Source organism: Protopterus annectens, chromosome 3.part1, assembly GCF_019279795.1.
Source record: "Protopterus annectens isolate FY-2018-M chromosome 3.part1, PAN1.0, whole genome shotgun sequence".
NCBI classification, from domain to species: domain Eukaryota; kingdom Metazoa; phylum Chordata; order Ceratodontiformes; family Protopteridae; genus Protopterus; species Protopterus annectens.
This window is the reverse complement of record NC_056732.1, coordinates 42250701-42322789: the sequence shown is the minus strand read 5'-3', so window position 1 is coordinate 42322789 and position 72089 is coordinate 42250701.

Here is a 72089-nt window from a genome sequence, read left to right as displayed (position 1 = left end):
CCCAAAGGGACTAAAGCTTCTATGGCTAAACATCCTGTACCCTCTGAAAGGGATTCCAGAGCCCTAGATAGATGGGGAAAGAAGATGTACACCTCAGCTACTCAAGCTATGAGAGCATTAAATGGTCAGTTTCACATGCTGAAATATCAGCAATTCCTAATGTCTCAATTAAAACAAACTGAGCACACATTGTGAACAGTATGAATTCAAGGAAATGCAGGATCTGTTGTATGCAGCTGAACAGGTGGGCAAACATACTTTACAATGTGGATTTGATTCATTGGAAGCTTCTGTAGAGCAGCTGTTACTGGGTCTGTCATATATAGACATGCTTGGTTAAAAGAACAAACCCTACCTGATCATGTTAAAGCAAAACTATTGTATGCACCTTTTATAGCAGGATGTCTTATTTGGTGTCAAAGCAGAAGAGGTTTTAAAGAAAATGGAGGATAAGGCTAAGTCTATGCAGACTCAATGATTTTTTACAGGTACAACCACTTTTGTTTCAGCAGAAATTGGCCAACAAAAAACTGGTCCTTTCCAGCTTCTGACAGACCACAGTGGGGCAAATACAGACGCCCAAGGGGCAGAGGTCAATCACAAGGCCCTTACAAACCTCGCCAATGGGGTGCGGCTACCTAGGAAGGAGGTGAAGACAGGCCCCAAGCTAGCAGAAGACAAACACAATGACTCAACCGTCCAACTACCAAGCAAATCTCTATTGGCAGCTCCCTTGGGAGGAAAATTTGCACTTTTTGCAGACAACTGGCACATCACGAAAGACAAATGGGTCCTAAACATTGTCTCAAGGATACAGATTCCACTTTCATACCTTGCCAAGGATAAAAGGAATGCCAAACCTGCCACCAAATCAATGGGCAGAGGCACAAAAACAAATTACAGCTCTCATGGACATGAGCCATTCAACAGGTACCTACACAGGAGCAAGGACAAGGATTTTACTCTACTATTTCTAGTCCTCAGAAAGGACAAAGCATGGAGACCCATTCTGGATCTTTCAATTCTGAACACTTGTCTGCAAGTACCAAACTTCAAGATGCTAACACTACAGCAGCTTCTTCCCATGCTGGGCAAGAAGGCTTTGCTAGTAATGTTGGATCTCAAGGAGGCATACTTGCATGTCCCGATCAGACAAAATTGCAAAAGATACCTCTGCTTCATTACAGGTTCAACCCATTATTCTCTGCACTGCCCTTTGGCTTATCTGCTGCACCCAGGGTCTTCACAAAATGCCTGGCACCAGTAATTGCATACTGCAGACAGAGGAATTCAAATATACCCATACCTGGACAACTGCCTTATTCAAGCAGAAAGCAAGGACATTCTTTTAAAACATCTGGCATTTGTCAAACACCTAAGTTGCCTAGGGTACACAGTAAACAAAATAAAAACTAGTGCCCTCTCCAAACATAATATTCCTGGGTGCCAGCTTGAATACAACTGCCCAGATGGCTTATCTCACGCCAGACAAGCAACAACAGTTAACTCCATACTTCAAAATAATGGCAACAAAGACCCAACTCCCTGCACGAAAAATTCTGCAGGCCTTGGGATTCATGGCATCTTGCATACTACTACTATTTGCAAAACTGCATATGAGGAAATTACAGTGGTACCTGAAAAGCGTATGGACTCAGCACAGCCCCAGCTTGGAAACAGTGCCACTCATTCCCTGCCTTCAGCAGGAGTTTTTGGGCACAGGCATGTCGCCTCAAGGGTCAGCCTTTCACCTTACCCACAACCAGGCAAACTAGAACAGATGCATCAGACTATGCCTGGGGAGCACACATGGCAGGACAGTGCATTCAGGGCAAATGGACTACAGATCAAAGGCATCTGCATATCAATCAAAAGGAAATGGTAGCAGTACAGAATGCCCTAACAGCTTTCAAGGACCTCTTACACCAGGACAACTAATGATAAGACAGACAATACCACAGTAATGTGGTACATCAACAAGCAAGGGGGCACACATTCCTACCCTCTTTGCAGGCAAGCAATGACCTTGCACACTGCACTGTCTTGCCAAGTTCAACTACAAGCACAATTCCTGCCGGTAAAGAAAAACACATTGGTAGACTACCTAAGCAGAAACATCGTGGATCCCCACAAGTGGAAACTGGGCGTCCCCATTTTTGAGTTATCACTGCAAATACTTGTGGATCCAGACATAGATCTGTTTGCCAACCCCCAAAACTACCAACTTCAAAAATTTTGCACAAGGACATTCCACCCACAAGCTTGGATAGTGGACGCACTCTCATTCAGTTGGAAAACATTAACAGTGTATGCCTTTCCACCACTGCCTCTTCTAGCAAAGGTGCTGCTCAGTCAGATTAGAGAAGCCACAAATGATACTCATTGCGCCAGACTGGCCGCGCCAGCACTGGTATCCAGATGTTCTTCATTCCACATTGCTGCAGTCCTAACTATTGGGGGTAGTCCGCTGTCCAGTCGGCCCGAATACCAGAGTATATGGCTGACGTCGGTCAAGGCGCATTAGACTGACGTCAGTACGTCAGGGTACTAATGCGCATGACCGACGTCATATCCCCAGTCTTTTTTGCCGCATGGTCCGATGCAGAAGCAGTTTTGCGAGTGCAGGTTGGCGTTCTGAAATTTTCTGAAGTCGGAGTTTCAGACCGAATCAGAGTTGGCTAAGTACCCCGTTGGGGAACATTTTGTTTTTTTCTTGCCTCAGTATTTAACCGGATGTCAGAAAAAGTGAATAACTGTATTTCTTGTGGGAAACGGATACCTCATAGGGATTACCATACTTTGTGTATACCTTGTTTAGGGCCTGAGCACGACGTTGTTGGATGCCGCTCTTGTGCTAGGTTTAACAAACGCACTATTAAGAGAAGGTTAGACTGTGCCAGGTTAGTGTTTGGGAAGCGTTGCAATTATAAAATGCCGTCGGATGCTCCGACGCCCGCTTCGTCCAAGAAGCGCAAGGACAAAACAGCGAAGCCTAGGGTTGATGAACCGGCAGTCCCGGACGCCGGTTCTTTAGAAGGCTCAGTGGAGCCAGAGGTTTTGCCAGGAGTTTCTTTGGAGTCTCAGGCAGAGACTTTACTGTTACAGGATGTGCCTTCTCAGGAGGTAGGCCAGGCTGAGGGGGCTTCTCAGGTAACTGTTCTTCCCTCTCTTCCCAAGGGAGTTAGAGCCTCTCCTTCTGTTTCCAAAACTTCTTTGAGAGGTAGGCCAAGTTTAGCTTCAGTAGGGGCTTCTCCTAGCACTTCAGGTTCTGTGCCTAAGAAACATATGCTTAAAATGGCAGAAGATTTGATTACTATGATTAGAGGTTCTATGCCCCCTCCTGATAAGAGGCCTAGGGTGGAACCTGAGTTTGATAGTTTTGAACAGTGTTCAGAGGCTTCTGACACTTCTGCGGAAGATTTGCAGGAGTATCCTCCTTATTCTGATTCTGATGTGGATGATTCCACTCCTACAGCTTCTCCTCCTGAGGATTTCTCATTTTCAGAGACTCTGCATTCCATGAGGGAGCACTTTAAATGGGAAGGCCAGGATTACTCTGATTCCAGGAAAAGGCTTAGGGAATTCTTGTTTTTACCCCAGCATAGGCCCTTAGCTATACCTCCTGTGTTGAATGTGGTGGAAGATGTTTTTGCAGAGGCTTCCCTGAACCCTGATTCTTTGCCTCCTGCTCCTGTTAAACCTGATAGGTACTACAGGGTGCCTGAAGCTCATAAGTATCTTTTTAAGAGTCCTAGGGCAGACCCGGAAACTGTTTCTCAGGGACCTAAAGGTGTTAAGGCCTCTGTGGTTAAAAACCCTGTTCCCACTGATAGAGGCAAGGGCTTTGGATAGATGGGGAAAGAAAGTGTATACTTCTTCCACTTTAGCCATGAGGGCGTTGAATTGTCAGTTTCACATGCTAAAATATCAAAATTATCTCCTTTCACAACTGAAATCTAAGGTGGATGCTTTGGCGGAAGGTATTGAGTGTAAAGAGTTGCTAGATTTAGTTCATGTGTCTGAACAAGTGGGTAAGCATTCTTTGCAATGTGGTTTTGATGCTGTACAGGCCTCCTCGAGGGTGGCTGCCACTAGTTCTGTTCTTCGCAGGCATGCCTGGTTGAGGGATCAGAATTTAGCTGAGCATGTTAAGACAAGGATTTTGGATGCTCCTTTACAGTCTGATGTGTTTGGTTTGCCTGTGGAAGCAGTTTTAAAGAAAATGGAGGACAAAGCTAAGTCTATGCAAACTGTTAAAGATTTTTTGCAGGTGCAGCCACCGAAGTTTAGTAGAAATTGGCCTACTAAGGGATGGACATATCCTGCTTATGATTCCCAGTCTAGGGGTAGGTCTAGACGTGGTAGGGGCAGAGCTCAAGGTTCTTTTAGGCCTAGAACAGGGAGTTCACCTGCTCAGACTTCTGGTGAGGGCAGGGGTCAGTCCTTTCGTAAACAGACCCAATGACCTGCCTTTTCAGCTGCCAGTAGATTCTCGTCTGGCAGCTCCTTTGGGAGGAAGACTGTCTCTTTTCAAAGAAAATTGGGATTTAATCACTCAAGACAGATGGGTGTTGGATATCATTCACCACGGTTACAGGTTTTATTTCCATACATTGCCCCCTTTCAAAGGCATGCCAGACGTTCCTCCTCCACAAAGGAAAGAGGCTCACAAGCAAATTTCTCTGTTACTCCAAATAGGGGCCATTCAGCCAGTCCCTGTATCAGAAAGGGGCCTAGGATTTTATTCTCGCCTGTTCCTAGTACCAAAGAGGAGGAACACGTGGAGACCAATTTTGGATTTATCTATCCTCAACACTTATCTGGACATTCCAAAGTTCAAGATGTTGACGTTACAACAGCTTTTACCTCTGCTGGGCAAAGATCACTGGATGGTAACTTTAGATCTCAAGGAAGCTTACCTTCATGTGCCTATAAGACTAAGTTGCAGGAAGTATCTGCATTTTCGAGCTGGAAATTCTCTATCAGTTCTCTGCATTGCCCTTTGGCTTATCTACTGCGCCCAGAGTATTCACAAAGGTTCTGGCTCCAGTGATAGCTTACTTCAGGCTAAAAGGAATTCAAATCTATCCTTACTTGGACGACTGCCTGATTCTGGCTCAAGAAAAGGAATACCTTCTACAGCATCTGGAATATGTTATAGCAGTGCTAAGATGCCTAGGGTATTCTGTGAACGAAATAAAGTCCAGTCTAGTACCCTCTCAAGACATGTGCTTTCTGGGTGTGAGACTGAATACAGCAGCCCAGATGGCCTTTTTAACCCCGGACAAACTTAAGAGTCTATCCCTTTACTTCCATCAGCTATCTCATCAGTCCGTGCTGACTGCAAGGACAGTCCTTCAAGCATTAGGGTTCATGGCATCTTGTATTCTGGTGCTTCCCAATGCCAAACTGCATATGAGGAAGCTGCAATGGTATCTCAAATGTATGGACACAGCACTGCCAGGATTTGGACACTGTCATTCAAATAATACCTTGCCTTCAAAAAGAATTTTTGTGGTGGGCTCAGGAATGTCACCTAAACAAGGGACTCTCTGTGACCCGGCCAGAGGCGAGTCAGATTTTAACGACAGATGCCTCGGACATTGCTTGGGGAGCTCATCTAAATGGAAAGTGGATACAAGACAAGTGGCCTGCCAGACTACAGCATCTACATATCAACATGAAGGAGATGTTAGCAGTCCAGTTTGCATTAATGGCTTTCAAGGAGTTACTTCTTCCAGGGCAGGTGTTGATTCTAACAGACAACACAACTGTCATGTGGTACATCAACAAACAAGGGGAACACATTCTTATCCTCTATGCAGGCAAGCAATGATTTTATGGGAGACTGCGCTCAGCTTGCAACTAACTCTTCAGGCAAGGTTTCTGCCGAGCACAGAACTCCTTAGCAGATGTGTTAAGCAGACAAATCATGGATCCCCACGAGTGGAAACTGGATCTTCATGTATTTCAGAAATTGACAGTGTCATGGGGAACTCCAGACATAGATCTGTTCGCTTCTCCACTAAACCACCAGCTGCCAAAGTTTTGCACAAAGGGTTTCATCACACAGCTTGGAAAGTGGATGCTCTTTCTTTCAGTTGGAAAAATCTTCATGTGTATGCCTTTCCACCTCTGCCTCTTCTTCCAAAGGTGCTCTTAAAGGTCAGACAAGACAAGCCAAGGATGATTTTAATAGCTCCAGATTGGCCTCTGCAACACTGGTACCCACTACTAAGGAGTCTGGTAAGGAAGCCTCCATGGCCTTTACCTTTGATTCCACATCTGTTATCTCAGAAGGACGGTCATCTGCTCAATGTCAAGCTTCACTCACTTCATCTAACAGCCTGGCATATTCTGTGTTGAAACACAGCAGGTCTCAACTTCCTCAACAAGTTTTAAATGTGATTATGGAAGCTAGAAGACCTAGTACAAGGAAAGTGTACGCAGAAAAATGGAAGAGGTTTTTAATTTGGAGTACAGCAAAGAATTTGGAGATTTCTGAGCCTAATTTGAATGTGGCTCTTCAATATCTTACTGAGTTATTGGACAAAGGTTTGTCCTCTTCCATTAAGATTCATGCTGCAGCAATTTCAGCTCACTATGATTGTGACCCACCATTGTTTTCGCATCCTTTGTTCAAGCAGTTTCTTAGAGGGGCAAAGAATATAAGACCCCCACGTAGAGCTCCTACTCCTGCTTGGGATCTCAATTTTGTGTTGGAAAAACTTACTCTACAACCTTTTGAGCCTGCGGCTACTGCTGAATTGAAATACTTGTCATGGAAGACTGCTTTTTTGTTGGCTATTGCTTCTGCAAGAAGGGTGTCTGAGTTGCAGGCCCTTATGGCAGTAGAGCCCTTTTTGATTTTCCATAAGGATAGGGTATCATTACGTACTAATCCTTCCTTTATGCCTAAGGTGGTTTCTAGTGTGGCTTTAAACCAAACTATTCATTTGCCTACTTTTTATGCAGACCCCCAAAATAAAGGGGAAAAGATTTTGCACACTTTAGATGTACATAGGCAATTGCGTTATTATTTAAGCAGGACTAAGGATTTTAGGCAGTCTCAGCAGTTGTTTGTTTCTTTTGCTTTGAGTTCGCAGGGCAAGCCTGTGTCAAAACAAACTATTTCTAGGTGGATTGGGTTTTGCATTGCATTTTGTTATTCCCATCATGGCAAGGAGATTCCAGCTGGGATTAGGCCTCATTCCACTAGGGCTACTGCCACTTCAACAGCATTTCTAAGGGGTGGCAACTAAGGATATTTTGGAGGCAGCTACTTGGAGTTCAGTGCATACTTTCTCTAAGCATTATCACCTTCCTCTCTACTCTAAGTCTAGGGCTGGTTTTGCCACAGCTATTTTGCAAGGCATGTTGTCAGCTCCTGCTTCTTTATGATTTGCCAGCCTCCCTTACCTCTGCTTTGGGATTCTACCCAATAGTTAGGACTGCAGCAATGTGGAATGAAGAACATAGTACAGTTTTGTACCTACCATAAATGTAGATGTTCGAGGATCCACATTGCTGCAGTCCAACTTACCCTCCCTCCTTCCCCTCTGTGTTTAGGGGTGGTTGTGTAGGTGAGGTTATATGCTGATATTTTTGTATATATTTTTGTATATATTGTACATATTTCTGGTGCAGGTATATTGGGCCTTGTCTTTTTAGGGTCTTCTGACATCTGGGGCAAGAAAAGACTGAGGATATGACGTCGGTCATGCGCATTAGTACCCTGACGTACTGACGTCAGTCTAATGCGCCCTGACCGACGTCAGCCATATACTCTGGTATTCGGGCCGACTGGACAGCGGACTACCCCCAATAGTTAGGACTGCAGCAATGTGGATCCTCTAACATCTACATTTATGGTAGGTACAAAACTGTACTTTCTAAAGAACATGGCCCACGGCCCACCATGGATTTTACCATAAATTCCTCACGTGCTCACCCAGCGAGACAATCCATCAAATTCTACACAACCAGCTCAAGACTTTAAACCTGGCTGCATAGCAAATTACCTAAACAATCAACCAACACCTCTATCCAAAGCTGTTATGGATGTCATTCAGGAGGCCCAGCACCAGGAAAACCTATTCAGACAAATGGAAAAGATTTTGCACCTGGAACCAGGCTGAAGGCCAAAATTCCCTTGATCCAAACATTCCTCAAAGGACTTTCCTTTTCATCTATTTAAGATCCACACCTCAGCAATTTCAGCTCATAACACGGATCCTCTATTTTCACATCCACTCCTAAGACAGTTCCTCAGAGGGGCTAAGAACATAAGACCGCCCAGGAGTGCACCAACACCTACTTGGGATCTCAACTTTGTTCTAGAAAAGCTTACACTGCCGCCCTTCGAACCAGCTTTCTCAGCCGATTTAGTTTCTTTCATGGAAAACTGCCCTGCTACTAGCAATAACTTCAGCTAGAAGAGTCTCAGAGCTGCAGGCACTAATGGCAGTGGAGCCTTTCCTCATTTTTCATCAAGACAGTGTCTCTATGAATTAACCCTTCCTTTATGCCAAAGGTGGTATCCAGTGTGGCCCAAAACCAAACCATTCATTTGCCCACCTTTTTCCCAAATCCCCAGAACAAAGACTTCTGCACACTTTGGACATTCAGACAATTACGTTACTACTTGGATAAAACTAAGTCTTTCAGAAACTCTGACCAGCTCTTGCTCTTTGTAGCCTATGCTGCAGGATCACAAGGAAAAGCCATCTCAAACAATTTCAAAATGGATAGGACATTGCATACGTTTTTGCTACACGCATAACCGGTTCCTGCTAACATTAGGCCCCACTCCACCAGGGCTGCAGCTAAATCAGCAGCCTTTCTCAGGGGGGTGCCAACCAAGGATATTCTGGAAGCTGCAACTTGGAGTTCAGTGCACACCTTCACCAAACACTATCACTTGCCTCTATATTCTAAGACTAGAGCTGGCTTTGCCACTGCAGTATGGCAGGGCCTACTAGCTTCTTCTAACCCTGTTTAACTCCACCACCCATCCTTAGCTTTGGGATTCGACCAAAGTGTGATGACTGCAGCAGGGTAACACGAACCTAGTACAGTTTTGTACCTACCATAAATGTATATGTTGAGTGTTTACCCTGCTGCAGTCCAGGTTACCCTCCCTCCATCCCTTCTGAACTAGCTGGACTTATCCATACCTTTCTATCCTATACAACCTCTGGTGTATTTGCTTGTGACTGAAGGTATCGTTTTATTTTTACATGTATATTTTTATATAGCAATATGTATTGCCTACCTATTGGGGGCATCTGGGGCAAGAAACTGAAGAAAATGGCGTCTGATGCCTCTTGTATACCCCTGGCGCACTGACGTCAGGAAGCGACAGCAACTGATGCCGGACCAAGACTTTGGAACTCTGGCCGACAGCGGGACCGCCTAACTGCAGGATAACCTAAGTGTGATGACTGCAGCAGGGTGAACACTCCATCTACATTTATGGTAGGTACAAAACTGTACTTTATCCAGTATAGTGTTAGATCAGTTGTCAGGCTTTATACACTAACTCAACAGTGTAAACCACTTGCATGTGTATTATACAAGGTCACATTATGCTGTAGCCCAGGCTGAGCCTGTAATCGGCCACTTACATTTTAATATGTACTACTTTCATCTACTGTATAAAAGTTGGAAGAGTTTAATTATGCTTGAGTGAGGAACACTTAAATGCCCTGGCCAGGTCAAGGTAGGCTGTATGCACAGATTTCCCCTCGTCCACGGCCCTTGACTGCCTTGAAGCCCACCATGTTTTACTAGTATGATCTCTCCTTGATACAAACTGGGAAGGATCTACTGTTTGGAAATGTAACTATTGTTTAAGGTCTGGGTTGCTTCTCTCCATGGCCTTGCAGATAAGGCCAGACAGGCTTTGTAGTTGCCAGGGTCAATAGAAGCACCACCTTTGGGCAGGGGGATAAAAGGTGGTGGTTTAAAAACTAATGTCCAAGAACAAGAGGGTATCTGCTAGGAATAAATCCCTGTAGCTTAAGCAGACAAATTTGAGATCTTGTAAAGTCTTCCAAAATAATTATGAAGTAAAAATAGCTTCCCTAGCTAAGGATAATCACAAGATGTTCATCGTGTTTCACTGTTGCAGTCATGACTGTAGGGTTCTCCCCTGCCGGCAGGCAGTCCTCGGTCGGCCAGAATCCCAAAGTCTGGGTCCGGCGTCAGCTGTTCATCCATGCTCCCTGACATCAGAGCGCCAGGAGTACAAAGCTGACAGCCGACGCCATGTTCTCCAGTCTTTCTTGCCGTGCGGTGATAGCAGTTCGCAAGTGCCAGTCGGCTGACTCCTGACTATTTTTTTACTTCAGTCAGACTTTCTTCTACTCCAAGCTAAGTACCCCATTGGGGAAACTTTTTTTTTCTTGCTCCAGTCAGATGTCAGAAAAAGTTAATAATTGTATTTCATGTGGGAAGCAAATGCCTCATAAGGATTTTCATTCTTACTGTATTCCTTGCTTAGGCCCTGACCACGACGTAGCTAGTTGTCTTTTGTGCTAGATTCAATCAACGTACGATTAAACGAAGGTGTGATTTTGCATTTCATTACTTCGGTAGGCTTTTTAATTATAAAATGTCGTCTGATACGGTTCCAGCTACCGGAGTTCACAAACGATGCAAGGATAAAGACAGGCCTCTGAGGTCCAAATCAGACTATGTACAAGCAGAGCCAGCTTCAGGTTCGGCCATCGTCAGTGAGGCGCTTTTGCAGCCCTTGTCGGCCATTTTGGAACCGATGGCCGAAACTGACTTCCACGAGGAGCCAACTAGGCCTTTGAATATTTCTGTTGCAGGACCTTCGGACAATGCTCCTTTGGATGGGTTTGGAGCCGCTGTGCAGGTACCGGCTTCCGAAGGGGTTTTCAGGCCTACGCAGCCTCTAATAAAGGCAAAGACTCCTTCCAAATCAAAGACTGCAGCCCAGGCCTCTTCTGATCTGGCACCCAAGTCTCAAAAAGTTACTTAAGATGGCGGAGGACTTACTATGATTAGGGGTTCACATCCCCCTCCAGATAAAAGGCCAAGGCAGGAAGTTTATTATGACTCCTCTGATCAGGTTTCTGTCTGTTCTTCTGACCAGGAATATTCTTTCCCTCCTTATGAGGATTCTGATGCTGAGGAATCCATTCCTTCAGCTTCTCCCCCTGAGGATTTCTCTTGGGGAAACTTTGCATGAAATGAGGGAACATTTTCACTGGGAAGGACAGGAGTACTCTGAATCTAAGTAAAGACTTAAGAGATTTTCTTCTTCTTCCCCAACAGACTCCTGGCTATTCCTCCTATTTTGGATATTGTGGATGATGCTTTTTCGGAGGCTAACTTAACTCCTGACTCTCTTCCTCCAGCTCCTGTTAAGCCAGACAGATATTATAGGGTTCCGGATTCCCACCAGTTTTTATACAAGAATCCTACTGCTGACCCTGAAACTATTTCTCCGGGTCCTAAGGGGGTTAAGGCTGCTTCTGCTAAAAACCCCATTCCCACTTAGGATTCCAGATCTTTAGAAAGATGGGGCAAAAAAGTGTACACTTCTGCTACTTTATTGGGGCTTTAAACTGTCAGTTTCATATGCTGAAATACCAGCAGTTTCTCCTGTCTGTTTTAAAACAAAAGCTAACTTCCATTTCCGCCTGTGCAGATAAAGAATTACATGACTTAATGCATGCCACTGAACAAGTTGGGAAGCATGGTTTACACTGTGGATTTGATGCCTTGGAGGCTTCTTGTAGGGCTGCTGCCTCTGGCACAGTCATTAGATGGCATGCATGGTTAAAGGAACAAAATTTGCCAGATCAAGTAAAAGCTAAATTATTGCATGCTCCTGTTCAGCATAATGTTTTGTTTGCATGGATTTTGCCTTGTCCTCCATCTTTATCACTTCAGCTTTGGATCCAAACAGAGATTTCTTACAAGTACAGCCACCCAGATTTAGTAGGAATTGGCCTACAAAAAATTGGTCCTTTCCCAATTCAGACAGGCCTCAGAGGTGTAGATACAGAAGCTCCCGAGGAAGGCCTCAAACGCAAGCCTCTTATAGACCAAGACAGTGGACTGCTTCCACCCCTAGGGGAGGAGAGGACAGGTCGCAAGCTCATAGGAAACAGACTCAATGACTCCCTCTGTTGGGCTGCAGGAACTTCTTGCCTGGAAGCCCCTCTCGGAGGAAAACCTCTCTCTTTCACCTAAATTGGACTCATACCCCAAGACAAGTGGGTTCTGGATGTGGTTTCAAGAGGTTACAAATTCCATTTTCATACCCTACCAAGACCAAGCAGATGGCCAGATCTTCCAAAACATCAATGGTTAGAGGCCTTAAACCAGGTGGAAGCTCTCTGCTATGAAAGCCATAGAACTAGTTCCACTTTCAGAGAGGACAAGGTTTTTACTCAAGGCTTTCTAGTCCCCAGGAAGCAAAATTCATGGAGACCCATTCTGGATCTGTCAGTCTTGAACACTTTCCTCGAGATACCAAAATTCAAGATGCTTACTCTACAGCAGCTACTTCCAATGCTGACCAAAAATGCATGGATGGTAACTTTGGATTTAAAGGAGGCATATTTACACATTCCCATCAGGCAGGAATGCAGAAAATACCTCGGGTTCAAGGCCGGATCGAGGCACTATCTATTCTCTGCGCTGCCCTTTGGATTGTTTACTGCGCCCAGAGTCTTCACCAAACGCCTGGCTCCAGTAGTAGCTTATTGCAGACTCAAGGAAATTCAAATTTACCCTTATCTGGACGACTGTCTTAGGCAGACAGCAAGGATGTCTTACTCCAGCATCTAGAGTTTGTTCAGAATCTTCTCAAGATGTTCTTCGTTCCACATTGCTGCAGTCCTTACTATTGGGGTAGTCCGCTGTCCAGTCGGCCCGAATACCAGAGTATATGGCTGACGTCGGTCAGGGCGCATTAGACTGACGTCAGTACGTCAGGGTACTAATGCGCATGACCGTCATATCCTCAGTCTTTTTTGCCGCATGGTCCGATGCAGAAGCAGTTTTGCGAGTGCAGGTTGGCGTTCTGAAATATTTCCGAAACCGGAGTTTCAGACCGAATCAGAGTTGGCTAAGTACCCCGTTGGGGAACATTTTGGTTTTTTTCTTGCCTCAGTATTTAACCGGATGTCAGAAAAAGTGAATAACTGTATTTCTTGTGGGAAACAGATACCTCATAGGGATTACCATACCTTGTGTATACCTTGTTTAGGGCCTGAGCACGACGTTGTTGGATGCCGCTCTTGTGCTAGGTTTAACAAACGCACTATTAAGAGGAGGTTAGACTGTGCCAGGTTAGTGTTTGGGAAGCGTTGCAATTATAAAATGCCGTCGGATGCTCCGCGCCGCTTCGCCCAAGAAGCGCAAGGACAAAACAGCGAAGCCTAGGGTTGATGAACCGCAGCCCCGGACGCCGGTTCTTTAGAAGGCTCAGTGGAGCCAGAGGTATTGCCAGGAGTTTCTTTGGAGTCTCAGGCAGAGACTTTACTGTTACAGGATGTGCCTTCTCAGGAGGTAGGCCAGGCTGAGGGGCTTCTCAGGTAACTGTTCTTCCCTCTCTTCCCAAGGTAGTTAGAGCCTCTCCTTCTGTTGCCAAAACTTCTTTGAGAGGTAGGCCAAGTTTAGCTTCAGTGGGGGCTTCTCCTAGCACTTCAGGTTCTGTGCCTAAGAAACATATGCTTAAAATGGCAGAAGATTTGATTACTATGATTAGAGGTTCTATGCCCCCTCCTGATAAGAGGCCTAGGGTGGAACCTGAGTTTGAGTGTTTGGAACAGTATTCAGAGGCTTCAGAGTCTTCTGCGGAAGATTTGCAGGAGTTTCCACCTTATTCTGATTCTGATGTGGATGATTCCACTCTTACAGCTTCTCCTCCTGAGGATTTCTCATTTTCAGAGACTCTGCATTCCATGAGAGAACACTTTAAATGGGAAGGCCAAGATTACTCTGATTCCAGGAAAAGGCTTAGGGAATTCTTATTTTTACCCCAACATAGGCCCTTAGCTATACCTCCTGTGTTGAATGTGGTGGAAGATGTTTTTGCAGAGGCTTCCCTGAACCCTGACTCTTTGCCTCCTGCCCCTGTTAAACCTGATAGGTACTATAGGGTGCCTGAAGCTCATAAGTATTTGTTTAAGAGTCCTAGTGCAGATCCAGAAACTGTTTCTCAGGGGCCTAAAGGTGTTAAGGCCTCTGTGGTTAAAAATCCTGTTCCCACTGATAGAGGCAAGGGCTTTGGATAGGTGGGGAAAGAAAGTGTATACTTCTTCCACTCTAGCCATGAGAGCGTTGAATTGTCAGTTTCACATGCTAAAATATCAAAATTATCTCCTTTCACAATTGAAATCTAAGGTGGATGCTTTAGCGGAAGGTATTGAGTGTAAAGAGTTGCTGGATTTAGTTCATGTGTCTGAACAAGTAGGTAAGCATTCTTTGCAATGTGGTTTTGATGCTGTACAGGCCTCTTCGAGGGTGGCTGCTACTAGTTCTGTTCTTCGCAGGCATGCCTGGTTGAGGGATCAGAATTTAGCTGAGCATGTTAAGACAAGGATTTTGGATGCTCCTTTACAGTCTGATGTGTTTGGTTCGCCTGTGGAAGCAGTTTTAAAGAAAATGGAGGACAAAGCTAAGTCTATGCAAACTGTTAAAGATTTTTTGCAGGTGCAGCCACCGAAGTTTAGTAGAAATTGGCCTGCTAAGGGGTGGACATATCCTGCTTATGACTCCCAGTCTAGGGGTAGGTCTAGACGTGGTAGGGGCAGAGCTCAAGGTTCTTTTAGGCCTAGAACAGGGAGCTCACCTGCTCAGACTTCTGGTGAGGGCAGGGGTCAGTCCTTTCGTAAACAGACCCAATGACCTGCCTTTTCAGCTGCCAGAAGATTCTCGTCTGGCAGCTCCTTTGGGAGGAAGACTGTCTCTTTTCAAAGAAAATTGGGATTTAATATCTCAAGACAGATGGGTGTTGGATATCATTCACCACGGTTACAGGTTTTATTTCCATACATTGCCCCCTTTCAAAGGCATGCCAGACGTTCCTCCTCCACAAAGAAAAGAGGCTCACAAGCAAATTTCTCAGTTACTCCAGATGGGGGCCATTCAGCCAGTCCCTGTATCAGAAAGGGGCCTAGGATTTTATTCTCGCCTGTTCCTAGTACCAAAGAAGGGGAACACGTGGAGACCAATTTTGGATTTATCTCTCCTCAACACTTATCTGGACATTCCAAAGTTCAAGATGTTGACGTTACAACAGCTTTTACCTCTGCTGGGCAAAGATCACTGGATGGTAACTTTAGATCTCAAGGAGGCTTATCTTCATGTGCCTATAAGGCTAAGTTGCAGGAAGTATCTGCGGTTTCGAGCTGGAAATTCTCATTATCAGTTCTCTGCATTGCCCTTTGGCTTATCTACTGCGCCCAGAGTATTCACAAAGGTTCTGGCTCCAGTGATAGCTTACTTCAGGCTACAAGGAATTCAAATCTATCCTTACTTGGACGACTGCCTGATTCTGGCTCAAGAAAAGGAAGACCTTCTACAGCATCTGGAATATGTTATAGCAGTGCTAAGATGCCTAGGGTATTCTGTGAACGAAATAAAGTCCAGTCTAGTACCCTCTCAAGACATGTGCTTTCTGGGTGTGAGACTGAATACAGCAGCCCAGATGGCCTTTTAACCCCGGACAAACAAGAGTCTATCACATTACTTCCATCAACTATCTCATCAGTCCGTGCTGACTGCAAGGACAGTCCTTCAAGCATTAGGGTTCATGGCATCTTGTATTCTGGTGCTTCCCAATGCCAAACTGCATATGAGGAAGCTACAATGGTATCTCAAAAATGTATGGACACAGCACTGCCAGGATTTGGACACTGTCATTCAAATAATACCTTGCCTTCAAAAAGAATTTTTGTGGTGGGCTCAGGAATGTCACCTAAACAAGGGACTCTCTGTGACCCGCCAGAGGCGAGTCAGATTTTAACGACAGATGCCTCGGACATTGCTTGGGGAGCTCATCTAAATGGAAAGTGGATACAAGACAAGTGGCCTGCCAGACTACAGCATCTACATATCAACATGAAGGAGATGTTAGCAGTCCAGTTTGCATTAATGGCTTTCAAGGAGTTACTTCTTCCAGGGCAGGTGTTGATTCTAACAGACAACACAACTGTCATGTGGTACATCAACAAACAAGGGGAACACATTCTTACCCATTGTGCAGGCAAGCAATGATTTTATGGGAGACTGCGCCAGCTTGCAACTAACTCTTCAGGCAAGGTTTCTGCCGGAGCACAGAACTCCTTAGCAGATGTGTTAAGCAGACAAATCATGGATCCCCACGAGTGGAAACTGGATCTTCATGTATTTCAAAGGTTGACAGTGTCCTGGGGAACTCCAGACATAGATCTGTTCGCTTCTCCACTAAACCACCAGCTGCCAAAGTTTTGCACAAAGAGGTTACATCACACAGCTTGGAAAGTGGATGCTCTCTTTCAGTTGGGAAAATCTTCATGTGTATGCGTTTCCACCTCTTCCTCTTCTTCCAAAGGTGCTTCTAAAGGTCAGACAAGACAAGCCAAGGATGATTTTAATAGCTCCAGATTGGCCTCGGCAGCACTGGTACCCATTACTGAGGAGTCTAGTAAAGAAGCCTCCATGGCCTTTACCCTTGATTCCGCACCTGTTGTCTCAGAGAGAAGGCCACCTGCTCAAGGTCAAGCTTCGCTCTCTTCATCTAACAGCATGGCATATTCTGTTTTGAGAGACAGCCGGTCTCAACTTCCTCAACTAGTTTTAAATGTGATTATGGAAGCTAGAAGACCTAGTACAAGGAAAGTGTACGCAGAAAAATGGAAGAGATTTTTATTTTGGAGTGCAGCAAGGAATTTGGATATTTCTGAGCCTAATTTGTGTGGCTCTTCAATATCTTACTGAGTTATTGGACAAAGGTTTGTCCTTCTCTTCCATTAAGATTCATGCTGCAGCAATTTCAGCTCACTATGATTGTGACCCACCATTGTTTTCGCATGCTTTGTTCAAGCAGTTTCTCAGAGGGGCAAAGAATATAAGACCCCACGAGAGCTCCTACTCCTGCTTGGGATCTCAATTTTGTGTTGGAAAACTTACTCTACAACCTTTTGAGCCTGCCGGTACTGCTGATTTGAAATATTTGTCATGGAAGACTGCTTTTTTGTTGGCTATTACTTCTGCAAGAAGGGTTTCTGAGTTGCAGGCCCTTATGGCAGTAGAGCCCTTTCTGATTTTCCATAAGGATAGGGTATCATTACGCACTAATCCTTCCTTTATGCCTAAGGTGGTTTCTAGTGTGGCTTTAAACCAAACTATTCATTTGCCCACTTTCTATGCAGATCCCCAAAATAAAGGGGAAAAGATTTTGCACACTTTAGATGTACATAGGCAGTTGCGTTATTATTTAAGCAGGACTAAGGACTTCAGGCAGTCTCAGCAGTTGTTTGTTTCTTTTGCTTTGAGTTCTCAGGGCAAGCCTGTGTCTAAGCAAACTATTTCTAAGTGGATTGGGTTTTGCATTTCATTTTGTTATTCCCATCATGGCAAGGAGATTCAGCTGGGATTAGGCCTCATTCCACTAGGGCTACTGCCACTTCAACAGCATTTCTAAGGGGGGTGGCAACTAAGGATATTTTGGAGACAGCTACATGGAGTTCAGTGCATACTTTCTCTAAGCATTATCACCTTCCTCTCTACTCTAAGTCTAGGGCTGGTTTTGCCACAGCTATTTTGCAAGGCATGTTGTCAGCTCCTGCTTCTTTATGATTTGCCAGCCTCCCTTACCTCTGCTTTGGGATTCTACCCAATAGTAAGGACTGCAGCAATGTGGAACGAAGAACATAGTACAGTTTTGTACCTACCATAAATGTAGATGTTCGAGGATCCACATTGCTGCAGTCCAGTTTACCCTCCCTCCTTCCCCTCTGTGTTTAGGGGTGGTTGTGTAGGTGAGGTTATATGTTGATATTTTTGTGTATATTTCTGTATATATTGTACATATTTTTGGTGCAGGTATTTTGGGCCTTGTTTTTTTAGGGTCTTCTGACATCTGGGGCAAGAAAAGACTGAGGATATGACGTCGGTCATGCGCATTAGTACCCTGACGTACTGACGTCAGTCTAATGCGCCCTGACCGACGTCAGCCATATACTCTGGTATTCGGGCCGACTGGACAGCGGACTACCCCAATAGTAAGGACTGCAGCAATGTGGATCCTCGAACATCTACATTTATGGTAGGTACAAAACTGTACTTTCCTGGGATTCACTGTAAACAGTCAAATTTGACACCCTCACAACAGATAATTTTTCTGGGCGCTTCTCTAAACAAAAACACAGATGGCATTTCTGACATACGAAAAACAATTACAGCTGGCTTCAACTTTCAAAACCTTGGTAACTAACTCCACTATCTGCAAGGAGATTCCTGCAGGCTTTGGGTTACATGGCCTCCTGCATCCTTCTTGTACCATATGCAAGACTACATGGTACCTAAAAAGTGTATGGTCTCAGCATTGCCACAGTTTAGACATACAGATCTCCGTCCTGCCTTTTCTTCAAAAGGAATTCCTTTGGTCCAAGGCATGTACTCTAAACAAAGGAAAACCCTTCTGTCTGCCTCCTGCCACTCAAATACTAACCACGGACGCCTCGGATTATGCATGGGGAGCCCATTTTCAGGGCAACTGTCTGCAGGGCCTTTGGACGAAGGATCAGAAGCACCTGCATATCAATTTAAAGGAAATGTTAGCCGTTCTAAAAGCTCTATTGGCCTTCAGGAATCTTCTACCAGGACAACTACTGATACGGACAGACAACACCACAGTTGTGGTACATAAACAAGCAAGAGGGATATCATTCCTATCCCCTTTGCAGACTAGCCATGAATCTTTGGAATACAGCTCTAGCTTGCAAACTGGACCTTCAAGCTCTGCTTCTACCAGGGAAGCAAAACTTTCTGGCAGACTGAGCAGAAACCTATCGGACCCACACGAATGGATGCTGGACACCAAAATATTAAAGATGATTACAGCAGTCTGGGGTTGTCCTCTCATAGACCTCTTTGCATCCCACCTCAATCAACTACAGATTTTTGCACCAGGACATTCCACGAACTAGCTTGGAAAGTGGATGCACTATCATTCAGTTGGAGAAACCTCTCTGGGTATGCCTTTCCGCCTCTTCCTCTTCTTCCACGGGTATTAAAGATCAAACAGGACAAGCCCAAGATCTTGCTGGCCCCAAATTGGCCTCGACAGTTTTGGTACCCAACACTGAACCTTTGTCTGGAGCCCCCTTGGGTTTTACCACAGACTCCGAACCTTTTGTCCCAACACCAGTGTCAGTTTCTGCACTCCCATGTCAAAACTCTCAGCCTGGCGGCCTAGTTAATCCAGGGTCTTTGATTCATTCTCTCATACCCAAGCAGGTTATGGATGTCATTTTAGAAGCCAGACGTCCTAGCACTAGAAAATCTTATGCAGGAAAATGGAAAAGATTTTGTTCCTGGATGCAGGCTCAGGATTCTGATCCTCTTATTCCTAACATTCCTCTGATTTTACTTTATTGAAGAGAAAGAGACTCTTATGTAAGAGGTCTCAGGTAAAGATACATGCCTCTGCTATTTCTGCTCATTATAATACAGACCCTCCAATGTTTTCCCACCAGCTCATGCAACAGTTTCTGAGGAGCTAAGAACTTAAGGCCCCCTAGATCTCCTCCCATTCCTGCTTGGGATCTCGACTGTGTTTTGGAAAAACTCACCTTACCTCCTTTTGAGCCTGCTGCCACAGCCGACATCAAGTTTTTATCTTGGAAGACCGCTATCCTGTTAGCTCTGACCTCTGCCAGGAGAGTCTCGGAGTTGCAAGCTCTCATGGCTGTGGAACCTTATATTATTTTTCATCAAGACAGGGTGTCTAAGGACTAATCCTACTTTTATGCCTAAGGTGATTTCCAAAGTGGCTTTAAATCAAACTATTCACTTGACTTTTTTCCCCACTCCTCAAAATAAGGGGGAAAGGATCTGATCTTGCATTCCTTGGATGTACAGACAATTACATTTTTACCTGGACAGAACCAAGGACATCAGGAAATCAGCAATTGTTCATTTCTTATGCTTCAAGTTCCCAAGGTAAAACTATTTCAAAACAATTTCCAAATGGATTGCTCATGGAATCAGATTTTGCTATTCACACCATGGAAAGCAAATCCCAGGGACTATAAGGACTCACTCTACCAGAGCTGCTGCCACTTCAGCTGCCTTCCTCAGAGGAGTTCCTACCAAGGACATTTTGGAAGCTGCAACTTGAGTTCAGTGCATACTTTTTCTAAGCACTACAATCTACCTCTTTACTCTAAGTCTAGGGCAGGCTTTGCTTCTGCAGTCTTGCAGGGCCTTTTAGCCACCCCCTCTTCTTTGACCACCTCCCTTTTATTCTGCTTTGGGATTCAACCCTACAGTCATGACTGCAACAGTGAAACACGAACATAGTACAGTTGTGTACACTTACCATAAATGTAGATGTTAGTGTCTTCACTGTTGCAGTCTGGGTTTCCCCTCCCTCCTGTCCCCTCTTATTTTTTCTTTTGTGTGGTTCCTTTTTTTCACCCTTCTGAGGTGTATTTGCAAAGGGTATGGGATCTTACTCATTTTGGAACTCCTGACATCTGGGGCAAGAAACTGGAGAACATGGCGTCGGCTGTCAGCTTTGTACTCCTGGCGCTCTTGACGTCAGGGAGCATGGCTGAACAGCCGATGCCGGGCCCAGACTTTGGGATTCTAGCCGACCGAGGACTGCCTGCTGGCAGGGGAGAACCCTACAGTCATGACTGCAACAGTGAAGACACTCTACATTTATGGTAAGTGTACACAACTGTACTGTGTTAGTGTCCAGAGTCTAAAGGAAATATCTAGCTGTGTGCTGAACTGGTTGTGGATGGGACCACCCTTGCTCAGCTGGAGGTAATAGCCAACTTGCTAGCTGACAGATTGGGAGCAAGCTCCCCCCCCCCCCCGTCTCCTCCAGTTATCTCAAAGTATGCCTGCCAGTATTCCTCAACCTACTATCTCGAGAGCAGGTCATTTTGGTGCTCTCAGGCCAAAAACACAGGGTTAATAGGACCAGACACCATCCCATGTTAACTTTTTAAACAGTTTAAAACATGACCTAGCAAACCCTCATGGATCCTTATTTAACCACAGCCTGTGAACTGGTTATGATCGTGTTTCACTGTTGCAGTCATCACCTGTTGCTTATCCCTGGTGTGGTAGCCCTCAGATGGCATGAATGCCAGTCAATGTTTTTCTGCGTTGGCTGCTGTCTTGCAGACTGTCAGGTCGTCAGTGCTATAAAGCAAGGTAGTGAACGTCATTACCCCAGCCTTTTTTGCCATGGATCCCATAGCAGAAGCAGTTGGCAAGTGTGCCAGTCAAATCGCCTAAGTGATTTGAATTGCAGCTGAAAATGTCTAAAGCCAAGTACCCTGTTGGGATCCTTTTTTCTTGCACTAACTGATGCCTGTAAAAGTCAACAATTCTCACCTGTGGAAAGCAAATCCCACACAGACTTCCATTCATACTGCATCACTTGTGTCTCCCGATGTTCTTCATTCCACATTGCTGCAGTCCTAACTATTGGGTAGTCTGCTGTCCAGTCGGCCCGAATACCAAAGTATATGGCTGACGTCGGTCAGGGCGCATTAGACTGACGTCAGTACGTCAGGGTACTAATGCCCGACGTCATATCCTCAGTCTTTTTTGCCGCATGGTCCGATGCAGAAGCAATTTTGCGAGTGCAGGTTGGCGTTCTGAAAGTTTCTGAAGTCAGAGTTTCAGACCGAATCAAAGTTGGCTAAGTACCCCGTTGGGGAATATTTTGGTTTTTTCTTGCCTCAGTATTTAACCGGATGTCAGAAAAAGTGAATAACTGTTATTTCTTGTGGGAAACAGATACCTCATAGGGATTACCATACTTTGTGTATACCTTGTTTAGGGCCTGAGCACGACGTTGTTGGATGCCGCTCTTGTGCTAGATTTAACAAACGCACTATTAAGAGAAGGTTAGACTGTGCCAGGTTAGTTTTTGGGAAGCGTAATTATAAAATGCCGTCGGATGCTCCGACGCCCGCTTCGGGCAAAAAGCGCAAGGACAAAGCAGCAAAGCCTAGAGTGGAAGAACCGACAGTCCCTGACGTCGGTTCTTTAGAAGGCTCAGTGGAGCCGGAGGTTCTGCCAGGTGTTTCTTTGGAGTCTCAGGGAGAGACTTTATTGTTACAGGATGTATCCTCTCAGGAAGTAGGCCAGGCTGAGGGGGCTTCTCAGGTGGCTGTTCCCTCTCTTCCTAAGGTGGTTAGAGCCTCCCCCTCTGTTTCCAAGGCTTCTTTGAGAGGCAGGCCAAGTGTAGCTTCAGTGGGGGTTTCTCCTAGTGCTTCAGGGTCTTTGCCTAAGAAACATATGCTTAAAATGGCAGAGGATTTGATTACTATGATTAGAGGTTCTATGCCCCCTCCTGATAAGAGGCCTAGGGTGGAACCTGAGTTTGAGAGTTTTGAACACTGTTCGGAGGCTTCTGAGTCTTCGGCTGAAGACTTGCAGGAGTATCCTCCTTATTCTGATTCTGATGTGGATGATTCTACTCCTTCAGCTTCTCCTCCTGAGGATTTTTCATTTTCAGAGACCCTGCATTCCATGAGGGAGCATTTTAAATGGGAAGGTCAAGATTTCTCTGATTCCAGAAAGAGGCTTAGGGAATTCTTGTTTTTACCCCAGCATAGGCCTTTAGCTATACCTCCTGTTCTGAATGTGGTGGAAGATGTTTTTGCAGAGGCTTCCCTGAATCCTGATTCTTTGCCTCCTGCCCCAGTTAAATGTGATTATGGAAGCCAGAAGACCTAGTACAAGGAAAGTGTACGCAGAAAAATGGAAGAGATTTTTATTTTGGAGTGCAGCAAACAATTTGGAGATTTCTGAGCCTAATTTGAGTGTGGCTCTTCAATATCTTACTAAGTTATTGGACAAAGGTTTGTCTTTCTCTTCCATTAAGATTCATGCTGCAGCAATTTCAGCTCACTATGATTGTGACCCACCATTGTTTTCGCATCCTTTGTTCAAGCAATTTCTTAGAGGGGCAAAGAATATAAGACCCCACGAGAGCTCCTACTCCTGCTTGGGATCTCAATTTTGTGTTGGAGAAACTTACTCTACAACCTTTTGAGCCTGCGGCTACTGCTGAATTGAAATACTTGTCATGGAAGACTGCTTTTTTGTTGGCCATTACTTCTGCAAGAAGGGTTTCTGAGTTGCAGGCCCTTATGGCGGTAGAGCCTTTTTTGATTTTTCATAAGGATAGGGTATCTTTACGTACTAATCCTTCCTTTATGCCTAAGGTGGTTTCTAGTGTGGCTTTAAACCAAACTATTCATTTGCCTACTTTTTATGCAGATCCTCAAAATAAAGGGGAAAAGATTTTGCACACTTTAGATGTACACAGGCAGTTGCGTTATTATTTGAGCAGGACTAAGGATTTTAGGCAGTCTCAGCAGTTGTTTGTTTCTTTTGCTTTGGGTTCGCAGGGCAAGCCTGTGTCAAAACAAACTATTTCTAGGTGGATTGGGTTTTGCATTGCATTTTGTTATTCCCATCATGGCAAGGAGATTCCAGTTGGGATTAGGCCTCATTCCACTAGGGCTACTGCCACTTCAACAGCATTTCTACGGGGGTGGCAACTAAGGATATTTTGGAGGCAGCTACTTGGAGTTCAGTGCATACTTTCTCTAAGCATTATCACCTTCCTCTCTACTCTAAGTCTAGGGCTGGTTTTGCCACAGCTATTTTGCAAGGCATGTTGTCAGTTCCTGCTTCCTTATGATTTGCCAGCCTCCCTTACCTCTGCTTTGGGATTCTACCCAATAGTTAGGACTGCAGCAATGTGGAATGAAGAACATAGTACAGTTTTGTACCTACCATAAATGTAGATGTTCGAGGATCCACATTGCTGCAGTCCAATTTACCCTCCCTCCTTCCCCTCTGTGTTTAGGGGTGGTTGTGTAGGTGAGGTTATATTCTGGTAATTTTGTATATATTGTACATATTTTTGGTGCAGGTATATTTGGAGATGTTCTTCATTCCACATTGCTGCAGTCCTAACCATTGGGTAGTCCGCTGTCCAGTCGGCCCGAATACCAAAGTATATGGCTGACGTCGGTCAAGGTGCATTAGACTGACGTCAGAACACTAATGCGCATGACCGACGTCATATCCTCAGTCTTTTTTGCCGCATGGTCCGATGCAGAAGCAGTTTTGCGAGTGCAGGTTGGCGTTCTGAAATATTTCCGAAGTCGGAGTTTCAGACCGAATCAAAGTTGGCTAAGTACCCCGTTGGGGAACATTTTGGTTTTTTCTTGCCTCAGTATTTAACCGGATGTCAGAAAAAGTGAATAACTGTATTTCTTGTGGGAAGCAGATACCTCATAGGGATTACCATACTCTGTGTATACCTTGTTTAGGGCCTGAGCACGACGTTGTTGGTTGCCGCTCTTGTGCTAGATTTAACAAACGCACTATTAAGAGAAGGTTAGACTGTGCCAGGTTAGTGTTTGGGAAGCGTTGTAATTACAAAATGCCGCCGGATGCTCCGACGCCCGCTTCGCCCAAAAGCGCAAAGACAAAACAGCAAAGCCTAGGGTTGATGAACCGGCAGTCCCGGACGTCGGCTCTTTAGAAGGCTCAGTGGAGCCAGAGGTTTTGCCAGGAGTTTCTTTGGAGTCTCAGGCAGAGACTTTACTGTTACAGGATGTGCCCTCTCAGGAGGTAGGCCAGGCTGAGGGGGCTTCTCAGGTAACTGTTCTTCCCTCTCTTCCCAAGATAGTTAGAGCTTCTCCTACTGTTTCCAAACCTTCTTTGAGAGGTAGGCCAAGTTCAGCTTCAGTGGGGGCTTCTCCTAGCACTTCAGGTTCTGTGCCTAAGAAACATATGCTTAAAATGGCAGAAGATTTAATTACTATGATTAGAGGCTCTATGCCCCCTCCTGATAAGAGGCCTAGGGTGGAACCTGAGTTTGAGAGCTTGGAACAGTATTCAGAGGCTTCGGAGTCTTCTGCGGAAGACTTGCAGGAGTTTCCTCCTTATTCTGATGTGGATGATTCCACACCTACAGCTTCTCCTCCTGAGGATTTCTCATTTTCAGAGACTCTGCATTCCATGAGGGAACACTTTAAATGGGAAGGCCAAGATTACTCTGATTCCAGGAAAAGGCTTAGGGAATTCTTATTTTTACCCCAACATAGGCCTTTAGCTATACCTCCTGTGTTGAATGTGGTGGAAGATGTTTTTGCAGAGGCTTCCCTGAACCCTGACTCTTTGCCTCCTGCCCCTGTTAAACCTGATAGGTACTATAGGGTGCCCGAAGCTCATAAGTATTTGTTTAAGAGTCCTAGGGCGGACCCAGAAACTGTTTCTCAGGGGCCTAAAGGTGTTAAGGCCTCTGTGGTTAAAAATCCTGTTCCCACTGATAGAGGCAAGGGCTTTGGATAGGTGGGGAAAGAAAGTGTATACTTCTTCCACTCTAGCCATGAGAGCGTTGAATTGTCAGTTTCACATGCTAAAATATCAAAATTATCTCCTTTCACAATTGAAATCTAAGGTGGATGCTTTGGCGGAAGGTATAGAGTTGCTGGATTTAGTTCATGTGTCTGAACAAGTGGGTAAGCATTCTTTGCAATGTGGTTTTGATGCTGTGCAGGCCTCCTCGAGGGTGGCTGCCACTAGTTCTGTTCTTCGCAGGCATGCCTGGTTGAGGGATCAGAATTTAGCAGAGCATGTTAAGACTAGGATTTTGGATGCTCCTTTACAGTCTGATGTGTTATTTGGTTCGCCTGTGGAAGCAGTTTTAAAGAAAGTGGAGGACAAAGCTAAGTCTATGCAAACTGTTAAGGATTTTTTGCAGGTGCAGCCACCAAAGTTTAGTAGAAATTGGCCTACTAAGGGATGGACATATCCTGCTTTTGATTCCCAGTCTAGGGGTAGGTCTAGACGTGGTAGGGGCAGAGCTCAAGGTTCTTTTAGGCCTAGAACAGGGGGTTCGCCTGCTCAGACTTCTGGTGAGGGCAGGGGTCAGTCCTTTCGTAAACAGACCCAATGACCTGCCTTTTCAGCTGCCAGTAGATTCTCATCTGGTAGCTCCTTTGGGAGGAAGACTGTCTCTTTTCAAAGAAAATTGGGATTTAATCACTCAAGACAGATGGGTGTTGGATATCATTCACCACGGTTACAGGTTTTATTTCCACACATTGCCCCCTTTCAAAGGCATGCCAGACGTTCCTCCTCCACAAAGGGAAGAGGCTCACAAGCAAATTTTTCTGTTACTCCAAATAGGGGCCATTCAGCCAGTCCCTATGCCAGAAAGGGGCCTAGGATTTTATTCTCGCCTGTTCCTAGTACCAAAGAAGGGGAACACGTGGAGACCAATTTTGGATTTATCTATCCTCAACACTTATCTGGACATTCCCAAGTTCAAAATGTTGACGTTACAACAGCTTTTACCTCTGCTGGGCAAAGATCATTGGATGGTAACTTTAGATCTCAAGGAAGCTTACCTTCATGTGCCTATAAGACTGTGTTGCAGGAAGTATCTGCGTTTTCGAGCTGGAAATTCTCATTATCAGTTCTCTGCATTGCCCTTTGGCTTATCTACTGCGCCCAGAGTATTCACAAAGGTTCTGGCTCCAGTGATAGCTTACTTCAGGCTAAAAGGAATTCAAATCTATCCTTACTTGGACGACTGCCTGATTCTGGCTCAAGAAAAGGAAGACCTTCTACAGCATCTGGAATATGTCATAGCAGTGCTAAGATGCCTAGGGTATTCTGTGAACGAAATAGTCCAGTCTGGTACCCTCTCAAGACATGTGCTTTCTGGGTGTGAGACTGAATACAGCAGCCCAGATGGCCTTTTTAACCCCGGACAAACAAAAGAATCTTTCCAGTTACTTCCATCAGCTATCTCTTCAGTCCGGGCTGACTGCAAGGACAGTCCTTCAAGCCTTAGGGTTCATGGCATCTTGTATTCTGGTGCTTCCCAATGCCAAACTGCATATGAGGAAGCTACAATGGTATCTCAAAAATGTATGGACACAGCACTGCCAGGATTTGGACACTGTCATTCAAATACCTTGCATTCAAAAGGAATTTTTGTGGTGGGCTCAGGAATGTCACCTAAACAAGGGACTCTCTGTGCCCGGCCAGAGGCGAGTCAGATTCTAACGACAGATGCCTCAGACATTGCTTGGGGAGCTCATCTAAATGGAAAGTGGATACAAGACAAGTGGCCTGCCAGACTACAGCATCTACATATCAACATGAAGGAGATGTTAGCAGTCCAATTTGCATTAATGGCTTTCAAGGAGTTACTACTTCCAGGGCAGGTGTTGATTCTAACAGACAACACAACTGTCATGTGGTACATCAACAAACAAGGGGGAACACATTCTTACCCATTGTGCAGGCAAGCAATGATTTTATGGGAGACTGCGCTCAGCTTGCAACTAACTCTTCAGGCAAGGTTTCTGCCGGTAGCACAGAACTCCTTAGCAGATGTGTTAAGCAGACAAATCATGGATCCCCACGAGTGGAAACTGGATCTTCATGTATTTCAAAGGTTGACAGTGTCCTGGGGAACTCCAGACATAGATCTGTTCGCTTCTCCACTAAACCACCAGCTGCCAAAGTTTTGCACAAAGAGGTTACATCACACAGCTTGGAAAGTGGATGCTCTTTCGTTCAGTTGGAAAAATCTTCATGTGTATGCGTTTCCACCTCTGCCTCTTCTTCCAAAGGTGCTTCTAAAGGTCAGACAAGACAAGCCAGGGATGATTTTAATAGCTCCAGATTGGCCTCGGCAGCACTGGTACCCATTACTGAGGAGTCTAGTAAAGAAGCCTCCATGGCCTTTACCCTTGATTCCACACCTGTTGTCTCAGAGAGACGGCCACCTGCTCAATGTCAAGCTTCGCTCTCTTCATCTAACAGCATGGCATATTCTGTTTTGAGAGACAGCCGGTCTCAACTTCCTCAACAAGTTTTAAATGTGATTCTGGAAGCTAGAAGACCTAGTACAAGGAAAGTGTACGCAGAAAAATGGAAGATTTTTATTTTGGAGTGCAGCAAGGAATTTGGAGATTTCTGAGCCTAATTTGAGTGTGGCTCTTCAATATCTTACTGAGTTATTGGACAAAGGTTTGTCCTTCTCTTCCATTAAGATTCATGCTGCAGCAATTTCAGCTCACTATGATTGTGACCCACCATTGTTTTCGCATCCTTTGTTCAAGCAGTTTCTCAGAGGGGCAAAGAATATAAGACCCCACGAGAGCTCCTACTCCTGCTTGGGATCTCAATTTTGTGTTGGAAAAACTTACTCTACAACCTTTTGAGCCTCAGGGTACTGCTGATTTGAAATATTTGTCATGGAAGACTGCTTTTTTGTTGGCTATTACTTCTGCAAGAAGGGTTTCTGAGTTGCAGGCCCTTATGGCAGTAGAGCCCTTTCTGATTTTCCATAAGGATAGGGTATCATTACGTACTAATCCTTCCTTTATGCCTAAGGTGGTTTCTAGTGTGGCTTTAAACCAAACTATTCATTTGCCTACTTTCTATGCAGATCCCCAAAATAAAGGGGAAAAGATTTTGCATACTTTAGATGTACATAGGCAGTTGCGTTATTATTTAAGCAGGACTAAGGATTTCAGACAGTCTCAGCAGTTGTTTTTCTTTTGCTTTGAGTTCTCAGGGCAAGCCTGTGTCTAAGCAAACTATTTCTAAGTGGATTGGGTTTTGCATTTCATTTTGTTGTTCCCATCATGGCAAGGAGATTCCAGCTGGGATTAGGCCTCATTCCACTAGGGCTACTGCCACTTCAACAGCATTTCTAAGGGGGGTGGCAACTAAGGATATTTTGGAGGCAGCTACTTGGAGTTCAGTGCATACTTTCTCTAAGCATTACCACCTTCCTCTCTCCTCTAAATCTAGGGCTGGTTTTGCCACAGCTATTTTGCAAGGCATGTTGACAGCTCCTGCTTCCTTATGATTTGCCAGCCTCCCTTACCTCTGCTTTGGGATTCTACCCAATGGTTAGGACTGCAGCAATGTGGAATGAAGAACATAGTACAGTTTTGTACCTACCATAAATGTAGATGTTCGAGGATCCACATTGCTGCAGTCCAATTTACCCTCCCGCCTTCCCCTCTGTGTTTAGGGGTGGTGGTGTGAGTTGCTATATATTTTTGTACATGTGTGTATATATATATTTTGTATATAAGTTTGGTGCAGGGCTTTTTTGGTGTTTTGGATTGGGCCTTGTCTTTTTAGGGTCTTCTGACATCTGGGGCAAGAAAAGACTGAGGATATGACGTCGGTCATGCGCATTAGTACCCTGACGTCAGTCTAATGCACCTTGACCGACGTCAGCCATATACTTTGGTATTCGGGCTGACTGGACAGCGGACTACCCAATGGTTAGGACTGCAGCAATGTGGATCCTCGAACATCTACATTTATGGTAGGTACAAAACTGTACTTTTTTGGTTTTGGCCTTATCTTTTCAGGGTCTTCTGACATCTGGGGCAAGAAAAGACTGAGGATATGACGTCGGTCATGCGCATTAGTACCCTGACGTACTGACGTCAGTCTAATGCGCCCTGACCGACGTCAGCCATATACTTTGGTATTCGGGCCGACTGGACAGCGGACTACCCAATAGTTAGGACTGCAGCAATGTGGATCCTCTAACATCTACATTTATGGTAGGTACAAAACTGTACTTTTGCCAGTTCTGTGCCCTCTTTAATGTGAGAACAGTCCTTCGTACAGCTGTTATTGTAGCTAGGTAGTTTTGTCTTCTGTCTTTGCATTCCAAAATGGCCTCAGTCAGCCAAGAATCCATAGACATTCTGAAAAAATGTAAAGATGAAGATTAGAGACGGACCACACAAGGCTAAGCCTTCCAACGACTACCGCTAAGCAGGTAGTCAGTTCTCCGGAATTCAGGAAGGTGCTTTTGCAGCCCCTGATGCCCGATCCAGTACTTTTGCAGGCCTCTACCGAGACCCTTTCGGAGTTTGATATGCTGCAGAAATCTTTGCCTTCTGAGCCTTTGGTTGTCTTTTCCTCAGTTGGGTCTGGAGCTGTGACGCAGGCACCAGCTTCTGAGGTTTTTCACAATAGAAAATCTAGACAAAAACAGACTTCTCCTCTGACTACCGTTTCTCTTAGACCGATGGATACTCTTGGCCCTAGAAGCAAGGCTGCTCCTAGGAAATCTACCTCTAGCCATCATCTTTCTACTGCTCCCCCACCCCAACCTCAAATGCTTAAAATGGCAGAGGATCTTGTCTCCCTTTATCAAGGGTAGCTGGGCCACAACTTCTAAAAGGAAGAGACTTTTCTAAATTACTGACTGAACCAGATTCTGAGGAGTCTGGAATAACAACCTTTGACTGCTTATAAGCCTTCAGATGCAGAGGAATCCATTCCTTCTACCTCACCACAAGATTTTTCCTTTGGGGAAACCCTTCACAACCTCGGAACATTTCTACTAGGAATGCCAGGACTTCCTTCAGATTGAGTTTCTAGACCTACCCCAGCACAGACCCTTGGCCATCCCCTCTATCTTGGAGGTGGATGAGGTCTTCCATGAATCCAGCTTTGCTCCTGACTCCCTCACTCCTGGTATTGGAGTACCAGAGTCTCACACCTGTACAAAAATCTTGCTGGAGACCCAGAGGTCATTACACATGGACCAAAAGGAGCCAAGGCTAGTTCTGCAAAGAATCCTATTCCTTCTGACAAGGATTCCAGCGCTCTGGACGGATGGGGTAAAAAAATATACACCTCTGCAACCTTGGCTATCGGAGCATTCAACTGTCAGTTCCATATGTTAAAATATTAACACTTTGGAACTGTTAAAGCAAAAGATTTCTACATTTCCTGACTGCCAATTCGAAAGAGCAGACTATGCACTCTGCTTGTCAAGTGGCCAAACGCTCATTACACTGTGGCTTGACACCCTAGAAACCTCAAGCAGGGCAGCGGTGTCACGATCGGTCATTGGGGGACTTGCTTGGATAAGGACTGCTTGTTTGGAGTAAAAGCAGAAAAGGTTCTTAAACATGGAAGGCAAAGCAAAAATCTATGCTAACAGTAAGATTTCAGGTACAAACTCCTAGGTTCAGCAGGAATTTTCCCTCAATACTGGTCCTTTCCTGCACCTAGCAGACAGGAGCAAGGTAAGCCCCACAGGGACACACCACCCAGGCTCATATCCCAAGGACTGCAGAGAACCAACCAGTGGACCACTTCTACTCCAAAGGCAGGGAGTTCTAAGCCAGCCCTCGTATGGCAAAAGCTCTTGGTGACTTCCTCCCCCTCTAACTCATGAAACATTAGGAGGAAGGCTCTCCCTCTGCAAAGAAAATTGGGTTTTCTGCAACATAGGAAACTAGAAGAAATGGCCTCTGCAAATATGGCGGCTGCAAGGACTCAATTCAGACAAATTCCAAAACACAATTCCAATAGCTGTAGCAACAAAGATACTTTAAATGTAGTATAAACTACATGTAAAAAGAGTATAAATCTGACCGGTTTTGGCAAAAATAAGAGTGCCTTCATCAGTGTAAAAACACTGCTACAGCTACTGATTTATTTCTGCAACATGGACCAGTGGGTCTTAAAGATAATTTTTCAGGGATACAAATTCTCCAACGAATCCCCAATTCAAAGAGGGTACCCAGACTTGCCTCCAAATTAGTGGGCAGAGACATTGAAACAAGTCCAAACTCTGATATCCCATGGGACAGTAGAAAGAAACTGCCCCCTTAGATCAAAAAGGCAAAAGTTTTTATTCCGGACTATTCCTTGTTCCCAGAAAAGAGGGCACCTGGTGCACCATCTGTGGATCTGTCCATTCTGAACACCTCCATGGTGGTCCCCAAATTCAAAATGCCAACTTTGCAGCTGTTGCTGCCTATGCTGACATGCTTGGGTAGTTGCCCTAGATCTCGGATGCCTACCTCCACCTCCCCATAAGGGACTTCTGCAGGAAATTCCTTTGCTGCAGAGCAGGCTCACAACACTTTCATTTCTGTCACACTTTGCCTTATCTACTGCTCCCAGGGTATTCACCAAATGCTTAGCCCTGGCCATAGCCTTTTGCAGACAGAAAAATATACAGATTACCCTTATCTGAACGTCTGCCTCATTCAGGCAGAGTGCAAAGAAAAGCTACTCCAGGACCTGCTCTGTCACCCCCTCCTAACCTCTTTAGGGTACACAGAGAAGAAATCAAAGCAAACACCCTCCAGGAAGATTATTTTCTTGGGAGCACTGCTGGACACAGCATCCCAAATGGCCTTTCCCTAGCAAATGTAGAGCTTCCTGCCTCTCCTTTACCCAGCTGGCTTCCAAAAGTCACCTCACTGTGAGGAAGTTCCTGCAAGCCTTGGGGTACATGGCATCTTTCAGCCTAACTTCTCTGGGCAGTCTTCACATGAGAAAGCTTCTTTGGTATCTTAAGAACCTTTGCTGTCGGCACTCTCAACCTCTAGAGGCAGCTCTCCCTCTGATCCCCTGTCTAAGGGTAGAGTTTCTCTGGAAGGGGCCTGTGCCAAGAACAAGGCCCCCCCCCCCCTTTGCCCAACCAGGCAAATCATTACCACGGACACCTTGGATATTGCTTGGGGTGCTCACCTAGAAGACGGGTGCACCCAAGGTCTTTTGGATGCCCAGCACCTTCCCTTACACATCAACCAGAAAGAAATGATGGCAGTACAAAAGGCTCTGACATCCTTCAAACCCCATGTCAAGTCAGGGGTTTTCCCTTAAAACAGACAACACCACAGTAATGTGGTACAGCAACAAAACAGAGGGACCTGATATTGCCCTTGTGCAAGCTAGCCGTGGACCTCTGGCTGACTGCCTCTTCCATGGGATAATAGCCCAATACTTACCAGGGATCAACAATACCTTGGCAGACCACTTAAGCAGAAACTTACTGGACCCACATGAATGGCAGCTCCACAGAGAAATTTTTATGAATCTCAGGAGTGAGGGACTCCAGAGGTGGATCTCTTTGCTTTTGTGTCTCAAATATCAGCTAAAAAAAAAATTCTGTACCAGGGAGCATCACCACCTAGCATGGTAGGTGGATGCCTTGACCTTCCCCTGGAACACCTTTTTGTGTACGTATTCCTGCTTCTGCCTCTTGTTCCTAAGGTACTGATCAAAATAAGGGAGAGACCAAAGGCCATCCTCATTGCTCTAGATTGGCCCAGACAACATTGGTACCCCTTACTGTGCAGCCTGACCTTGCAGCTTCCCCTGATCTCAGACCTCTTGACTCAGGTGTGTGGGGGGGGGGGTTCTGCACCCAGACTATCAGCATGGCTAATACTGTAAAGGCAAGAGGCCTGAAGGCTCGGCACCAGAAAATCTTGTGCAAGAAAATGGAAAAGATTCTGCTCCTGGAGCCAGTCCAGAGGGGCCAATGCCTCACAACCTTCCTTCTCTCTTATCCGGGACTATCTAGTGGAAGCTACTCAATAGTGGCCTCAACTCTTATTAAAATCCACACCTTGGCCATTTCAGCTCATTTTAACACAGATCAGCCCCTGTTCTCCCATCCTTACAGTTCCTCAGAGGGGCTTCTAATATCAGACCTCACAGAAGGCCATTCAAGCCAGCCTGAGGACCTGAATTAGGTTTTGAAAAAACTAACCTTACCACCCTTCAAACATGCTGCTTCAGCAATGTCTCTCCTGGAAGACTGCTTTTCTCGTAGCGGTCACCTCAGCCAGAAGGGTTTCAGAACTTGGCATTGATGCCCATTGAGCCTTTCTTTTTTCCATACACACAGGGGCTCCCTCTGGACTAATGTCTTCTTTATGCCCAAGGTGTTATTTAACCAGGCCATACATTTTACCCACCTTCTTTCTCAACCAGGTCCATACATATACCCGCCTTCTTTCCTAAGCCTCAACCTGGGGAAAGAATTTTGCACTCACTAGATGTGCACAGACAGCTCTGATACCATCTGGACCAACTACTTGTCAGCTTTGCCCCAAGGGCAGAGGGCAAGCCCATTTCCAAGTAAACCATTTCTAAATTGATATTGCACTGTCCATGTCTGCTAAAGATTACATGGGAACCCCCCAAAATTTATTCAAATCCATTCCTGTAGGGCAGTCTCCACTTCCTCAGCATTCCTCTGAGGAGTTCCCACCAGGGATATCCTGGAAGCTACCACCTGGATTTCTGTCCATACATTTACCAAGCATTCCCACCTACTTCTATTCTCTTTAAGGCTAGGGCAGGGTTTGCCCCTGCAGATATGCTAACCTAGCCCTAGCTTTCTTACTAATTCTACCACCCCTCTCTGCTTTGAGAATCCTCCCACAGGTGATGAGTGCAACAGTGAAACATGAACTTAGTACTTTATGAAGACCTAAGCTTCTCAAGGTGGCTTTTAGCCACCAGGACCTCTTTACCATATTACTTGGGCTTCTGACTGGTTAGTTCAAGAAATACTGATGTAATGGCATCTGCCTTGCTTTACAGCACTACCTGACGTCTGTCTGCAAGCGACAGCAGCTGATGCAGAAAAACTTTGATTCTGGTATTCGGGCCAACCAAGGGCTACCACAGCAGGGATAACCCACAGGTGATGACTGCAACAGTGAATACACTCAACATCTAAATTTATGGTATATGTACACAACTGTACTTTATGGCCAAATGGAGGCAACAGCAATCCCTTTGCATAATGGGGGACCATCAACTGACCCTGGCAATTAGCCCCATAAACTTGACTAGCCTCTGTTCCATGGCAGTGGAAAGAATCTGTACCCATGTCCTTTGTCTATAATCTCCAAACACTGGACACAACCCAGTTTGGGTTCATTAAAGGTAGAACATGCCTGGTAAACAGTTGATGTCTTTGAGAAAGTCACTAAGGCCCTTGATGAGGGATAGACCGCAATACTGTCTTGACCTACCAAAGGTATTTGACACAATCCCCCCACTCTGATACTGGAGAAACTCTCCTAATTGGGAATTAACCCCTATGTTTCCAAATGGGTAGCCAACTGGCTCACTGACAGGACATACTGTCAAAGTGACATGTCTAGTAAAAGACCAGTGGTGTACCATACAGTTCTGTGCTGGGCCCCTTACTGTTCAGAATTTTTCTCAAGTCCAAGCAAACTTGGACAGCCTGTGGCTGACCTAAGTTTGCTGATTGCAAATTGGGAGCAATCATGGAGTCCCCCAATGATCTACTTGGATCAATGATTGGTGTTAATGCAGTTGTTTGCATGTGGCTTTATTATTCCTCTTGGTAATGCTAACATCCCTGTGAATTACATAGCACTTAAGTGTAGACGCAGTGGTATGTGATCTGGGTCCTCTGGTTGCCAGCAGCCTGAACTTTGACCACCATGTATCCACAATAGTAAGATTCTATGTGGCACATCTTGCAAGTGATGGTATTGCATTTGGATCTAAAGGAGGTTATAAATTCATTATAAGCAGCCCCCATCAGACCAGTAAGAGTTCAATGCCCCCTTTTGCAGGTACCTCACTAGATATCTACAACAGTTAGAGGAACCACAAAGGTTTCTCTGCCAGAAGTTAGTTGCAGGATGTGCAAGACTAGTCTTCCAGATACTGCTACTTTTCTGGAACAAGCGTACAGTTCACGTGAAACAACCCCTCCCTGATCTCTTGTCAAATGCAACCTAGATGGATGGGTGACTGCACATTCATTCCTGGGCTGGTGCCCATGCTGCTCTCCTAGACGGAGGATGTCTTTAACTACCATAGACTCTTACCTTTGAACTTCACTCAAACCACTGATGGGGGCAACTCGGGATAAACAGGGCTAGGCTGGTAAGGGCTCTAGAACCATTAGCCTAGTAATCTTCTATGAACTTGTGAATCAAATATTTGCTTCTACCTTCCATTAGTAGAATATTTATCTGCCATACCTGTCAACTAGCAGATATTGAAAATGGGTACAAAGAACATTGAAAAGTAGGTAGACTTCAAGATGGCTTCACACTACACTGCTTAATTTCAGCTCTCCTAGTGCAAGATCAGAAACTGAGAAAAGGAGCGTTGTTGAAACTTATTTTGGGTAAAATTCAGTTACTAGCTAGTTAAGCACACTATATTAAAGGCCAGAAAGAAGAGATTTGGTGAACCTGAGGAAAATGCTGTCCATTAAGGAGCTGGCCGATATTTCACAAAAAGCCATTTGTTTAAACAGATGGCTTCCAGTAATTCCCTATACTGAAGTGATTTAAATGAGATATTGAGGGAATACATTGCCTTAATGTCAAAAGGGTAGAAAAATGCTTTAATTCACTAAGTGAACTGATACAAAATCAGAGGTTGAAATGGAGGTGAAAGAATAGAGTATGAGGCTTCTTGAACAGTTTCAAAACGGAACTGAAATTTTCTGCTGTACCACAGAAACTAGAATGCACAGACTTCATTTTATGAAAGCACAATTAAGTAACTAGAGCGGTGTTTCTCAGCAGCGTTAAGTGAAAGGGCACATCAAGTGTATGCTTCAAACTTGGCCATGAGAATGCAACAAAAGACCTAAATTTGAAGATACAATCATACCAGCAGAAAGAGTTGATGAGCTGTGTCGGAAGGGAAAAGTATTAAAAATTAGACAGCATGTTTGGAAAATGATTAGCAGGAGAAAAACCATATTTATCCCAGCAGTTGGGGAATGTTAAGAGGCAGGTGTGAGATTAAGCTGTTGTGTCCAGTTGTCTTTAGAGTATTTTATTTTTGTATGATCAGACGTTTTTGGATGCAGAACAGACTAAGGGGGAAAGCAAAAGTGGGCTATCCTTCTGACAATAAATCTCAGACTTTGCCAACAAAACATTTTTCAGTGCTCCACAAGAAAATGCTTGAGAAACAGAGGAAGTGACATAAATCAGGATTACCTTGGACTTGAACCAGAGCCTAGTGATGGGTGCTAATCAGGAAGACTAGCAGTGCTAAAACTGGTGAATAAACGTGAAATTATAAAGAATCAGTCACATTTATGAAATGTGGCTTTGAAAATAAGAGAAGACTGGGCACTTGACAAACTTGTGGGTTGATTGTAAAACAAATACTTCAGATTGTCTTATTTACAGGACACGAAGGGGGGGGGGGTGAGTGCAAGTAAAACTGATTTTGTTTGTAAAATTTTTAGGATTGCATTTTATATTGTAACAGTTTTATATATAGTGTGCAGTAAGGAGTATTTTAAATGGGGCTGGTCAGTGACTGAATTTGTTAGTCAGCAAGTATTTTTAGTTGTAGGAGACTAAACAGAAGCAAGTTTAATATGGTGTGATATTTGATCTATTTCATATGATCAGTATCAAATCTCAGAACGGCTGGCTGCCTTCTCTGGAAACTGGCATCAAAGTGCTTTTGCAAGAAAGGCAAGCCCCCCCTTGCAACCCCAACCCACCACACCCCTTTCCTATTATATAGATGGGTTCATTTCAAAAGAATGAAAACCCCACATTACTGAACTAAATCGCCAAAACCTGACTTAACAAGTGACCACAATACTGAATGACTTCCCAGGGCAAGTAGCCAGTTGGCCACCATCTAACAATGAAATACCACAGCCACACTAACTGAAACCCAGCCAAGTTGGGGGGGGGTGTTGTGCCCTAACTAAATACGCCAACTCCAGGATTGCACTACAGTGGGGAAAAGGGCAAATTTCCCTTTGTTGGCCACCTGGATACTTACCCTGAAATATCCTTTGGCATTGTCATTTGGTGATGTCTTCAGTAATGTGGGTTTTTTTTCTTTTGAAGTAGACCTATACCATCTCTGGGATTGCTCCACATGGAAAGGGGCAATCACCTGTCCCCAAACAATACTGGCTTCTGCAGTAGAAGCTGGTTCAGCATTCTGAGATTTGATCATCTTGAATTCAATATGATTCCATCATATAAAATCCATTATGTTGGGCTGCTGAGGTGGAATGTAAAAGTGTACTGATATTTTCCCTTTTTATAAGGGTTGATTCATGTCCTTGGCTTTTGAGCTATAAACAATTTTTTTTTTTTTTTTTTTTTTTTTAACTCTGCTTGAAAAATGTTAAGTGATGGAAGCCATGAAAAATGTCATACTCCTTGTTTTTGCAGAGATTAGTCTTTTATTTACTCCAGTGGTAGATATTCTCAATTGGAAATGAGGTCTGGTGCCAGAGGTAGCTTTTATTTATTTTTTTCTCATGATGTTTGCTTGTATATGGAGATGAGCTGACCTGTGTAAGCAATCTTGAGAGTTCTGAGCATTCTTTGCTAAGGGAAATGCTAAATTTAAAGGTACAATGACTAGTTTGAAGTCATGGAAAGTGAATAAGAAATAGCCTTCCCAGCAGTCTTTGTACTTTAGTAGAACATTGACTACAGTTTTATTTCAATGTTGTCCGTTTTTATTGGGGCTAAAGGCTAATGTTTTCTGAAAGCATAAAATGTATTTTTTTTACTTCTGACATTGTATTTAGTTTTTGCTTTAGTGAAAACCCTCAGTCTTGAATGTGACCGGTTCAAATAGAAAAAATAAAGAATTGCATAATTTCAGTCTGCCAAACGGTGTAAGATGGTTCAAAATACAAATTCACATATCGGACCTGTTTTAAGTAGAAACAGCAGCTTTTTTTATCCTGGCTACTCTGTAGTAATGTGTAACTGGGCTTACAGCTGTAGGCAAGGAAAGACCATTGATTTAAATTAAGAACTGCAGAGTGCAAATAGTGCTGCAGGAGACTCATTTTGGAAGAAATTAATTTGTGAATTTGGCAAAGATAGGATTTCGTTATGGGTATTCAGAAAGGGACCAAGAATAATACTGACTGCTAAAGGGCTCCAATAGAGACAGAGGGACCATAGTGGTAGATTTGTGGTACTAATGGGTTATTGGCGAGGAAGGAGGATTCCATCATAAACTATTATAGAGCTTAAAATTTGGGAGAAATCTGGTTTCAGTGGGGAATACAGGTAGAGACTGGGAATTGATTTTCAATAGTGAAGGTGCGTCAAGGAAACCTACAAGAGAAAATCTAAGAAAAGAGGGTTGACTTCTGAGGAAATTCATAAATGTTTGGTATTGGAAGACGTGAATTCAGCAGTAGGAACTGACGTTGCATGTTCCCAAAGGTATAACTTTTATCCAGTATAGCTGTTGTAGGTCACAGGAACATCTGTGTTTTAATTGAAAACTTTGACATGTATCCATTATTTCAGATCATGCACTGATAAACTAATAAAAAATGCAGGGTAAGGAATTAATGAAACATTGACTTACTCTTTCCCACCTGTCAAAAAGACAGGAATTTAAGGAATGGGTAGTGAAAATTAGTCAATAGGGAAGATAGAAATTTCTTCAGGAGTAGCAACTAGTGAGTGGGGTAAAGTAGACTTTTTAAAATAGGGGAGAAATAAAAGGTATGCTTAATCAATAGGAATTGGAATGGCTGGCAAAGGTTAACATTTTGCAGAATAAGGGGAATCTCAGCAAGAGGAGCCGTTGCTAGAGAGAAAATAAGGGTGCATTTGGATAATATGCATTAGAACCATTGCGGTTAATGAGCTGTTTTTTAACAGCAGAGCACACAAACCTTTAGCACAGTGGATTCAGCAACCAATTAGAAAGGGTTGTCAAGATTTTGATTTAAGCTTATGACATGAAAAATTACCAACAATCCTATAGCAGTATTATAAAGATTTTTGGAAATTTGATGAAATTTTGTATCAAGGAAAAATTTCAAAACCAAGAGAGCACAAAAATATTTATGGAAACTAACTTATGTTAAGATTAGGTTAGGTAGTATTTTTAAAAGGAGGGAAAGTACCAGTATCTTGTAAGAAAGCTGTAGTGGTTGTATTGTCCAAAGAGGGTAAAAGCCCATTAGACACTGTCTCTTATAGAACCATTTAGCGTTTTTCTATACTAGCTAAAAGAATGGCAAAACATTTGCCAAAATTAATAGATATTGATCAGTGTGGTTTGGAGGTGAGGTAAATGTGTAATAGAACAATAATCCAGAGGGAAACAGAATTTAACAAAATAGCACTTAGTGAATCTTGATGCAGAGAGAGCATTTGACAGAGTAAGCTGAGATGTTGAGTAGGTCATTGGAAACATTTGTATTCCCTGATACAATAAGGTTAACTCTTGGGTCTCATGTCTTGTATATTCTAAAGTGGGAGGTTTTCTCCCATAACTTGTGATGTCAATTTTCACCTTAAACTCTGCCATTACCAAAGCTCATAGTCACACATTTTGCTCTTGGGTACCTTCCCTTTTCCCAGAATGCATCTTAGGCATACCTCAGATCCCATTTGCCACTTGGCAAAGAACGTTGGCCGTCTCTTGCTCTCAGGTTTTGATAAGTGTTTTGCTATTTTTTTTCCTCACTTTCTATATTGGTAGTTAATTGTTGCTGTCCTTCTCTCTTCTGAATCCCTGTTAGCCTCTTCTCTAAATTTTTTGGGTAGTCTTCGCCACCATTGTTGGTAGGGCCCCTTCCCTCCAAGCTCTGCTCTGCTATGGCTGACAAAACAGACTAGCCTTTAGGCTTTAAAAAAAAAATTGAGAAATGTTAAAATGCCTCCAAGTGATTCACACTCTTTGTATTGCTTGGGTGCATTACACTTCCAAGAAGACTGTAGTATGTCACAGTTTCAACCAAAGGGCCTTAGATGACTGTAAAAACAAGTTAATGTTGAAAGGTCTTCTCCCCTTTACTGAAGCCATTGCTGGTTCAGACCTCCTCGTTTTCTAGCTAGTCCAAACCTCAGACTCTGTTCTTAGACTCCCAAGATTCCTTAAAAGCATTGGGGGAAAAAATTAAACTATCATATCTAGCAGGACCTTCAGATCAGAGTACTTTTAAGGCTGGTTGAGATGTCCTTGGAGTGGCTGGGTTCTGCTCAGAGATTTGGATCAGACTGGCAGTCTAACAGTCATTTCCCCCTCCTGATCTAGGCCTAGGGCTCCAGCCTTATCTTCTCGGTCCAGCAGAAGCCTGTCTGATTATGTGGACAGTAGTACAAAGGCCCCTGAAGTACTCAACTCTGGTTAAACCTTTCTCAAATCTGTCTCCTGCCCTGATTCCTGTTCCTCCTCTGACTTCTGTCCAAGCTTTGGAGGCGAGAGATTCGAACTTCCAGATCTGCCCAACATTTGATCAGAGTACTTCTCCTTTGAATCGGGTATTTACCTTTAGTTCCGAGGACTGTTGGAACCATTTTGCACCAGTCTGGTCCAGGGATCTAGTATCTACTCTCGGGGTTTTGGATTGGTCCCTGCTCCTTAGGGCTTTGGCTTCATCTTTGGACATTGTCTTCTGGAGCTGAGGGGATGACTGCTCCAACTACTTCTGATCAGAAGGCCCACTCTGTTCAAGAGCAGTCTGCTTTTGGGGCTCTGAAGATCGTATGGGTTCCCCAGCCAGGATCTTCAGACCCCCCCTTGTTCAGCCAGAGTATCTTCCTTCTGGGCCATCTCTTCCACAGTGACCATGAGAACCTGGGCCTCAGGATACCACAGTAGGTAAATCATGGCTCTTCTGAAACCTTCCTGGAGTATCCCACGAGGAGGTCCCCTAGGAAGAGGACTTGCAAGAGGAAACATTTGGACTCGCATGAAGAGTCGGTCACCTCTGATACTGACCTTGAAGGGAGAAGGTTCCCCACAGTCACCTTCTGAAGAGGTCTCCCTTTTGGAGACTTCCTTGAATTATTGAAGCAGAAGAGAGGTGGCTGGAAGTCCAGCAATCCTTCTCTGGAGGAGTCTGTATACCTGAAGGCCTTTGGTTCTCAGCCTTCCTCCTCATGGGTCAACTCTGCCTTCAGATGAACTTATTGAATTAATTTCTAAGAAGGCGTGGGAGACCCCAGATGCTAATGAGCCTACCTCTCAGACCAAAAAAATTCATTACGTTCCCTATAGACAAAAACTTTTGGACTAAGGGGGTTGCAGTGGATGTCATGGTTGTGGTGGTAGCAACCAGAAAAAAAATCTGAGACTAGTTCCACTGTCCACCTTCTTAACAGATTCCAGGATGATGGGTAGATGGAAGTGTGTCTTCATTGGTGATCTTTGCTCACCTAGTCTTACAGGCTCTCTGTTCGATGGCTGCAACAGTCATTCAAGTTCCATAAAAAGTTAACCCATGAAAATACTCCCAATCGCTCCCATCAGTGCAATGGTTCTTCCAAGAACTTCCCATGTCCTTCAAGATTTGCTTCACCTACCTTTGCAAGCAAGACCTTCTCTGGTGGCTTCAATCCAATCATGTAACTCAAGGTTGTCTTGTCGGTTACTCCACAGCCCAAGGCCGGGGTAACCTCTGCTTTCCAGATACGGGTTCATTATCTGGGGAAGACTGTCCAAGGCACCTGGTCCCCATTGTGGCCAGTCTCCATATAAATGTCCTAGAGATGACAGTGGTGCCTCAAGCATTGCAAGAATTTCAGGACTCTCTTCCCTCAAGGGGCTATTGCAGTGCAGTCTGATGGTGTTAGTGTGGTACATTGGCAATAAAGGGGGACCAGAACATACCTGCTATGTCGAGAAACCCTCCTGGTTTGGCAATTGGCAGTTTTGTCCACCCATTTCCTGAGAGAAATGCACATCCAGGGGAAGTCAAAAGTGAAAGCAGACAAACTGAGCAGGACTATTCCAATGCCTCACAAGTGGTCCTTCAGAGTTGTGGGGATTTACCATTGATGGGGGCATGCTTGTGACTTTTTTTTCCTCTCCACTGAGTGTAGCAACTATTTTTCTCTAATCCCCCCCCCCCCTGGGGGAGTCCCCAAGAAATGTGCTCCTTCATGATTGGCCCCTTGGTCTTCTGTATGCCTTTCCCTCTATCCCATTGATCCCAGCCTTCTTACAGAAAGCCATTTGGTTGACATGTTATCCTTATTGCTCCCTACTGCCCTTGACAGATGTGGATGTTCTTTGTTTCACTTTTGCAGTCATCACATTTAGGTTATCCCTGCCAAGGTAGCCCTCGGCCGGCTCGAATACCAGAGACTTAATATTTCTGTTGCTCGGACTGATGTTGGGTCAGTGGTATAAAGTAAAGCAGCTGATGTCATTACATCAGTATTTCTTGCTGTGGAGCCTGAAGCAGTTTGCACAAGTGCTGGTCGACTGCTACCTGAGTTCATTTCTGAATTGAAATTGAAAGCAAAGTACCCTGCCTGTTTGGTTAGTGCAAGAAAAAAAGGATCCCCATGTCAAAGTTAATTGCCTTGCTTGTGGAAAGCAAATACCACACGAGACTTTCACTTTTACTGCATCCCTTGTCTAGGCCCAGACCAGGACGTCCCCTATTCTTGCTTCTGTGCTTTAACGCCAGAACTATCCATTGTTGGGCTCTTATTGGAGCCAGATATTTTTGTTTACAGTCCTCTTCCGATATGGCTTTAGTAAGCCATCAGACGGCAGATCTTCTGAAAAAACGTAAAGATAAAGACAGACTGCAGAGGTCCAAACCTACCGACGATGCTTCGTTAGTAGTAGTCAGTCCTCTGGTACTCAGTGAGGTGCTTTTGCAGCCCTGATGCTGGCTTCAGTTGATTTGCAGGCAGCTACTAACTCCCTTTTGGAGTCCATTATGCTGCAGAACTCTTCTTTCTAAGGATCCTGCAGTTGTCTCTACCTTGGATGGGTCTGGAGCCGCTGAGCAGGCACCGACTTCAGAGGAAGTCCTTCACACCACCGAATCTCTACAGACATCTTTCACGACTACTGTTCTTTCGAAAACAGACTTCCTTAGGCCCAGGGTTCGAACCACACCCAAGAAACCAACTACTCACTCTTGGGTGCCTGCTACCTTGCCTCAGTCTCAAATGCTTGAAATGGTGGAAGATCTTATGATCAGGGAAGGCCAAGCTGCCCCCTCCAAAATGAAGACATCTGTCCCTAGTAGTTTTGTCTGAACAAGTCAGATGAATCTGATGCATCAGACTATGAAGACATGCAACCCCTCTCCACTTAATGAGGATTCTGATGCAGAGGAATCCATTCCTTCAGCCTCTCCCCAAGAGGATTTTTCCTTTGGGGAAACCCTGCATACTTTAACGGAGTATTTCCAATGGGAGAGTCATGACTACCCTGTGTCTAAAGACTCAGAATTCCTAGACCTTCTGCAATACAGACCCTTGGCCACCCCCCCCTCCCAGTCCTGGATGTGGGGGATGATGATTTTGTTGAGTCCAGCTTGACTCCTGACGCCCTGCCTCTTGCTCCCAGAAAGCCAAACTGGTACTACAGAGTCCCTGACTTTCACAAATCTTAAAATCCTACAGCAGACCCTGAGGTAATTTCTCAAGGGCCTAAAGGGATTCAAGCAACCTGTGCTAAGAATCCCACCTCCTCAGGGAAGGATTCCCAAGCATTGGACAGATGGTGTCAAAAGAAAGCATATACGTCAGCTACTCTTGCTATTAGGGCACTAAATTGTCAGATGTTCGTGTTTCACTGTTGCAGTCATAATCCTGCTGGCAGGTTGGCCTCAGCCGGCCTGAATTCCAAAGTCTTGGGTCAGGTGCTGTCACCCTTTCCCTGATGTCAGGGGTTAAAAGCAGCTGGCACTATTTTCTTCAGTCTCTTGCTGCGCGCTGCCTGAAGCAGTTTGCATGTGCCAGTCGGCAGACTCCTGAGATTTTTGTGTTTGAGTTTCAGATCTGAAGTCCTCAAAGCAAAGTACCCCCGTTGGGGAAACTTTTTTTTATTTCTTGCTCCAGACCGATGTCAAAGTTAATTGTATTTCTTGTGGAAAGCAAATACATAAGGATTTTCATTCTTGTATTCCATGCCTAGGCCCTGATCACGTTACTGGTTGTTGGTTTTGTGCTAGATTTAACCGAAGCACTAAGCGTCTGTATGATTATGCTTTAAACTTCTTTGGATGCAGGTTTAATTATCCTGAAATGTCAGCCCTCCGACTACCTGAGTTTACAAAAAATGCAAAGAAAAACAGAGGCCCAAAACTGACTAAGCCAGTTACCAACAACGAAGGTTCAAAGAACTCAACACTAGAAGAAAGACGGCACCAAAAACTGTTCCCAGAACAAACCACGATCCACGAATGTCACAAAATTTATTGAAATACAAAACTAAGGTTGAGCGCTTTCATCTACCCAATGTAGATTTCATCAGAACACTGAATATATCAAACCTTGTCTCAAATACTTTAAAATTCCCGCCTAAAACACCACCTGACCAATTAAACTACCATTAAGTTTTAAAGACATAAGAACATAGATTTGGTAAAACCCATATAAACAGCCTTCTAAATATTATCAGTATTAATAATGGTTAAAAAATGCCTAAAACAGCATCAAAATTCAATCCTATAATAAAAATTCTCTATCGGTGGAATATGAACCATACCCCAACTCTAATAATACATACTAGATGAATGGTTCATGTAAAATGACAAATGTATGGAGTGCATAAAAGGAACAATATCAAATGTAAGATATAATCCTACAGTAAATACTAATTACATAACAAATACAATATATAGTTATGACCTGCCTAAATATATATTGTGAATTACCAAAGTATATAAATGCCTATTTAACAATGAAAAATTATTTTATATACATATTTGAGTGTATATATGTCTGACAAAACTACAACATTGTTAATTTCTTATAAGGGGCTTGGTAGGAATATTTTCATTGATACCTGGTGAAATTGCCACATTTAGCTTTAACTGCCATTTGATCTTTTTCCCCCAAAATTGCCTTGATGTTACCCCCCCCCCCCTGGGGTTGTTCCTAACTACTTCAAGAATGGCAAATTTGAAGGTGTTACAACCACACTACCAGATAAATGTCTGTATAGTGCATTATTCATATCCTTCTTTTTTTATACAATAAAAATGATTGTAAATTCTATTATGTAATTTCCTGTCCGTTTTTCCAACATAACTTGGACAGGACATGCACTTTCCTATATAGACAATATGTTGGGTCTGGCAATTTCCCTTACAAAGATAAATCCTACTTCTAATAATATTCTTTAAACTAATGCACTCCACTTGTAAAATGGAAGGGCACTGGTTGCAATGTCTGCATTGCTTAGTCCCTGTCCTATGGGTGTTCCCGGAATTATCTCTGATTAGACCTAATGTCAATCATTTATTTGAAATTCATCCCGGTTTTATATACATATGTTGGTTTCTCACCCACTCTATCACAAATTCCTTCATCACTAGTAAGAATATTCCAATTACTATCTACAATCTTTCTCACTTCCCCTACGTGATGTCCAAATTGTATTATATATGACCTGTGATATCCTGATGTACTACATTCATTTGCACTGGTTGACAAACACTTGCCCAAGAGAGGTATATATTTGTTACCCCATTCTTGTAAAACATATTCTGTAATGTCCTTGATCATGGCCTCAGGATAACCTCTCTGTCTAGTTTGCCAATAAAGGCCATCTCAAGAATCATATCTTCCTTTCTGGAGGTCATCCTAGCAGCCCTTATGCATTGCCCCTTTAAAATACTACTTTTCTGCGTATAGGGATGATTACTGGAAAACTCTAAATAGGCATTCAAAAAGTGTCTTTCCTATAGATCTTAGACTAAAAAGTGTGTCCATCGCTGAATATGTAAGTGTCAAGATAATTTATTCCTGTCTTACTGATGTTACTCCTGTCTTACTGATGTTATAAGTAAATTGCAAGTAGGAAGTACTACCATTGATGTAATCGATGAAATTTGTCAATTTCTCCCCATCCCACTTCCAAAGGATGAATAAATCATTCAGGTACCTGACATAACATATGTACTCCTTCCAGGGTGATTCCAATACAAATTCCTCCTCCCAATCCAATAGGACGAGATTGGCATATATATAAGCCAGTTCTCTGTGAGATGCTTTCGTAGCCCCTGACGCCTGCTACTTTAGAGTTGCAGGCCCCTACAGACTCCCACGTGGAGTCTGCCATGCCGCTGGATACTCAAGGTATTGGAGCCTCTGATGCTAATCCCTCAGATGGGTCCGGAGCCGCTGAGCAGGCACCGGCTTCTGAGGGTGTATTCAGATCTAAACATCTTTACATTAAAACTACTTCAGCATTAAAGTCAGACTAAAGCACCTTCTAAAGCAAGGAAACAAACTCGAGAGCCATGTGGACAGGCCTCTATGCCCAAAAAAACAGATGCTCAAAATGGCCAAAGACTTGATTACCGTGATCAGGGGTTCCCATCCCCCTCCTGATTGAGGCCTAGGCAAGACACTGAATCTTCAGATCAGGTTTCTATTTCTTCTGATCAGGAATACCCCCCCCCCCCCAAATGAGGATTCTGATGCTGAAGAATCTACTTTCAGCATCTCCTCCTGAGGACTATTCATTTGGGGAAAATACCATGAGAGAGCATTTCCACTGGGAGAGCCAAGATTTTTCAGAATCTAAAGAGGCTCAGGGATATTCTTACTACCTCCGCACAGGCCTCTAGCTAGTCCACCTGTGTTGGACATCGTAGATGTGTTTTCGGAGTTTAATCTGACCCCTGACTCCTTACCCCTAGCTCCTGTTAAACCTGACTGATATTACAGGATTCCTGACTCGCACAAATTTCTTTTTAAAACCCTGCTGCCGACCCAGAAACTGTTTCACAGGGTGCAAAGGGAGTTGAGGCTTCCATTGCAAAAAACCCAACCCCCTCTGACAGGGATTCAAGGGCACTGAATAGATGGGGAAAAAGGTTTACATATCTGCAACTTTGGCTATTAGGGCCTTAAACTGTCAATTTCATATGCTTAAGTATCAGCAACAGCATATGGGATTGCTTAAACAGAAAATGTTAAATTCTGAATGTGCAGAAAACAAGGAAATGCAGGATTTATTGTATGTAGCAGCACAGGTTGGAAAGCATACTTTGCAATGTGGTTTTGATTCTTTGGAGGCCTCCTAGAGGGCTGCAGTTACAGGTTCTGTAATTAGGAGGCATGCTTGGTTAAAGGAACAAAATCTGCCTGATAACTAGATTCACCTTTGCAGCATGATACTTTGGTGCGAAGGCAGAAGAGGTGTTAAAGAAAATGGAGGACAAAGAAATCTATGCAAACTGGATTTTTACAAGTACAGCCACCCAGGTTTAGTAGACACTGGCCTACAAAAATTGGTCCTTTCCTGTGGCAGACCTCAAAGGGGCAGAACCAGACACCCTAGGGGTAGATCTCAAGCGCAAGGTTCTTATAGGCCCAAGCAGTGGGGTGCTTCTACCTCCAAAGCTGGAGAAGATGGATCACAAACATACAGAAAAAAGTCCCAATGACTTCCCCCTGCCTGCACCAAGCACTTATCTTCTGGCAGCACCTGGGGGGGTTAGCACTTTTTGCTCAATCATAATCCAGGACAAGTGGGTTCTAAACAGTGTCACAAGGATACAATTTCCATTACCATGCTATGCCTGAGGCAAATGGATGGCCAGGTCTGCCAAAAAAAAAAAAAACCCTCATGGACATGGGGGCCATTCAAGTACCAGAGCAAGAGCAGGGACAAGGATTTTATTGGACTGTTCTTGGTACCCAGAAAGGACAAGGCCTGGAGGCCAATACTGGACCTATCTATTCTGAACACTTTCCTGGATATTTCAAAATGTTGACTTTTGCAGCAGCTTCTGTCCATGTTGGGCAAGAATGCTTGGCTTGTGACTTTAGACCTAGGCATACCTGCATGTTCCAATCAGACAATCATGCAGACTATACCCAAGATTCAAGGCTGGTTCAATGCATTACCAGTTCTCTGCACTGCCCTTTGGCTTATCTACTGCACCCAGGGTCTAAAGTGCCTGGCACCAGTAATTGCATTCTGCAGACAGAGGAATACAAATATATCCCTACTTGGACGACTGTCTCATTCAAGCAGAGAACAAGGACATTCTTTTTCAACATCTGGCGTTGACTCCTAACATGCCTAGGGTACACGGTCAACAAAAAGAAATCAAAACTAGTACCCTCATAAGAGATAATATTCCTGGGTGCAAGCTTGAATACAACTGCCCAGATGGCTTATTTCACACCAGACAAAGGCAACTGACTACCTATTTCAAAATGCTGGCAACAAAGGCCCAGTTATCTGCAAGAAAGATTCTGCAGGCTTTGGGCTTCATGGCATCCTGCAGCCTACTAATTCCATATGCAAGACTGCATATGAGGAAACTTCAATGGTACCTAAAACGTGTTTGGACTCATTTCCACAGCTTGGAAACTGTCACTACTCTCATTCCCTGCCTGCAACAGGAGTTTTGATGGTGAGCAAAGGCTTGTCACCAGAACATGGAACAGCCATTCACATTACCTCCAGCTAGGCAGACACTAATGACAGATGCATCAGATTATGCCTGGGGAGCCCACATGGCAGGAAGAGGCATATGGTCCTCAAACCAAATGCATCTACATATCAGAGATGCTAGCTGTTCAAAATGCCCTGACAGCCTTCAAGGACCTACTTCATCCGGGGCAACTACTGATAGACACACCACCATGGTCATGTGATATATAAACGAGCAGGGGGGCACACACTCGTACCCCCTTTGCAGACTAGCCATGACCTTGTGGGGGACAGCTTTGACTTACCAAGTATATCTGCAGGCACAATTCCTGCCAGGAAAGGAAAATACTCTGGCAGACTAAGCAGAAACCTCATGGATCCCCACGAGTGGAAGCTGGATCCACAAGTCTTCAGCATAACAAGGAAATGGGGATGCCTGGACATGGATCTGTTTGCCTCTCCTCTCAATTACCAACTAAAACGATTCTGCACAAGGACTGGTCACAGACAAGCATGGAAAGTGGACGCCCTATCGGTATATGCTTTTTCTTCACTGCCTCTCCTCCCCAAAGTGCTCCTAAAGGTCAGGCAGGAGAAGCCAAAGAAGATACTGATTGCCCCAGACTGGCCAAGCTAGTACTGGTATCCAGTACTAAGAACCTTGTCTCTATGCCCGGCTTGGACCTTACCTCATATACCTAGAGTACTGTCCCAGCAAAACAGTCAGATTATGCACAGCCAACTCGGGTCATTAAACTTGGCATGGCAGATAATGTAGGCATACAAAAAAACCCTCAGTAAAGCTGTGATGGATGTCATTCTGGAAGCCAGAAGACCTAGTACTAGAAAGTCATATGCTGGAAAATGGAAGAGATTCTGTGCCTGGAACCAGGCACAAGGAACTGATACAGCGGAACCAAATATTCCTCAGATTTTGCAATACTTAATTGAGATGCTGGACAAAGGCCTACCTTTTTCATCTATTAAAATTCATCCCTCTGCCATTTCGGCTCATTACAATACAGAGCCACCACTTTTTTCTTGCCCTTTATTAAGGCAGTACCTCAGAGGAACCAAAAATTTAAGGCCCCCAAGAAGACTACCAATACCTGCATGGGACCTCAACTATGTCTTGGAAAAGCTCACCCTGCCTCCTTTTGAGCCAGCTGCTACAGATGATGTGAAGTTTTTATCTTGGAAAACAGCTCTGCTCTTGGCAATTACTTCTGCAAGACTAGTTTCAGAGCACACAGGTGCTCATGGCTGTGGAACCTTTCATCATTTTTTCATCCAGTCTCCCTGAGGACAAACCCAACATTTATGACTAAAGTAGTGTCCAGTGTGGCCCTTAACCAAGCCATCCATCTGCCTACCTTTTACCGAAATCCACAGAACAAGCGGGAGAGAATTCTGCATTCTTTGGATGTACACAGCTTAAATTCTACTTGGATAGAACCAAAGCTTTCAGGAAAACAGAGCAACTACTATGCTGCAGGATCACAAGGAAAGCCTAAGTGTGGTTAGGCCACTGCATTTGTTTCTGCTACTTCCACCATGGCAAGCCAGTGCTTAAGGGCATTAGGCCTCATTCCACCAGAGCTGCAGCCACCTCAGCAGCCTTTCTCGGGAGTTCCTACCACAGACATTTTAGAAGTGGCTACCTGGAGTTCAGTGCACACCTTTACAAAGCATTATCTGCCACTCTACTCTAAATCCAGGGCAGGCTTTGCCACTGCAGTTCTGCAGGGCCTCATAGCCACTCCTACTGCAGTTTAGTTCCAGCCTCCCAACCATAGCTTTGGGACTCTACCCAAATGTAATGACTGCAACAGTGAAACATGAATGTAGTACAGTTGTGTACACTTACCATAAATGTAGATGTTGGAGTGTATTCACTGTTGCAGTCCAGGTTACTCATCCGCCTTCCCTCTCCGCCTTCCCTCTCTTTTTCTTTTGGATCTTATCTTTTCTTCTCCGATTTATACTAACTGGTATATTTGCTTATAGATGAAGGTAAAATTTTATAGATTTCTGAATATATACATAAAGTTTGGTTACCCTTTTTGGAGGCACCTGACATCTGAGGCAAGAAAACTGAAGAAAATGGCGTCTGCTGCTTCTTTTATACCTCCTGATGACAAGGTCAGGGAAGGGGTGACAGCAGCCGACGCAGGACCCAAGACTTTGGAATTCAGGCTGGCTGAGGGCAACCTGCCAGCAGGACTACCCAAATGTAATGACTGCAACAGTGAATATAACATCTACATTTACGGTAAGTGTACACAACTGTACTTTCTATATGCTTAAATATCAGCAACATCTTAAACAAAGAACTGTCTTCCCTTTCCTACTTGGGCAGAATCTCTAAAGATTTACAAGACTTGATGCATTCTGCAAGTCAAGTAACTAAACACACTTTGCACTGTGGCTTTGATGCCCTAGAAGCTTCTTGCAGGGCAGCAGTCACTGTATCTGTCATTAGAAGACCTGTATGGCTTAAGGAACAACCCCTGCCAGACCATGTCAAATCTAAATTGTTGGATGCCCCCTTGCACAAATAACTTATTTGGCACTAAGGCAGAAAAGGTCTTAAAGATGAAAGAAAAATCTGTGCAAACCGGTTTTGTACAGGTCCAGCCCCCTAGGTTCAGTAGGCATTGTCCCTCCAAGCACTGGTCCTCTCCTGCTCCGAGTAAACAAGCCCCTCCTAGGCCCTGTGGAAGTGGACCCCCCCCCCCAGACAGCAGCCTCAGGGAATACAGAGATCTAAGCAGCAGACTACCTCCACTTCAAAATGAGGGTGTTTTAAGCCATCACCTTTATAGTAACTCTCAATGACTCTCCTCCTTCCGACCTCCCCTCTGCCCACCTTCACTTGCCCCTAGAAGGAAAAATCTCCTTTCACTCAAGCACCTGGGCCACCATTACCAAGGACCAGTGGGTTCTGAACATTGCATCTCAAGGATACAAATTCTTCCACACCCACAAGGGTTCCCAGATCTACCACCAAATTAGTGGGCAGAAGCTCAAAAGAAAATCCATTCCCTGCTCTGAGGGCAGTAGAGCATGTTCCTGCAGAACAGATAGGCTACTCCAGAATTTGTTCTGGTGCCCAGCAAAGAGGGCATGTGGCACCCCATCCTCTATCTGTCCATTACAAACACCTTCCTGGTGATCCCAAAATTCAAAATGCTCGCCCTCCAGCAGCTGCTACCCTTTCTGTCCATGGATGCCTGAATAGCCACCCTGGATCTAAGAGGCCTACCTCCACATTCCTATCTGGGAATCATGCAGAAAATACCTCCTGCTTCAGGGCAGGATCTCAACACTTTCAGTTCTCTGCGCTTCCCTTTGGCTTATCTACTGCACCCAGAGTTTTCACCAAATGTCTGGCTCCGGCCATTGCCTTTTGCAGGCAAAGTAATATTCAAATTTACCCCTATTTAGATGACTGCCTTATTCAGGCAGATGGCCAGGAAAAGCTGCTCAAGCACCTGGCCTTTGTGTACCCTAGGGAGAATAGTAGGTTCCTTACAGTCAGTGAAAAATAAAAACTGGTGCCCACCCAAAGGATATTCCTCGGAGCAAGTCTGGGCATAGCATCCCAGATGGCATACCCTTGCAGCAGAGAAACAAATTTTCCTGTCTGCCTACATCTCTCAACTGGTGCAAGGAAAATCCTGCAAACTTTGGGGTTCATGGACTGCATATGAGGAAACTTCAGTGATACCTAAAGAGCCTTTGGTGTCAACACTCTCTCAAGACCTGGAAACTCTACCTATAATTCCTTGCCTCATAAAGGAATTTCTTTTGTGGGCAACAGCATGCTCCCACAAAAAGACTGCCCTTTTCCCCCACACCCTGCCACCCAGACCCTCCCCACAGCCTCATCAGACTACGCTTGGGATCACACGTGGATGGCGGGTGCATACAGGGTCAATGGAGCCCACAGCAAATCTCCTTGCACAACAAAAAGAAATGATTGCTGTGCAGCATGCCTTGATAGCTTTCAAACCCCTTCTCTCTAGGGGTTCTCTTGATCAAAACTGACACCACTGTGATGTGGTACATCAACAGTCAGGGAGGACTCACTCCAACCCTCTATGCAGGCTGGCCATGACCCTTTGGCTCACAGCCTCTTTCATAGGTTCATACTAGGCTATCTGCCCGAGGGCATTTACAAGCCTAGCCCATAGTTTTGTGGCTTACGCCACCCCTTTAGTATGGGGAACTATACCCATTATTGTGCTGTGCCTCTGTCGAGCAGTGACACTGAGGTAATCCCTGGGGTATATCTGCGATCTCCCATCCATTGGTCAAGATTTCTCTTGAACAAGGCCAGCGAGGTGCTCTGCCTCACATATACCGGGATTTTGTTCCACAGCATAGGGAGTCTTTGGGTGATGAATCTATCCCTCCAGCACGTCCTATTAATAGCCGTGTCGAGGTTTAAGTCTCCCGCCCTTGTGGCTCTGACTGATCTAGATTTTTTTGAGGTGAAGCATATTCATCAAATCTGGGTTTGACATGGCCTTGTATGTCAGGCAAAGGTCACCTCTGAGCAAGCGGTAAGCGACTGAATAGAGCTGGAGTTCTTTCAGTCGGGCAGCATAGGACAGATTTTTGAGACCCTTTATCCTTTTGGTGAGGAACTTTTGTGGCCTCCAGCTGCTGCAAGTGTCGGGTCAGATACATTCCGAATGGGGCATTGTACTCTATCATTGGTCTGATGAGTGAGTACAGGGAGACTATGACCTCCCTTGATCTAGATGTGAATCCCTTCATAAGGTGGGCAATGTAGAAGGTCTTCCTAACTACTTTAGCTACATGGGTGTCGAATGACAGGCTACTGTCAACCTGGGTCCCCAGGTCCCTGATAACTTCTGTGCTCAGTGGATTGTCACCTATATGGTAGCTAGGGGTAACCTTGTTTTTCCCGAAGGGTATGACTATGCATTTTTGGCATTTAACTTTAGGCCATGGCTCTGGCACCAGCTATCCGTCTCTGAGACCCTTCTGAAGGATATCTGTGTCAGATGTGTTTTCGACTATGGCGCCCAGTTTGCAGTCATCTGCAAACTGTCAGCCATAACCCTCCTGTGTTTGCTTGTACTTTGGAAAAGTAGATGCCAAACAAGAGTGGGCCCAGGACTGAGCCCTGTGGGACACCACTTGTGACAGGCTTTGAGTCCGACATGGCGCCAGCAACTCTGACCCTGTGGGTTCTGTCACTCAGCCAGTTTGCAACCCATCTTGTGATGTATGGGTTAACATTTAAGCTGATGAGTTTTTCAATGATACCAGGGTGGGGTATTGTATCGAAGGCCTTCGCCAGATCGAGGTAGGCTGTATCGACTGCCTTTCCCTCATCAATGGCTTTGGTGACTGTTTCGAAAGTCAACCAAGTTTAAAAGGCATGATCTGCGAACCAAATTCTGCACCCTCAGCTTCCAACATTGAACCTTGCAGCCTGGTTAATCCCTTAAATACACCCTCATCAGCAAACCTGTGCTAAGATGTCATCTTTGAGGTGAGAAGACCTAGTACTAGAAAATCTTATGCTGACAAATGGAAAATATTCTGTGCTTCGAACCAATCTTTAGGGATGAGCACAGCAATGCCCATTTTACTTCAGATTTTGCAATACTTAACTGAGATGTTTCACAAGGGCCTGTCTTTTTCCTCCATTAAAATCCATGCTTCCACTGTTTAAGCTTATTATAACAAAACCACCCTTCTGCTCAAGCAGCATCTCAGAGGGGCAAAAACCTTCACCCAGGAGAGCCTCCTACTCCTGCCTAGGACCTTCTTTTTGTTGTAGAGAAACTCACTCTACCTCCTTTCGAGCCAGCTGCTACTATAGACTTAAAATTTCTTTCTTTCCATCACTTCAGCTAGAAGGATATCTGAATTACAGGCCCTTATGGCAGTGGAGCCTTTCATCATCTTTCATGCGGACAGGGTATCTCTTAGGACCAATCCTTCCTTCATGGCCAAGGTGGTTTTCAGTGTGGCTTGGGCAGTCTATTCCTTTGCCAACTTCCTTTCCCAATCCACAGTACAAAGGGGAATGGATTTTGCATTCCTTGGATGTGCACAGACAATGAAGATTCTACTTGGATGGGACTAAATCTCGAAGAAAATCTGAACCATTGCTGGTAGACTATTTCCCATTTCTAAATGGATAAGTGTTGTCTCAGTGTTAGCTATTAGTATGTTAATGGAGCTTTTCTCCTCGTGCCTCTGCTGAAAATGGACATGCATCCAGCCAGACTAGCCCGGTTAACAAATGTAAAATAAATAAAAAATAAATAAGCCATTGCATTCTTTTCTGCTATAAGCACCATGGAAAACCTATCCCCTAGGGGATCAGATCTCACTCCACCAGGGCTGCATCTACTTCTCCAGCCTTTCTCAGAGGTGTTCCTCCTAGGGATATCCTAGAAGCTGCTACCTGGAGTTCTGTACATACTCTCTCCAAGCATTATCATTTACCATTTTACTCTAAATCCAGAGCTGCCTTTGCCACTGTTGTCTTGCTGGGCTTTATAGCTGGCCCTAATGTTTAAACTCATCCCAACCATAGCTTTGGGAATCGACCCAAATGTAATGACTGCAACAGTAAAACATGAACATAGTACAGTTGTGTACACCTACCATAAATTTAGATGTTTGAGTGTATTCACTGTTGCATTCCTGGTTACCCTCCAGCCCCCTAGTTTTTTCTGGCTATACCTCCTACTTTCCTTAAAAGCCTTTTTGGTGTATTTGGTTGGAGGTATACTTTTGTTTTTGTGTTTTGCTCCCCATTAGAGGGGCACCTGACATCTGAGGCAAGAAAAACTTATGTAATGGTGTCTGCTGCATGTTTTATACCCCTGACATTATGGTAGAAGGGACAGCAACCAAGACTTTGTTAATCAGGCTGACTGAGGGAAACCTGCCAGTAGATTACCCAAATGTAATGACTGCAACAGTGAATACACTCTAACATCTACATTTATGGTAGGTGTACACAACTGTATTTTTCAGGGCATCCTAGCCATCCCCTACCTTCCTTGAATGCCTCCACCAATTTTCTTAGCTTTGCAAATCTACCTACATGTGATGACTGTAACAGTGAAACAAGAATATAGTAGAGTTGTGTACACTTATGTTGAAGTGTACTTACTGTTTCCTGGTCACCCCCCTTCTCCTTTTGTTAATATTCTTCTTTGTTCTCCTTTCCTTACAAGGAACCTATTGGTATTTATTTTTCATTGGTGGGGTTCTTCCACCAGAACCTGGCCTCCTACTTTGGGGGGCTCCTGACAGGCTAGTGCAAGAAAAACTGATGTAACTGTGTCTGCTCCCTTACTGTATACCACTGATGACCTGAAGTCTGTACTTGAGCGACTGCAACCAAAGCAGAAATACTAAGTCTCTAGTATTTGGGCCAGCTGGGGGCTACCCTGCCAAGGATAACCCAAATGTGTTGACTGCAACAGTGAATATACTTTAACTTCTAAATTTATGGTAAGTGTACACAACTGTACTTTCCCCTTCCTGTGGCCTCTTTTGGACAAACCCTGCATTCTATACCTGGGTCTAGATCTCCTTTCATGTCTAACAGGAATGGTTCATCTGAATTTACACAGTCCCAGGTTAAAAGCTTGGCTGCTCTAGTTTCAGTCTCAGCCAGGCAACCCTTCTTCCCTTGTCTGACACATTCTTGTGCGTCTCAAATCCTCCACCCATAAAATTTATTGCAGTAAGTGGAAATGTTTTGCTTATTGTGGGAAGTAAGCATCTTTCCATAGACAGACCCCTTCACTGCTCCTACAGTTTTTTTTTCTTCAGATTTTTAATGACTGTGCAGCTGCAACTACTGTTAAGGTACAAGTAGCAGCCCTATTGAATTTCTTTTCATGTGAAAATGGATCTTTTTTCCCCTCAAACTCTGCAAAGCCATTTGGAAAGGAACCGTTCTTTTAAAGCCCCTGTACAAAGCCCCTTTTCCACCATGGGAGTTAATTTCATTCCAAGGCAATATTATCTGACCCCCATTTGAGCCAGCAGCACAATATGACCTGAAGTTTCTGTTGACTGTTTTTCCTAGTGGCAATCATGTCTGCTAGAAGGTTTCTGAACTGCAAGCCTTAGTGTCATCACTTTGATTTTTTTCACAAGGATGGTCTCCCTCCATACTAACACTTCCTACCCAAAGTGGTTTCTTAAAATACACAAACAGTCCATTGAGTTGCCAGTTTTTCCCAAATTTTCAAAATAAAGGTGTTATTTACACTTGGTAGATGCTCAGTTATGTCTGTCTTGGGACAAAGGATTTCAGCCAAATGGCCCCCAATACATTTCTTACTTTTTACCATTGATGGAATAAACAGTTACCTAAGCTGGATAAGCCATGGCTATCCTTTCTGCCTCATAATACAGGGTTTCATTGTGCCATCTGGCTGCCTCAAATGTCCAATCACCGTACCTTTATTACAAATTGGATTTGCTCTCCTGTGGTAGAGCTGCATTATGATCTAAGGTCCTAAGGAATATTCTCCCTGGAACCACCCAGGATACTAGGGACACTCAGCCTTCAGAATAAGGCTGAAATGTGACAAAAGTTGTGTTCACCTTTCTCTCAACCCATCTACTACTGCGGCTTCTGATGGATCAGGATGTCCTGGAGTATATGTTTTTATGTAATATAACCTTCCAATGGTTTCAACTTCTCTGTCTAGATATCTACAAATGGGTTCTGTTCAGCAGCTCTAAATACTGAAATCTGGAATTTCAGTAGTTTGAGCCCAAGCGTGAAATTCAAAACCTTGAGTACCCGAGGTTTTGAATTTCACGCTTCTAAAGTGTATTCGGGCAAGTGTGTGGGTTAAGGGGTTTGGGGTAGGGGCTATGGTGTGTCAGTGTGATTTGTTGCTGTGAGGTGTGTGAGTGAAGAGAAAGTAGCTTGGGTGGTGGTGTTTGTATGTAGTGTGAGCATATTAAGTAGGGGGGTGCAGCCCCCTTGCTTTTTATGTAGTAGATTTTAGTGCGAGTTTGTGTGGTGGATGGTGTGTATAAATGCAAAACTTCTGGTATTTGTGGTTTTTAGTTTTTGTGTTGTGGATTCCACTTCTTGGGCTTGAGATACTCAAAATTTGAGATTTTGATCTTCTCAGGTGAATCCAGTGTGTGTGTGTGCGTGTACATATAGTACTAGGACATTTCCCTTTGGTCGCCCTTGGCTATTAAACATTACACCTAGTGATGATAAATGGGCTCATGCCACAGATAATTTGAGGGGGTTCATGTATGGGATAAAGCATTTAGAAGCTGCCTCTGTCCATTCATAGGACTGGAGGCAGTCCTGGGGTAAATGTTCTGTTAACACACAACTCCATGTTGTGCTTGAATATGGACAGGCATGGACTTTGCCTAACAGTCTGTTTCACAGCAGTAGTTTCCTCTGCAAGATAAACCTCTCCCTCAAAATCATGCTGTTGCTGAAGTAGATATTTACACTTATTTCTGATGCTGTTTGACTTGTTGATATTCAGTAAATCCATCATTGGGTTGAATGCCAGCCACAGGTCACCTCTTCACCTCTTCACTGTCCTTTGCATACCATGTATAGTGACAAGGCTTTGAGTCAGTCCGTGTAGGACATGGTGTTTAGGCCTTGTATTCTTTTAGTATGGGATGTCCCAGCTGTTGCATGGGGCTAGAGCGATGCATGCTAAAGCTGGTATTATACTCATGATCTGTCTAATTAGGGCTGATGACATCCCTAGATGTAGATGCATTTTTTTTTTTATATATGATGGGCACATTAGTCAAAAGTTGGGTCACTGTCCATGCAAGTGCCCATATCCTAAAAAACTGGGAAAACATTTATGGATGTATTGTCAATGTGGTAGCTCCCCAGGATCGATGACTTTCCAAGTGCTACACTAACACATTTTTGCCACCAGTTATTTATCTGGGACAAACCTTCCTGTAGGGTCAACCTGTCAGACTTGAGCTATACTACACTTCAGTAGTGTTTGTTTCCAGAAGTGACTCTGCTGTTTTATATATCTTACTAATGTTGAACCCTTCATGCAACTAAATACTACAACCATTCCTACTGTATCAGTTGATCTATGAGAACTGTCATGGAAGTGTCCTTTGCAGAAAAAAATCATAGTCTCCAATCTCTTTTGTTTGTAAAAACCCACATGCAAAGTCAGCTGTCTACCTGCAGCAATGAATGCTGTGATGTAATGTGCTGGTTATACAAGTGTAGTGTATCCCAAGAGCTGACACATTCATCCCTGCCAGTACTGAGCATCTTCTTTCAAAGCATGGAATAATTGCTGTTGCATTATTAAGGCAAGTATAGTATATACTTGCCAGCCTTAAAAGGAACCCAACAGCTAAGGGTAGTGATGGAGTCACTCATCTGTATGTGAATAGAAAAAAATTCCTTTGTCCATTCAATAAGGTCATCTTATTACAGAAGATTGTATGAATATATCTGCTAAATTTAATGTCCATGGTCTTCAATGGGTCCTGACCTTGTTAAAACAAGGTGTGCATCAAAAATTTTTATCAGTACCACGTATGCCTGCAGTGGTGACACTGATGCTGCAAGCAGTGGAGTTGGTTACATGCCTTATGGTGCAAACTTTGACCTCTGCATTAACTGACTTTGGTATAGGCTGTATGATATAAAAAAAAAAATGCAACTGACAGTGCACTTGAAAAACATCTGGCAACTATAAGTCCTTCTAGCCTAAGTACAAAGGTGGTGAATAACTTGTACATTTTCTTAAAATTATGCACCTCTTTCAGGAAATGTTTTGAGCTGTTATTATATTATACATTCAAAGTGAATGTCTCTTTCTCTGATTTGCTAAGGTGAATGTCTGTCTCCTTGGACTGGTTTCCCACTAGGAAAAGCATGAGATTACCTGGTTTGGAGACTAGTCTGAAGCCACATTTGGAAGGAAATATGGGGTGGTATTAAAACAATACCCAGTGCTCTTGGTATATCATCTATGGCTTCCTAACACTAAGGAACTTATTTGAGAACCTGCAAGTACAGGTGATGGGTACAACGAAGCATCTTCTAAGAAGACTGCAGTGCTTGCATGGTCCTATGGAGAATGATAAATCTGGTCAACCATAAAAATTCACTACCCACAGCAGGGAGGAGTTCTTTAAAGGTGGAAAAGATGCAGTATTCCTTTAATGTATAGTACAATTTGGTTAGATCATGCTCACCAATAATCCTAATCTCCACAAGGTCATTATTTATAGAAATAGACACCTGCACCTTAATGGCTTAATTGTGGACTAACTCACTGATATTTGAGATGCTGAATACCAGAAGTGCATAACCCACAGCTGTGAATCCTGTAACCTCAAAAACCAGAATTATTTCAAATCTCAAAATCTGACGTAATGCTATTAAAGTATTTTTGGAGGGACATGTTCCACATCTGTTGCACCTTAACCTACAGGTTCATAGATAAGTGCTGGGTTAGCTACACTTGCAGTTCATTTTAAACCTAGCCAATTTCCTTTTCAGGGTGAGAATCAAACTCTGTACCTTATGCCTGTGAGTTGACCACCTTAACCATTATACCACCCTCACTGAAATGTATGTTTGTCATGAATGTCTAAACTTAAAATGTTGGGCCTCGAGATAGCTAAAAAAAAAAAATCTTGTAATATTGAATCACAAAACATCAAATAATTCTATCTGAAGCATCCTATATTATAGACACTAACTACAAAACTGAGATCAACTGTCATCTTGGTAGTGGTACAGTTAGGGAAAGGATAATTAGTAATAAAATGTGTTGGGCTATAGATAGGGGGAGTGCAATGAAAAGTATGCTAACCCTGAACAAACTAAAGGACTTTCTTGTGTGAATTCTAAATGTTGGTGTGCTAAAAAGCATCCACCATATGTAGCAACATCATCCAGGTGTCACAAGGGGCAAAGGTAAGGTCCTGTGCAGGGTGACAATCAAAAACCACATGTAATGTACAGCTTTAAGTCTGACAGACATTTCACCCACTGTGGTTATTTCATTTGGTACCAAAAGACAGCAAGAGTAAAACTTCACTTTCCTTTGAAAATATGGCAATCTTTACAGGTGTTTTGAGCAGTAGAGTTTGGGCTTGTTCTTTCAAAATAGGATGATGTTTTGAAACAATTTTGTAATCAAACAGCTTTATTAAATTATCACTTATGACACTTGGTGTATTGTGCTTACATAAATGAAAACAACCCATGTTGATATAGTTTTAAATATTACAGCACAAGCCATATTGATATAATTGTGGTTACAAATAGTGTACATGCCTTATCTATCCAGTCAGTCAAGCATTACATAGCTCATTCAAATTCTGCCTTCTTTTAAACCTTGTTCCTCTGCATGTATTGTTCCCACAATTCCCATTTTTCCTATGTAGTTTGCTCTTACTCTTTTCTAAAGATCCCAATTCCAGTTGTTTTATCTCAGTGAATATAATAATTTCTAGTATTAGTTTAGACTTTGATTTCCATTTTCTAGCAACTGTGTTTTTGTCTGCCGCCATAATTGGACTCAGGAAGGCTTTACTATGTCTAGGCAATTCTTATTCTGTATCCTAGCTCAAAAAATAATTTCCTTAACACCAGTTTGCTCACCCAGTATATCTGACGGAGCAGACTGTAGGAATCTTTAAAGTCTACCAAGTCATTACACCCCCAGAAAATATGTTTCCAGTTACCACTTTCTTGCCCATCACATCTCCCACCATGTGCTGTCTACATGAGGAAAAATTCTTTGGAGTCTACTTTGGGTATAAAAATACCTACTTAAACACTTCCAAGTAAAGATCCTAAATATTCTAAACTTTGGTGTATATTTGGGAGATGTACATACATCTCCCACAGTGTTTCTTTGTAAATTGCTTATTCAGTCTCTCTTCCCAATACTTTCTCTGTTTAATTCTTAAACATGCAATATTTAGTATGCTCTACTAATCCTTTAGCAGCAGCTTTTCTTCTACTAAAACCTCTACCATTGCTGGTCTTTCACTTAGAATCCTACCATTTCCTTCTCTTTGCCTATACTCTGATATCAATCCAATCTTGCCTGCAGTCAAAATAAATTCTTGGCCTCTTCCCATTCTATTACCTTTCCCCCTCTAATTATTTGCTCCTAGTAACTTGGTTCTTTTACCAGTTTTCTCTAATAAATTCCAGCCCCCCTATTGTCTGTATCCCCAATTGCAGTCAACTCTATTAGGAGAATGTCCTGTCTCTATTCCCATTTGGGCTTAGTTCTTGGAATATTGAGTATAACATTCTCCATAGCTATTCTCCTTAAGGATCTGCATGCAAAATCCCAGTCTCTCCTTGTTTCTTGAGACCCCCCCCCCCCAATCATGCCTTTCCACTTTGAATTGTAGGGTTCTGCTTATGTTGTATACAAGAGCCTTAACAGTGTAGCTTATGAAGCAATACTTTCTGAGGAAGGCCCACTGAGTCTCAGAATGTGGTATGAGAAAGACCACATCTACACCCCACTGATTTGTGCTGGTTTTTGAGACTAGGGAAAATGCTTTTCTCCAAATCAGACATTGTGGTGTGCAAGTCCCAGCACTTGCAAAGTTAGAGTCTTACATTTCTAAAATGAAGTCTATTCAAGGAGATGTTAAAATATATCCACTCCTACTTCTGCTACTTAAAAAAACAATATTCATAATTTTAGAGGAGGATAGAAATACCTGGAAATCCTGACATCTTTACACACTTCATTATATCTGTCTGCTGATATTCTTTTCAATCCAGTCTCAATGGAAACAATATAATCTTGGAACCTACTGCCCACGGGTAGCTTATTTATTTAATTTTGTTTACTGGGGTAGAGCACAGCATTGACCATTTGGATTATCACCTCATGTTACATACATATGCAGAAACAGTAAATTAGCATTAAAGGTGTACAGTAGACTCCCTCTTATCCAGCCATCTGCTGTAGCCTTAGCAAAAGACAGAGAACAACACTTCTGCCTCCTCTGGGCTAAATAATGACAGACATTTGAGCTTTACACTTCATATTCTTTAGAAAAATACATACCAACCCAAAACCTGTTATTCTAACTGATTTATAACCAATAATTACTATTTTGTATGCTTTTTCCTGATAAACAAATAGTTGGTTAATCAAGCCTAAGGTCCAGTTCCACTGAGACTGGAAAAGAGGGAGTCTGCTGTAAAGGAATTAAACAGTATAGTGACATAATCTAGCATAGAAAATATACACATTTACAAGGAGATTTAAAAGGAAGTAGGATCAGGTGTATACAATGATTAATACAGGTGCGGTAAATGTACTCCACCCAACAGAATGTACACTATATATACAAAAATGAAAAAAAACTTTTAGCAATGAAGAGAGTACAAATTGTAGAAAACTATGGGCTCAATTGAAGAGTTAGTAACAGAAGGAGGTATTGGCTATATAATACAGAATAGATTGGGCAGATGGTTAAGTACTGGTTATAAATTTGTATGTTGGAGAGATTAGGCAGCCAAGGTTTTCTCCGAAAAATGTAACAGTACAATCACAGGAGTTAGGTGATGTGGCCTGTTCAGTTAGGTATTGTCTGAACTGTTTCTAGTCTCCAATTTCAGTAAGATCAGGTGGCAAACACTGACCCAATTTAGGGACAGGAGCAGAGAATCTATGGTCTAGGAAATGAAATTTAGTAGCTGGAGTTATGACAGTAGGACCATTAGTGAATTGGCTTAAGTTGTAGCTTGAATTGGATATTAGTGTAATAGTTATAGGGACAGTGTGTTTGGCATAGGAGTTTGAACAGATGGGAGCAAGTTGATTCTGCCTTGAATGAGAAGTCAGTTTACCTCTTCCAAGGAGTTGCAGTATCACCCCAAGTGGAGATGGTGATGAAACAACATATCTTATTAGAAAGAGATTGTAGGGTGGTAGTGAGGAACAGTAGTAGGCCATGTCCTAGTTGTGCAAGGAGGACATCTTTGCCTAATGCAGCTCTAGTTGTGAGAGGAAATGTGACATGGCTTGGCCCCAGAATAGGAGGTAGTTCAATTTGGATCTGATTTTTCTGAACATAGTCTGGGAAGTTGTGGAACTGGTCAAGCCAAATGGTGAGGTATTTAAATGACATGGTAGATTCAGTTAGGTTGTCATCTTGGTGTTTGGTAGGGAGAGGGATAGTGGCTTTAGTGAGTCTCTTCTCTGTACCAAAAATCATGTTATTCTTTTAAGAATAAAGCCAGCTATTTAGTTATAGGAGGTCAACTTAAATTTGATTTTGGATGATGCAAGAAGGGCTGGATATATAGATGACCATGTCATCATAGGAAGTTACTAAGCTATTGGCCCTGAGGTCCTTACAAGCCTAGCCAAGAATTTAGACCATGTTCAAAGTCAGCATCCTATGCCACTATTTAGCAGGGATATAGATGGAATCCCAGGGGTGTATTTCCTGTTCCCCATCCACTTATCCAGGTTGTGCTTAAGGTTTAATGAGGTACTCTACATGGAGAGGGAGTCTATTCCACAAAATGGAGAGGCTGTGAGACATAAAAAATCTGTCCCGCCAACAAGTCCCGTTGATGTTACAGACATGGTTGAGGTACTTGAATGGAGCTTGACTTGCAGATATGCAGCAGTCATATCAGGGCGGGGTCTAAGATTAATTTGTATGCCAGACAAAGGTCACCTCTGAGGAATCTGTAGGAAACTGAGTAGAGGGACAGGGGACAGAGCTTTTAGCCTATCTGTGTAGGGTAGATGTTTGAGGCCCTGGAATCTCCGGGTGAGGAAAATGTGTGGTCTCGCCAGCTGCTGCATGTGCTGTGAGAGGTACATGCCGAAAGGGGCATTGTATTCAATAATTGGTCTTATAAAGGAAGAATACAGGGATGTTATGACCACCTTGTCCCTGGATGAGATACCCTTAGTAATGAGGTGAGCCATGTAGAAAGCTTTCCATACAATGGAGGCAATATGGTGGTCAAAAGTCAGTTTGCTATCAACCTGAGTTCCCAAGTCCCTCATGACTGATTTAATAAGGCACTAAGCATGCAGTGTGATAATGTGTGGGGACATCATTCTATCCAAAAGGGGGGATGATGTACTTTTGGGCATTCTGTTTGAGGCCATTTTTCTGGCACCAGTCATTTGTATGGGTGAGACCCTCTTGGAGGATGTCCACATCACTATGGGAATTGATTGACAGCACCCAGCTTAAAGTCATTTGCAAACTTGTTCAGCCATAGCCCACTAGATTTGGCCTGCACTTCTGAGAAGTATATCCCAAACAGCAGAGGCCCCCAAAACTAATCCCTGGGGTACACCACTTGTTACAGCTCTACTACTTGAGGTGGCTTCCCCTATTTTGACTAGGTGGGTTCCATCAGTAATAGTTTGCTACCCATCTGGTAACATATGCATTGATGCCTAGTTGAGAGAGTGTATGTATTATGGCTAAGTAGGGAATAGTAGCAAAGGCCTTGGCCAGGTCAAGGTAGGCAGTGTGCACCATCTTCCCCTCATCTATTGCCTTGGTGACTGTCTCAAAGAAGTTGACCAAATTTAATAGACATGGTCTTCCCTTGACAAAACCAAACTGTGTCAGAAGGTTGCCAATGCCAGTGTAAAGGAGCAGTTGTAGATGAGGTAGGGCGAGAGGCAAGTAAAACTGTAGTAGTATTGGTGCAAAAAAATTATGCCTGAAGAACCCCTGAAAGAGTATGGGTTGTACCCAATAAGGTAGACACAGTTTTAACTGTGAATGCTCAGTTGGTTAGGAAATCCTAGAACTATAGGATAGTTTCAAAGCTTACACCAATATTTTACATGGGATAATAAGACAAGAGTTGCTCAACCAGGTCAAATGCCTAGTTAATGTAATAAATACTTCCCTAGTAAGGTTACCTTTATAAATGTTAATAAGGATGTCATCAGCAAGTCTCCAGAGATCAGTCATGGTTCTTCTTGCCCAAAATGTCATGCAGCTTTTGAGAAAGTAAGTACTTGTCAAGAAAATTGACCAGTTAGGACAAGGCCCCAATGACACAAGTACAAACAGTGTACACGCACAAAAGGGTTCCTCAGAGGGGGGAGTTGTGCATCAGGCTCCATTTCTAGGCCATCTGCTGTTAATACGGATTGGCTACATTACAGGTCAGAGGGGAAAAGATCAGATTTGCGGTATGGAGGTGGTGTCATTACACAAGAACTTCAGCAAATGATAGGGGAATGGAATGCAAAACTTGAAGGCACATAGGATGAACTGAGTACAAACACAGATGGTTCTAATAGCAGCAAATGGAGGAAATCCGATGATGAGAAAGGAGATTGAAGGGAATATAGTGGGACAAGTTAACATTTCCAAGGACCTTGGAGGGGGTGGTTGAGGAAAAGGGGATGCCTGAATGAGGATGCCAAAGCTAGAATTAGAATAGTACAGAATGTCAGGGGTACTGTAAGATGGAAAAATGCCAAAGAAGCCAAAAAGTAAGGTGCACAAAATAGTATCAGTACTACTGGATGGTACAGAAACCAGTGAAGTGAAAGTAGAGTCATTGAGGTAGCTAGAGGTGACTGAGAAGAAATGTCTCAGATGGGCTGTAGGACAGACAGACAGAGAGAGGAAGACATCAGAGCAGAAGCCCAAATAGCTCCAATTGCAGAAAAGACTAAAGTAAAGAAATTACAAGGGCTCAGACACATGTTCAGGAAAGAAGATAATCTGGTGAAGATGATTGGGGAAAAGAAGGCAGGAGGAAACAAGGGCACCCAGCAAAGGGATGGATTGTGTAAGACCACCTGCAACAGTCAGGCATATGTGTCGAAGAATGTAGTAGAGTTTTCCTGAATCAAGAGAGATGATGTCAGCTGATGCAACACTCCAGTCCTGTGATGAAAATGGGGAAAAAGGATGATAGTGACAACGATAATGACATGGCGAGTTGGTTGTAAATGTTGTTTACAAGGATTTTACCAAGGACAGGAAGCACTGAGACTGGGGGCGTTATCTTTTGGTACATGTCTGACAAATGTTGATTTGCAGACAGAGTCTGTGGTATTAGTTGTCAGCCTAAGGTTTTGGTGGGGGGGGGGGGGGTGATTATAAAATCTCTACAGTGGTAACCAAAGGCAGAGGTTATCAATAGCAGAGGGAGAGTCAATAGGAATAGCTTCAATTACAAAAATTACAATTTATCTGCTTGTGATTTTGGAAGGTAGGAGGGTGGGAGACATTTTGGGTGAATTTCCATGAAAGAGAATGCACTGTTCTGGTGAGTGGGAAAATTGGAGAATTCCATGAGAAAAATTAGCCGGTGCGGCGTTTCCAGTACAGTAAAGAATGTGATTAAGAGGAGAGTTCTTTAGATGGATTTTTACCATATATGCTACTTTCCTTATACCAGAACTGTTTGGGGGGGGGGGGGACCGAAAGATTGTGATTTCTTTTTATTTGAGGTACTTAGATTTAGGCCTTAGTGTATTACTCACTTTTGGAAATTCTGGAAAAATTACCCCACTCCACATTTCAACACGTAAAGGCATTCGAATTTTCAGTTCTTTTTTCAGGCATTCATATGCTTAAATAGCCTAGTGATTATGGGTAAGTGTGTTTTGATTGTCTGGTAAAACTTGACAATAGGTTGGCAATAGAGTTTGGAGTGGTGAGGTTTAGAATTGTGGACTAGCCTGTTGCCAGAATGACTTTCAGCCTCGTTATTTTTGAGGATTTTTTGTGCTGTAGGAGAGAAGTCTAGGAGAATATTTTATTTTTAGATTTTGTATGGGAAATGTGGTTATTGGAGGTGGGTGGTTTATGACAATGGAATATTGGTAGGGTGAGTGGTAATTATAAAGTCAAGAAGTGAATGGTAGTTAGATTTAAAATTAGTTCTAGTAGACAGAGTCAATATTTGAAGGAGTTTAAGGCTGGCAAGGAGTGAGTCTAAAAAATTTAAAATTAAGTCTCCAAGGATAATTATGAGTTTGGGGTGGAATTTTATTAATCACAGCTGTGAATTTTCCTAGAAAGGCAAGGAAGGTAGATATGCAACGGCAGCATCGAAATGACAATAGCCCCTGGTTGTAAGTTTAGTAAGAATCCGTTTAGCCTCATTGTCACTGGAAGGGTTGGCTCCTGCTACTACAGTCAGGGTGAGAGTTGATCTGTGAAGTTCACCTCCAATACACAGACCATGGTAGGAATCAATGTGGTAATTATGTCTTGATGAAGAAATGGTTTAAGTTGTGGTGGTTACTTTTGAGTCAAGATTATGAAAGGGCAAGTACATCAAGGGCCTTTGAAAGAAAGGCATCAGTTTCATCAAGCCTGTTGTGAATGCTTTTTTCCATTAAGTGCTCAGGACAGAGCATTTGATGTTAGTATTGATGATTTTCATTGTAGCTGGATAAAGTAGAACTGGGAGGAAAAACAGATGAATTGTGCAATACCACAAGAGTGATGGGATGCTGAAATGAAGACAGAGTAGACTACTGAGTTTGGGCACATCTACTGTGGAGGCCGAAGTGGGACAGGCTTGCATTTACTCATAACTACTGCTGAAGTAAAGAGTGATAAAGTGCACTGCTGTATGTCTGAGTTAGTGATAACCAAAAATAAGGCACTGGAAGGTTCAACAGAATAAAATCCACTGTTTCATTGATCGCACACGATATTAAAAAGTGTAAAGCACATCCAAAATGCATTAACTGTCACCATGTTTTCATCACAAAAACTTCTTCAGATGAGCATACCAACTTCTGGAACCCCTTTATACAGAAACATCCCCAATTAATCAATTAACCTATTATACAAAAAAAAAAAACTATATACACAAACAATTAAACACAACTACAGAAGTGCATAGAAGGTCATTTGTTGGTCAAGCAGGAATCTTGTAAAAATAAATTATGTACAGTTTGTAAAAACCTGTCAACAAAAAATGTTTAAAAATGTAAACCACCTTTAGAACACTGGTGTGTACATCATACAAAATGTAAAACAGCACCATCTGCTTGAAAGTCACAATTTAAAGTTTAGCTGACCTAAGCTTTAAGACTGGCTTTAATTAAACCATCTCATTCAAACCAGGATACCTAGTAGCTTAAAGAACTAGTTACCAGTACAGTTCCCTGTATTCTAGGCATGTTTCCCAAGGGCCACCCCCAGAATCAATGGGCAATATTTCTATTACATAAAAATGAAAATCAGCTCCTACACAGTTCAGAGTATGTTTATACAGAGAATTGTTACTGTTCATCTTTTTTTTTTATATCGTACCTGTGTTCATACATTCTTGACTTTAATTTTCTCTCAGTTTTGCCTATATAGAATGCTTCACATTGTCACACAAAGCTAAATAAATAATTCCATTAGTATTGCAATTAGCAAAACCATTTGTCTTAAGTCTGTCTCATCTTTTCAGATGAACCATCTCTCCAACTGTGATATAAGGGCATTGGGCACAACAACCACACATGTGTTTGCCCCTCTTATTAGAAAGGTGAACACCTGTCCTAGGGGTAACATTCTCCAAAATGTTTTTAATAGTGTCCCCTTCTGTAAATATACTTAAAAGGCTTATCAAATATATACTGCAGGTCTGCTGTACTAGCAAATCTGTTCTGTTCTCTTTCTATAATGTTTCTGGCCAACCCAGCATCCCCGTCATAAGTAATAACCAAAGCACTGTTGTACCCATTATCACCTGACCTCTCCGATGTTTGAATATTGTCAAGGTCCTGATTGTCACTCCCAAAAATGGGGGCAAACCTAGATTTCCCTGCTTCCAAAACTTCATTGTATACTTCTGCTAGAAGTTTTTCTGGGTACCCCCTAGCTTTGAACAAATCCATAAGATAAGCAGTTTCATTAATAAAATCATTGTCATCTGAGGTCATTCTGGATATTCAAACAAACTGACCCTTTACTACCCCTTTCTTCTGGTGATGTGGGTGTGCACTGGTATAATATAGGTAAGAGTTTGAAAATGTTGCTTTTCTGTAAACTCTAGTTTTGAAATTCCTTCCAGCCTTACTGATCCTGAGGTCCTGGTATCTCATTTCATCAGAACTGATTTCATATGTAAATCTTAAGACAGCTGTGGTGCTAAACAAATAGTTAAAGAAATCTAAAACCCTACTCTCAGGTTCTACCCAAAATAAACAAATGTCATCCAAAAAACGAGCATAAAAATTCCAACAACACCTGAAATCACAATTGAACACAAATTCCTTTTCCTAGTAGGAAAATATGTTAGCGTACGTGGGGGCACAGCAACACCTCTTAGTTTAAAATACTCTCCCTCAAAAAATATAAAATTGTTTTTTAAAATCACATCCAGTAAGATTAAACATGTTCTAAAAATCATTATAACTTGTGTCATTAGTATCACTTAAAACCTCTTCTCACCATTCTAAACCCAGAGTGTGGGGTATTAGATCACATCAACCGTGATAAAAGTAAGGTTGTCACAAGAAAGGCCTGAATGCAGTTTTTTTTCAAAAGGTCCCCTGAGTCTTTGAGTACATTTGACCCCCCCTGGACAATTTTATAAGCTTGGAATCCACAAATTTAGCTAAGGGGTTGTTATGGAACCTTTAGCAGTGACTATTGGGCCTTAAGCATGGGTTGCCCACATCCTTATGGACTTTGGGGATGCCAAAAATTGATGGAATCCTAGGTTTCTCGACATGTAAAAAATTGTATCATTGTCTATAAGCCCTTCAATGAGCAAGTCATTTAAACATACTTGTATGCTTTTGTAGGCAATATTTACTTCGTTCAGAGAACCCCTCATATACTGGTTGACATCACCCAAAATGTTAATCTTGCCTTCATAAGGTATTTTGTCCATTAAGACTACACCCCCCCACCCTTAACTGGTTTCATAATTCTTAAATTCTTACTTCTACATTGTTCAAGTAAGTCTCTCTCTTCCCTACTAAGATTCAGAATCACTTTGTTTTTATTTATGGCTTGCCTTAACTCGTTAAAAAGTTCTTTAATTGTGGATGCAAGGGCGGGTTAAAAATGCTTTTCCTATGCAAGGCGTGAGTTGAACCTTTCTTGACCATTAAAAAATAGTTCTAGATTCTTTTTTTGTATATATAATTTAAACACATCTCACTTTCTCCTAGGGATAAAAGAAAATCTCTGTATAAAATAATTAAAATTACCTTCCAGCACGTCAATGTTACTATAATTAAAAATGTTAAAATTGTTATAACTTATTTTGGGGGCATCCGTGACCATTTCAACCCCAGGGTCTCTCTCTAAGCTCCCTGTTGTCCTATCCAGGCACTGTACTTGTAACTGACTGGGCCTTTCGTTTTCAACTTTTCTGACCTCTGGGGAGAAGGAAAATCCGAAGGGTCCCAAATGTTGAAAGGACCATCATTGACCTGCCCACCAAACCCACCATCATATACATTTCCCCTGTTTAAATTGTCATTACCATAAAACCTAGCCCCCTGCCTAGGTTTGGGATAGTGCACATTGTCTTTGTATTCATTAATATCTCAATCTTTTTCATCTTTCTAACATGCACTTCTTTACATTTTGAATCAAGTATTCCTTAAATCAAAATATTTCTC